The 72,089-nt window shown below is 37.0% G+C and overlaps 1 long non-coding RNA gene across 1 annotated transcript; it reads left to right on the top strand.

The window, feature by feature from the left end:
• The first annotated feature begins 31,818 nt into the window (after window positions 1–31,818).
• Window positions 31,819–67,484, top strand: LOC116581935. The gene is made up of 5 exons (XR_004282309.1): window positions 31,819–31,830; window positions 35,461–35,462; window positions 48,147–48,293; window positions 51,926–51,932; window positions 67,473–67,484. It is a non-coding gene; the product is annotated as an uncharacterized LOC116581935 (long non-coding RNA).
• The last annotated feature ends 4,605 nt before the right edge of the window (window positions 67,485–72,089 follow it).

Here is a 72,089-nt window from a genome sequence, read left to right as displayed (position 1 = left end):
GCCCAGAAAGTTGAAAGTAGAAAGTATGGATAAATAATCAGTTCATATTAAGTTAAAAAATGTATATATATACATATATATATATTTTCTGATGCATTATCAATGGAATTATGATGTAGCAAGGAACTTGTGGGCATGAGGTCTATAACTGGGACACACTCATGAAATGATTTTGTGTGTGTGCATGCACACAAGTACATGGATGTTATGTCTGTTGGATCATTTTGGAAAAGTTTACCTTAAAGCTAACTGACTAAAGGTAATTCTTAGCAGATGATCAGTTAATTTTGGACTTAACATAATTCTTAAATCCTATTTAGAAATATTTAGCCAAGGGACACCTGGGTGGTTCAGTTGGTTAAGCATCTGCCTTCGGCTCAGGTCATGATCCCAGAGTCCTGGAATCAAGTCCCACATTGGGGGGGGGGTGCTTGCTCAGCAGGGGGCCTGCTACCCTCTCTGCTTGCATTTCCCTGTTCCTATGTTCTCTCTCTGTCTCTCTCTGATAAATAAATAAATAAATTCTTTAAAAAAAATATTTAGCCAAGGCACAGTAGTCATCCTCAGTTAGTTCCTTGTTAACCACGATCTGTTTTAAGTCTGAATTGCAAGGGAGCTCTTGCTGTCCATAGTGACGAAGCCACCCATCTGCATATGTTCCCATGGTTTCTAACCATTGTGTACTGAGCTATCTGGAAGGTCGGTGATTTGTCATTGGATACTGAGCAGATTGTTTGAACGTGAAAAGCAATGAGTTTATGTCATCTAAGAAAAAAATTCATCTTCGTTCACAAGCAAACGATGCGATCAATGAGAGTGTCTGCTGCTGTTATTACTATCTAAACACCTTATAAAATACTATGTAGAATATGGTTCACTTTCCTGATTTCTTGTGAAATTATACCTTTGAGACACCTCTTTGTTGAAGATTAATGTGGCCCACACTTTGTGTCAGAAATCACCTTCACAAGTTTGCTGGGGTGAAATTCCTAACATTGTAGAACTAAGGAATAAAAATAAAAAACAGTTTCAGATGAAAACTGCCGATAACGACCTCACGGTGTTCATTCATACAATACGGCTGGGTGAGTCAAGAGGTAAAGTTAGATATACTTTATCATGGGTGTTCCGGTTCTAAAAATGAATGCAACAATGTTGAAATGGCTGACTTTTACAGATAACTTATAGTAACTATTCTGAATATGAATGGGGCGATGTATAGATTCAGTGTAGTGGAGTGCCTTACTTCATAAATTGGTTTTCCAGTCAGAAACTGAGTCACAAGAAATATTGCTGGGCTGAGAGAGAGAAAACTGAGCTCTGTGCAAGGTGGAGGCACACTGATGGGGGGGGGGTTAGTTTAGCTTTACAAATCAAAGGAAGTAATACATGGAAGAAAATTCTGTTTTTCATGTTTTGAGATTTCAAGTTCGAATGTAACATTCCATTTCAAGTAGCATTGGCTTTTGTGGCAATACGATAGTAGATAGAAAGTGGATATTTTGTGACAGTGGATATTTAGTGGATTTTTTGTTGTAGTTATTGGGTTTTTTTGTTTGTTTGTTTTTTAACAATCAATCTCTTTCACCCGTGTGTAGCATATGCCCCTCTCTATTTGCTTGTAGATAGAAACTTAAATGAATTGAAACCTCCCAAACTAATGCTTGGAAGAACATGGAAAAAATGTATCCAACTCATCTTAGAGACAAAAACACAGTAATGTCTGTCGAATATTTACAGGTCCCTAGAAATAAGCAGTTTTGGTGCTATCAGATAGCAAATTAATTTTATTTTGTTATAAGTGGATAAAATATCCTTAATCTTTTATCCTCCATCAAAGTGATAAAAGCATAATATTGTATGCTATACTAAGACCATAGCATAGGAGAAATGTACACAAAAGATAAAGGCTTTTCCAGAAAATATCCTAAAAATCAACCTTCCACCAAATTGTCATTTAGTCCAGAAAACCTTTACTAACTTGGGGAGTGACAGAAGAAGCCACATGAAAATAAAGATGAGGAAGTCATTTCTTAGAGTTATTTTGAGTCTGGCATAATATTTCCCATATGAAAAAATAATATTCCTGTAGACTTTTTTGAAATGTACGGTGAACATCTGAATATGACATTCATGTAATTAAAATATTTAGAGTTCCCTCGAATGACTTTCTATATAATCTGACTTCAGTAGATAATTGACAGTCTTATGCATCCTTTTATAAAATTGCCTCCTAAATATAATTAATTAGTAAGCTTTGAAAAACTTTCCCATCTCAAGGATTTTTTTTAAAAGGCAAAGTTACTCATTTCAAATGTTAATTTATATTAAATCAAACTATTCCTCTCTGTGCAGAAAGAACTCACTTGCTTTTAAAATTGAAGAAACACAAAACAGTCGCATGGTAAACATCTCACACATTCCCCTTTATGGTGAATGATACATTGTTGCATTTAGTCATGAATCCCTATCTCATTCTTAGGTACAATGTCCATTGTTCCTGTATCTGGAAGGACCTATGTAGAGGTAAATGCTATCCAAATGCAGTTCTGCAAAACCAGAAATGTACAATGTCCTGTTTCTTGGCTGTGAACTGATGACGCATGGCTCCCCATTGAAAGACATCTTTCCTATAAATTTTGTAGCAGTATGGTTCAGGAATAATTTAATCTTTAGAAGAGATCATTTTTATTGTCCTAATAGAACTGAAAATGTTCTATTATTTAGATTTCTCTTCCGCACTGTGTGCCAACAACAATGTTATTCTCTCAGGGTAGAATGAAGAGATGTTAAATCTCACCCACATACGGAGAAAGTCCTTAAGGAAAGTACATATCGTCACCAAAAACAGCAACAGAAGAACTCAGGATTTGTCACTGATGCCAGGGTGTTTATGAAATGATCTCTCCAACTCTGCCCTTTCTTTCCCTTATTTTCAAGATTGCTTAAAGTTTGTTGTTTTCTTCTCTTTACACACTGTCAGTGATGTGCCTTCAAGTAATTCTGATAGAACATTCTACAACATCGAATAGGAATTATAGTGGGATAAAATTTACTGCTGCCAGTATCTTTCTTTTTTGCATTTTCTATTGGTTAGTGTTTACTCCTCAGTTTGCCTGGCAGAGCTCATCAGAAAAAAAAACAAAAAACAAAACAAAACAAAAGCCAATTTCTAATTTTTAAGGATCTTTTTGTTGTCACGAACTTAAGCTCATTTACATTAAAAATATACCTTCTCAAGAAAATTGGCTTTCCAGTTTTCTCAGTGTGTTTGCCTTGCAATCATGTTCCTTATTCTTTGCTTCTTTGCTGCTTGCCACAGACAAAATTTTCAGTGGGCGTAGTGCCGGGAAAATGGGGAAACAAAAAGAAATACAATATAACAGAATAAAGTGCTTTGAATTCCACTGGGGAAATAAAAATGATTTGTGTTAAAGGTTAAATAGTCCCTAAACCATAATGTTACAAGTTTTATAGGAATGATGTCTCTATATTCTTGTGTGATGTATCATCAATCCACAGCCAAATACCACTGACATTGTATATTTTTTATCTCTGCAGAACAATATTCGGATACCACTTACCTCTGAGGCAGTTCTTTTGGAAATTATAAATATATTTCTTTCCGGGGATCAAAAGAATGCACATCAAAATGAAAGATGAAGTGTGGAATCTGAATTCACAGCTGCTTTATGCAATCTGGAAAGAGTGTAGGATTTCTCATTTAGTTCACTTCTCAAAGCTTTGTAGAGAGAAGCCTAAAATGATATATTTGAATTTTTTTATACTCTTCTCTTCTCTGGCTGTGTAAATGATTGCAATCAATCAGATTTTCTTTGTTCAAGAAGAACCATGAAATTACAATATGAAATTTTTTTTCACATGTAATTTTAGTCGTATAGTGGGCAATGACTGAAAGCTTAACAGTGTCCTACTGTGGCAAGAATATGATATTATTTTGGGATAAATATTTTTATAGAAGAAAAGTTAACTTACAACAAGTAGATTTTTTGAGTTTCCTTTGAACATAGTTTTGAAAGATACAGAACTGTATTTTCAGTATTACTTTACTTGTGTCTATATGAACTAACATAATCATTTGATGAACCTATTAAAACATTCTCAGTAACGAAACCAGAAATCTGAAGCCACATAATAGTCCACTTCATGTTAGTTTGTAAGCTATAAGCATTTTTAGGAAAGTATCCTGGACTGTTCCAAAAGTGCCACATTAGTTACAAAATGACTTTTAAATATTGACAAAATAGCTTTATTACTGATAAACACCAATGATAGCCTGGATTATAAGCAGACTCTGATGCATTTTCTAGCATTTAAAAGTAAAGCTGACTGTGATCATGGAAACTTTGGGAAATACACTGTCTGTATAAAACCAACCTAAGCATATTCTGGATTTGCTTGAAGATTCAAAAATAGGTTTAATCCTAAACTGTAAAGGTATGCTATTTAATATGTTCTCCCCCCTTTGATTTGGTTATTATACTGCACAACTTTATCCTCCTAAAATATATTAGTATACATATTATCGTGATAAAAAAAATTCTACAGATCTTGGACAATTTTTCCCCCCTGAGACAAACACTTACCTCTCTGGATCATGAGAGGAAATATCTGTGTTAAAGATGATGTAAAATATAAAACCAAAGTGACGTATTGTTTAAGGACTTTGCAAAAAAAAAACAAAAAAAAATTTTTTTTTGGAGTTTTTTTGTTCTGTTTACTAATCCAAGTTTACCTGCTCATAAGAACATCTATTTCACTTGGTTAGAACAAGTGGTGCTATTTCATGTATTCATTAATTCAAACTACTTTGCTTTGCCTACCATGTGCTAGGTCTGAATTATGTGCTGGATAATGGGGGGGGGGGGGACTGCACCTGTGCTGTCTGGCTCCTGGCTCTTTCAAGGTATTAGTTTGTGTGGGGAATAGCAAACAATAAAACTGAATTCTAGATAATTAAAATTGGGCTAAGTACTACGTAGGAAACAGGAAGGGGAAGAGGTGAGGATAATTGAGGAGATTAATATTAGCACGGTGTTTTTTCTGAAGAGGTGACATTTAATATGAGACTTGAATCAGGAGAGGAAACCAGTTATGTCAGGAGAGTAGAAAACTGGGTTCTAGGTAAGGGGGCAAATAGCTTAGCTCTCCCTAGAGAGGGGAAAAATGCTTGTCTTCAGCTGTGTGAGAGGAAGTCAGCCTGCTTATGACATAGAGATGCAGGGGGAGGCTCGTGAGAGAAAGCAGCCCAGGCCAGATGGAGAGAGTATCTACATTTGGATGCGGAATTCGAATTGTCTCTGCTGAACAATGGGAAACTCTTTAAAGGTTTAAATCAAATGATATATCTGTGGCTTAAAGGTATTCTGTTCTGGCTGTTAAAGGAAATAATATAATTTATAATTTATAGTTGAATAATATAAATATCATTTACAGAAAACAAATGTGCAAGCTTGGAAGCATACATTGTCGTAAATTAGAAAAATACGGACTTAACATAAAAACTTAATTGCTTTCGTTGGCTGGTTTACCAGACTAAATTGAAGGCATCTCTTAGACGGGGAATACTATTTGGATAGGTGATCCTACAGTTTCAAGCAGTCAGGTAGGACACGTGCATTTAGAAATTACTAGTCCGGGGGTGCCTGGGTGGCTCAGTGGGTTAAAGCCTCTACTTTCCACTCAGGTCATGATCACAGGGTCCTGGAATCGAGCCCCACATTGGGCTCTCTGCTCAGCAGGGAGCCTGCTGCCCCCACCCCCCACCGCCTGCCTCACTGCCTACTTGTGTTCTCTGTCTGTCAAATAAATGAATTTTTAAAAAATCTTTAGAAATTACTAGTCTGTAAGTGGTGTCAAATAATCTTTGTGTGAGGATCGTCTCCTCCCTAAGGAGAAAGCTGACGGAAAGAAGGGTGCACACATACTTGGGAAAATGTTAAAGTGTGGAGGTCAGGTACAAGAGGAGACAAAGTAGGTTTGGCACATTCCCTCTATCCTGAGGAATAGAAATGGCCGTGCTTGCAGTAAGAGATCATGTTTCTTATAAGTACTTCAGAAGTCCAGGGAGAAGAATGATCTGCCAGATACTCCGATTCAGGTTTTGTTGATCTTACTGTGTTTGAATCTGACAGAGCATTTTGCATGGCTGGCGAGAGACCTTGACGGTATGGTTTTGCAGGGGCCGGTGGAGACAGTTTCCAGAAGCAGGGATTGGGATTCACTGGACTAGTGTTGAAGGGTCAAGGGAGGTGATCGCTGTAAACCATCCTTTGGATTTGGCTACGAGGAGTCCCTCGTGACTTAGGTTGAGCAGCGGGGAGCAAGGAGCATTTTGGGACATGCATGTGGGACTGAACAGGCAGTGGGGAAAAGCGAGGGGTCCCTGTGTCTTGACAAACCAAACAAACAACCTGCTTCCAGCAACCCCCCATCTGCTCTTCCATCCTTGCAAATGAAAACCAAAAGGATTCAATGAGATGCTGCACTCAGAGCTAGTCAATCAAAGGGGGTTATGGGGGACTCAGAGCCAGGAGTCATGGCACACACATCCTGTGGACGGTGGCATTACAAGCACCGTGGTCTCCAGAGCTTGGAAAAGTGCACAATCCGTTGCTTTTCTCACTGTGGGTTTCCCGCATTTACAAACAGAGGCCTCCTGCCCTGATTCTTGATATCTCAAGGCTTCTGCCTAGGAGCATTCCAGAAGTCTACCCTCTGAATTCTGGTACTTTGTTTTTATTCCACTGTTCCCCTCCTGGCAACAGCAGTAGCAACAACCGTTACCAGTTCTAGACCTTCTACCATTTATCACGCGGCAATCCGTTTGTTTTATCTAATTTCAACCTCACAGCATAATGAGCTTATATCTGTCTCAATTGTGCAGACGAGGAGGTTGGGACTCACAAAGTTAAATAAATTGCTCACGCTCCCAGATATCTGTTCTTAATTGGAGCTTCACCTCCAAACTCCAGAAACCTCAGACTTGGACCGGTCCTCAGGACTGTGTCTTCCTTCCGATGCCAGGCTCCTGAGTGAGACACAATCACTCAGCTAGCTGCATTCATATATAGTTCATTCTTTAGATTCTATATTTTAATATGTTCCTTCAAATTTCACCTGGATGCTTTCTTTTCTTGGTCATTTTTTCATTCTCTTCTGCCCTGATTGAAAAACTGCTTTGTTCTCCTCAGGCTTCTTGCCCAAATATCCATCATCATCTACCTTCTCCACAGCCTAATCTCCCCTTCTATTTAACAGAGGTAATTGAGGCCAGAGGATTTCAACTTGCTTTGATACCGATCTCTGTAAGAAATGTGTTTTTACTGACATTCATTCTCCTCTAACTTGTTCCAAGGCTCAGAGACGGAACAGCCCATTTAGGGTTTATTTTTTTTTTTTCTTCTCCCGTGATTTCTGTCTGAAGTCTACTTCTTGGAATCCATTCTTCACTCACCAACTCCAGTTTGTGTTTCGAGATCCTGCTTACATATTTCTTTTGTGAAATACTCACTGCCATAAGTATTTTCTCCACGTTCTCTGAGCACGGTCATTTCTTCTGTGGTGCTAAGCCGTATCTCGAACACACATCCATCACTCTCTTCACCGCGTGGTAAATGAGGTGCTTTGCAAGCCTGGTTAAGCCCCTGAAGCTGTAATTCCCTCATCTCCTTTCCCAGGCAGTCTGATTGTAGGATTGGAGCATCGCTTAGAAGTCGGTGTTGGGTAGATACTGCCGTGTGTTATGGTGACCATCTTTGGTTGGAAACCACGGAGTAGTGAAAAGAACATGCAAGTGAGGGCTGGGAGAAATTGGTCAGATTTCAGCTCTGAAACTTACAGGAGGACTGACTTTCCCCAAATTTTTCACAACTGTCCAACCCCCAGTAATAAATCCTCTGGTCTGTGTCTTCAAAATATAGCCAGGTTCTTACCAGGTCTTACTAGTAGCCCAAGCCACTGTGACCCCGCAGAAGGTGTGTTGCAGCCTCCTGACAGATCTGATTCACACTAGCATGCCATGTTGTATGTTTCCTCCTAGGACCTATGGATTCCTTTATGGAAAAGTCAGTTACTTCTGTTCCTCTCTTTCCCATCTTCCACTGGCTTCCTTTGACAGGAAGAATATATTCCAACGTCTTCAAAGATGCCTGTGTGACTCCCTGTGATCTGCTGATACAGGTTGTCGCATCCCAATTCCTACTACCTCTCTGATTTCTTCCAACTCCTTTTCACGGACTCATTCTACTACAGACACAACGAGACCATATAAGGTCAGACTGGGGGTCCTTGAACTTGTTCTCTTTGCTGAGACAGTTTCCCCTCCACTCCAGTGACTCTCTTCTTGCCTCATTCAGATTTCTGTCCAAACATCATCTCCTCTGAGAAGGCTGACCGACCAGGCAATGCTCAGTAAGTGTGCGTGTACATCACATGCTCTCTTACTAATTATCACCTCATATGTTCTAAATTTTCTTTCAATTTAATTGTGTTCATCAGTTTCCCTGGCTACACAGAGGAAGAAGCAATAAATCAAAGCATCCAGAGATTTCTGGGCAAGAGATGCAGGAGTGATTTCCGCTGGACCATGGGGGTAACACTGGAGAGAACATAGGATGCTATTACCTTTTTCCCAGCAGCATCCCTCGTGCTCACTGACACCTTACCAGCTAAGAAACCTGGGATGCTCTCATTTCCTGGGACCTCTGGAAGTCATGCCAGGGAGAATAATAATCTTCCTGATTAATGAAGCCGCAGTGTTGACTCTCCTCTCGTTCTGTTTACAAACTGTTCAGTTTTACACCAACATGAAAACAACTTTTACCGGTAATAAAACAAAACATAAATTTTTCCCCATAGTTGTAAAAAGATTCCATATAGTCTAGTTCATTCCATATTAATATGCACTGTAATTAGATAGGACATATTCTGTTGACTATGAGCCTGACATAGTTAACCAGGTATATTATGGTGAAAAGCTACATAATATTTTCCCAGTTGCATTTCTAGTCTCTCAAACCATCTGGTTTCTGATAGAGCTTGTCTTAAAGATGCAAACTAAGTGTTGCTGAGTGTGGTGCCAGTAAGCCTAGAATAATGAAACAAATTACTTTGCCTAAAAACAAAGGCCATGGTTCATTTTCCTCATTAGATTATGTCCGTTATGGTATTACTAAACATATATTTATGGTATTTTTCCCAAAATAAAAATGAGCTCTGTATGATCATTTCTTTTTAGTACTGAATGGGAAGACTGTAGGTTAGAAGGCTTGTTATTAGTTTCCTTTGTCAAATGACTCTTGGTTAATTAGAATTTGTATCCGTTCATAAATATTTCATTGGAAATTTATTAAATAAGCTTTAAGCCTTGTCACTGAGGTGAATGGTGATTGTCTAATTCAAGCCTGAATTTTTATCTGTAACAATGCCTTTGTCTGGTGACACAGTTTCATCTGAGCTTAATGAGAGTGAGTTTAGCTTTTTCTCTTGTCCCTTTGTTGCATTGTCATGGCAATGTTTCACACAGAACTATTTTTTATTTCACACTTTACCACTGTATTAGCTATACTACTGTTTCAATAACTCCTCCATTAATTTGTACAGTGATCTGCTATACGTTGACATATGTCACAGAACTAAAAAATCTAAACATTGGTTTATTTTTAGTTACTCTATATTTGTTGGATCACTCCTTTGCTTTTAAAGTAGGTTCATAGCAACTGGAGTCGCTACCAGGAGTTCGGAAAATAGGATATCATGAGAGTATGGAGAGATATTTTCACACAGAAATAAATTTTTGAATGTTTTAAAGCTCCTAAATTGGTTCCTGAGCTTCAGTACATATTTTGGTGTTGGGTTTTAAAGATTTCTTTTGGTGAAATAATGCAGCATTTTAATTTTTATTAATTAATTTATTTTTTAAATTAAAAAATAATTTTTTGGTCCCTACTCAACACATTATGTGCAGCACATGAAGAGAATAGGAAAGTCCTTTAAAGGAGACAGTGGTCCTGAATTCTTTCTCGTCCTGGCTAAACCACTGACTTCCACAGGACTTTGTTTGTGTCATTGCAACTCAGAGGGTCGGAGTTTTGTAACCTAGAGAAGCAGACATTGAGAGCTAACGCCTTCTGGGATTTTATATGGATTTATATGTGATCACTTTCTGGTAGCCACTTAAGTGCTCATGGGATGCTGTAGATCAAATTTTTAAAAGCCATTAAGATGTCACCACAGAGATTGCTTTTTGTTTGCTTACCATTGTGATTTGTCTGATTCAGAGAAAAATACTCTGTGCACATATAAAAATACATGTGACCTCAAACTCTCATCTGCACTCATGTTAGGAACCAACGGTGGGCAAGTATACAGTATACACACTGTTCCATGATTGTTTGCTGACCTGACGTACAGTCTAACTTGGTATCCTTTGAGAAAAGACAGTTTGAAAAAGAAAATACACACTTAAAATAAAGAAAGTTCTACTGTTACTTCTTCTTTAGAGTAAGATGATCGATTTGTCTTATAAAAGAGGATTCTTTAAAGTATTTTTCATTAAATATTGAGATATTTCTCTTCTATTAAAAATAACCTATCAAAATGTAATAGTGGCTGTCTCTCTCAAGTAATAATGAGTTGGCTTCATAATGATATTAAATAAGAACATTTTTATTTCTTAACTGTTTTCTTTCTAATTTATGAAGTTACCACTACTCTGATAATAAAACCAAAAATGCCTTCAAAAAGACGTGCCTAATTGGGAGGGACCCTGATAATTACATTCCCATTGCAAATGAGCTGTTCTTTTTTTAAATGAGGTAAAATTGTTTTATAACATTCTACTGGTTTCAGGTGTACAGCGTAATTCAGTATCAGTATACATTACACAGTGATCACCATGAGTGTAGGTATCATCTGTCGCCATGAAATTGACCCCTCTCACCTTTTTTACACACCCTCTAATCACCTTCCCGGTGATAACCGCCAATCTTTTCTCTGTATCTATGAGGTATTATTCTCTCTCTCTTTTTTTTTAATTTATGTATTTGACAGAGAGATCACAAGTAGGCAGAGAGGCAGGCAGAGAAGCAGGCTCCCTGCTGAGCAGAGAGCCCAACGGGGCTCCATCCCAGGACCCTGGGATCATGAGCTGAGCCGAAGGCAGAGGCTTTAACCCACTGAGCCACCCTGGCACCTCTTATTCTCTTATTTTTAAATGTTTAATTGACATATGAAGTTATTTCAAATTGCATTTCTTGGGGCACCTGGGTGGCTCAGTGGGTTAAAGCCTCTGCCTTCGGCTAAGGTCATGATCCCAGGGTCCTGGGATCGAGCCCCATGTCAGGCTCTCTGCTCAGTGGCGAGCTTGCTTCCTCCTCTCTCTCTGCCTGCCTCTCTGCCTGCTTGTGATCTCTGTCAAATAAATAAAATCTTAAAAAAAAAAAAAGAAAGAAAGAAATTGCATTTCTTTGATAATGAAATAGCAGGATAAGAAAGAAAATCCCATTTGGAATGGAATCAAAGAGAAGACAATACCTGGGAATAAATTTAACCAAAGAGGTGAAAGATCTCTACTCTTAAAACTGTAAGACACTGGTAAAAGAAAAAGGAGTTTTGTTTTGTTTTCAGTTGTCTGTCTGCATCTCACTAATTTCACTTAGTGTAGTGCCCTCACGGTCCCTCCAATTTGTCTCAAATGATAGGGTATCGATCTGCTTTAAGGCTGAATAGTAGTCCGTTGTGTATATATGTGCGTGTATTTATACTCATATACAATGTCTTCTTTATCCATTCATCTATCAGGGGATACAAGTCGTTTCTATATCTTGGCTATTTTAAATCATGCTGCAACAAACATACAGGGGCTTATATCTTTTTTGAATTAGTGTTTTCATTTTCTTTGGATAAATACCCAGAAGTGGAATAGCTACACCAGGTAGTAGTTCTACTTCTAATGTTCTCTCGAATCTCCATACTGTTGTTCACAGTGGCTGCACCATTTTCCATTCCCACCAGCAGTGTACGAGTGTTCCCTTTTGTCCATATCCTCACCAGCCCTTGTTGTTCCCCCTTTCCTTAAATAGCCATTTTAACAGATGTGGGGTGATATTTCATTGTGGTTTTGTGTTTCGCTGATAATGAGTGATGTTGAACATCTCTTCATGTGTCTGTTGGCTATGTGCATGATGTCTTGGGAAAAATCTCTATTTAATCCTTTGGCCATTTTTTAGTAGGGTTTGTTTGTATTTTTTGTTTTATTTCTTTGTTTTTCCTATTGAGTTGAATTCTCCCTATATTTTGGATATGAACCCCTTGTGAGATACATAATTTGAAAATGCTTTCTCATATTACGTAGGTTCCTTTTCATTTTGTTGTTGGTTCCCTTTGCTATGCAAAATCTTTTTAGTTTCATGTACTCGGCTTGTTACTTTTTGGTTTTGTGACCTTTGTTTTTGAAGTCAGATATAAAAATTCACTGACAAGACTGATGTCAAGTAACTTGCTCATCTAGGTTTTTTTCTAGGAGGTTCATAGTTTTAGCTCTTACATTCAAGTCTTTAATGCATTTTGAATCCGTTTTCGTGTTTGGTGTAGATAGTGGTCAAGTCAGTTTTCTCAACATCATTTATTGGAGACCGTCCTTACCCCTTTGTATTATAGTCTTGTGTCTTTATCATCAGCTAATCAACCAAAGGAGTGTAGGGTTAGTTCTGGGCTTTCTGTTCTACTCCATTGATTTATGTATCTGATTTTGTTTGTTTGTTTGTTTGTTTTTTAATGCCAATACCATACTGTTCTGATCATGATACTTTTTTTTTTTTAAGATTTTATATATTTATTTTACAGAGAGATCACAAGTAGGTAGAGAGGCAGGCAGAGAGAGAGGAGGGGGAGCTGAGCAGAGAGCCCGATGCGGGGCTCGATCCCAGGACCCGGAGACCACCACCTGCGCTGAAGACAGAGGTCCAACCCCCTGAGCCACCAAGCGCCCCTATGATATTTTTGAAATATAGTTTGAAATCAGGGACTATGATATCTTCAGTTTCATTTTTCTTTCTCAAGATTTCTTTGTCTATTCAGTGTCTTCTGGGACTCCATACAAATTTTAGAATCATTTGTCTAGTTATGTGAATGATGATGCTATTGGAATTTTGAGAGGGATTTCATTGAATCTATTAATTTCTTTGAGGAGTATGGACATTTCAACAATATTAATTATTCCAACCCATGAGCACAGAAATCTTTCTGTTTGTGTTATCTTCAATTTCTTTCATCCATGTATTACAGTTTTCAAAGTACAGGTCTTTCACCTTCTTGTTTAAATTCATTTCTAGATATTTTGTTGTTTTTAATGGAATTAAAAATGGGATGGTTTTCTTGATTTCTTAAATTGATAGCTCATTTTCAGTGTAGGGAAATGCAACAGATTTCTTTATTTGATTTTGTATCCTGCAGTGTTACTAAATTTATTTGTTAGTTCTAACAGTTTTTTGGTGGAATCTCTCAGATTTTCTGTACTGGTTTTCTCCTATTTTGTTGAGAATTTTTACATCTGTATATCGCCGATATTGTAATTTTCTTTTCGGTTATTGCTGTCTATATCTAATTTTGGTATTAGGGTAATGCTGGCCTCATAAAATAAGTATGGAAATATTCCCTTCTCTTTAATGTTTTGGAAGAGTATGAAAAGGATAGGTATTAAATAATCTTTCTTTGGTAAAATCTACCAGTGATGCCATCTGGTCTTGTTTATTAGGAGGGTTTTAAATACTGATTCAATGTCCTTTCTCGTATTCAGTCTATTCAGATTTTATCTTTTTTCATGATTCCATCTTAAAAATTGCATGTATCTCTGAATTAACCCATTTTTCTTTGTCTTTTTTTTTTTTTTCATAGAAGTGTTCATAGAACTCTCTCTGGTCCTCTCTATATCTGGCATCAGTTGTAACCTATGCTACTTCATTTTCTATGTATTTGAGCTTTCTTTCTTTTTTCCTTGAAGTTAACTAAATATTGGTCAATTTTGCTTATCTTTTCAAAAACTCTTAGTTGTTTTTTTTTTTTTTGTAATCATTTTAAGTATACTCTTTTTCTCTATTTCATTTATTCCTGCTCATTTATTTCCTTCCGTTAACTTTGGGCTTCATTCTTCTTTTTCTGATTTGATTGTTTATTGGAGGTTGTTCTTGCTCTGTGAGGTAGGCATGTACTGCTATGAACTTCCCTCTTAGAACTGCTTTTGATGTGTTCCATAGATTGAAGTGCTGTATTTCCATTTTCATCTGTCTCAAGGTATTTTTTGATTTATCCTTTTATTTCTTTGTTGATCCATTTGTTGTTATATACCATGTTGTTTAATCTCTGCTACTTGTTATTTTTCCTTCTTTTTTTTTTTACTTGCAGTTGATTTCTAGTTGCATACCATTATGGTTAGAGAACATGCTTAATAGGATTTCAAATCTCTTGAATTTACTGAGACTTTTTTTTTTTTTTTACCTAATATGTGATCTGTCATAGAGAATGTTTCATGTGCTTTGAGTTAAATGTGTGATCTGTTTTTGGATGGGTTATTCTGCACATACCTGTTAAGGTCATCTGATCTACTGTGTCATTCAAGTCCAATATTTCCTTATTGATTTTCTGTCTGGATGATCTCTTCATTGATGTAAGTAGGGTATTAAAGCCCCTGCTATTATTGTATTGTTGTCAATTTTCTCTGCTTGGTCTATTAATTGTTGTTTTATATATTTAGGTGTTGCTTTGTGGGGTACATACATAATTACAAATGTTAAATCCTCTTGTTGGACAAACCCCTTTACATTATGTAATACTTTTGTTTTTTTGGTCTTTTATTACAGTCTTGGTTTTAAAGTCTATTTTGTCAGGTATAATATAACTATACGCTTTTCTTTTTGTTTTTATTTGCATGGAATATCTTTTCCCATTCTCTCCCTTGAGTCTGATTTGCCCATACATCTGAGATGAGTCTCTTAGAGGCGACATAAAGATGAGTCTTTACTTTTTACCCATTTAGCCATTCAATGTCTTTTGGAGAGTTTAGTCCATTTATATGTAAAGAAATTACTGATAGGTATTTACATATTGTCACTTTGTCATTTGCTTTCTAGTGGTTCCTCTTTGTTCCTTCTTGCCTTGTTCTCTTCCCTTGTGGTTTCTTTAGTGTTAGGGTTAGATTCCTTTGTCATTATCTTTTGTGTATGTTCTATAGGTTTTCGCTTTGTGATTACCATGAGTTCCACATATAATAGGCTGGACAGTAGTCTCTTTCCATCTGGGGGGGGATATATTTCAAGACCCCCAGTGGATCCCTGAAAGGTGTATGCTTTTTCTTTTACATACAAACCAATGATAAAGTTTATTTATAACTAAGGCACGGTAAGAAATTAACAATAATTCATAATAAAGTAGAATGATTATAACTATATACTAGAATAAAGTTCTATGAACGTCATCTGTTTCTCTCAATATCTTACTGTCCTGTACCCACTCTTGTGATGACTTGAAGTGATAAAATGTCTATGTGATGAGATGAAGGAAGGTGAAGGACACAGGAGTTGTGAGGACGTGTTAGACCCTGACCTTCTGATGCAGAAGCATCTGCTCCCACACTGGTGGGACGGTCCGTAACTGAAGCCACAGAAAGCAAAACCTGGGATAAGGGTTATATATACTGTATGTATACATGAATACAATGTCTATTTTAAGTTGATAGAAACATAAATTTCAAAGCATTTTAAAAAATCTCTGCATTTCTGCCTCCCCTATTTTATGTTTTCTTATTTTGTCTCTCTTTTAACCAACAATTGTAGTCACAGTTAATTTTACCACTTTTGCCTTTAGCCTTTATACTAGCTTTATAAGTTTTAATCCAATACTTTTATTATATTTCATTGTCTTTGGACTGTGTCCCAGGGGGACTGCATCTGTGCAGGAACTTCTCAAAAGGAGTATCTCAGATGCCCACAGACACCAGATCCCCTGGCTATGAACCTCAGTGGTTTCCAGAGCCAGACATTTTTAGGGACTTGTCTCCCTGGTGTATGTCCTAAGGGTAGGAGAGCCTGATGTAGGGCACTAACCCCTCACTTCTCAGGGAGAGGCTCCAGACCCATGATATCCCTTCCTGGTGTGGGTCATAGCACTAGGGGTGAGAATTTTGATGAGACCCTGTCTCTGCCTCTATCTGCCGCTCTCAGTGTGGCTTCTTTTATCCCTTATTGTGGAAGAAGCCATTTATTTAGCATTCTGTTCTTTTTCAGGGGGAATTACTCCTTTTGCAGCTATAGATGTGGTGTTTCTATAGAAGGGGGTGAGTTCATGGTTCTCCTATACTGTCATCTTAGACTATCTCCTTTCATACTAAATTATTTTTAAAGGTTAAAAAAACATATAATGATGTTTAGCAAATCACAAAATATGTAACATCGAAATATTGTTAAAAAGTGATGAAAAATTCAGTTTGAATCAAAATATATGCAAGACATGTTCTCTTTATACCATGACTGGGATCTTCAATATTTAGTAAACTAATTAAAACATTTTTTATAAAGCAATAAAATAACATTGTCATAGGAGATTATTTTGTTATGGCTTCATATAAAAGGAAGCCAGTACAGTGCAGCGGGAAGACTATGTCCTTTATGGTGACTTTTGTGCTAGGATTAGCAACACTTTCCTGCTCTTGGGGTGACATTAGATTCTTAGAGTTGAGATAAAGCTTTATTAAATTTTCAGTGAAATATGAGTTTACCAAAGTAATTCTCGGTTTTCCAAATTGCATGACACATTTTAATAGTAGAGAAAGACTTCTGTCTTTGAAGAGTCCTGGTAGCTTTACGGGAACAAAAGCTGCTGATTTTCAACACTGTTCTAATACATCAGTTCTTACTAACTGGCATTTATGAAGAGATAGCATTTTGTGTTGGAATACTATGAATTTTTTTAAAAAAGCTAAATTATAATGAAGTATGTTAGAAATACATTACAAACCCAAATTTTTGTATACAGGCTGACTTATAAACCAGTGGCTCTCATAGTGGGAAGAGGGACCCTTTGACTGCCTGGGGGATATCTGACAATGTCCAGAGATATTTTCAGTTGCTGCAGCTGGGCAGAGGTGCCAGAACTTAGTGATGAAGGCCAAGGATGCTGGTAAACATCGTGTAATGCACACAGCCCCACACAACAAAGTATCATCTGGCCCCAAATGTCAATAGCACTGAGGCACAGAGACCTGCTTTCGAGTAATCACTGTGCTCAAAAGTAGGTGGTGATCAAAATATGTTTTTGCCTTGTGAAACTTGAAGAGAAAAGAAAATGATACCCAACCCTTTTACATTTCTGACATCTGTGTTGCATGTGATTGGCGATTCTCTTTCTTCTAAATATCTATTGTGTGTTTCACTGACTGCCGGGATAAGAGCCACTTGTTTTTCCAGTAATTGTCATAGGAAAAATGCCAGATGGTGCTACTGAGAGGGCACCGTTAAAAAGAAAAAAAGAAAAGAAAAGAAGCAGAAAAGAAAACTATAAGTGTTTTCCTTCCCATTTCAATTTCTGTCTTCATGGGCTAAGTTAATATCATGTTGGAAATACATTCTGTCCCTCTTTGAATTGAAGAAAAGATGATTCCTTTATGCAAATAGCATCCAAAGGTTGATCAGACATGATTCTTTTTAAGAAACCTGCTTATTATTTGTCCCTGCTACCCCTTTAACATTGTCAAATTAGGGGGATATTCTTTTGACACTCAGTGAAAATTTTGGTGGGTTCCATGATTCCTTTTACCCTTGAGGTGTCCTGTGGTAACTTTAAATCACAAGATGGAATATGAAATTGACCATTAAGATGCCCACTCCTTGATAATTATCATAACTATTAATTTGATGTAAATCTCCACTGTGGCTTACAGGACTGGCTCCAGGTATATTGCCTGCTGCCGAGGAATAGGAACAGCCAAGTCCCATTCTCTTTTCCATTCACTTTCTCCTAAAGCCTCCGAAGGGAAGGGGTAGAGTTGTATACAAAGTTTTTCCTTGACTGATATTGCTCTAAGATGACTCTGTTCTCTACTTCGGGCAGATTGTTCTGGCTGATTTTCACTAGCTAGTAGTCTAGTCAAACTTCACGCAATGTTTCTGGGGGTCGTCTGCTTGACTCTCTGCTCTGATATGGGCTATGGGAGCCCATCTCCTGAGTGTAACTCCCTGTGAGATTCTGGTTTTTGAGAAGCTCCTTCCCTACCACAGAAAGACTGTTTGTGTGATTCTCATTATGTACACTGATAATATTCTTACATAGAAGTCCCATTGACTGCAGACTAGCTCTTTCTCCTCCTACGTGACAAAATATCTGGTCTAGGGACGCCTGGGTGGCTCAGTGGATTAAGGCCTCTGCCTTCGGCTCAGGTCATGGTCCCAGCCAGGGTCTTGGGATCAAGCCCCAAATTGAGCTCTCTGCTCAGTGGGGAGCCTGCTTCCCTTCCTGTCTCTGCCTGCCTCTTTGCCTGCTTGTGATCTCTGTCTGTCAAATAAATAAATAAATAAATAGATCTTTAAAAAATTAAAAAAAAAAAAAATCTTGGTCTATAGGAAACACTCTCCTATTTTTTTTTACCTTGACAAATTCTAGGCTGAGTTCACTGCTGTAGAATTTTAGCAGTACATCTTTTTTGCCTTTTAAGTTCCTGAGTGGGAATAAGACAAGAGGCCTTCTGGTTGACCTTTTGATCTCTGTGCAGCACAAATCACACTGAGAGTACTTCTCTGAGTCTGCTCTCTCCCAGGCTTCAGGAGGAGGTAGCATTTCTGGGTTGTGCAGATATGGCAGGGAATGATTAGACTCCGAGCAGGCACCCCAGGGACTCTCTCCAAGGGAAAATATCTCAATCTTCATTCGGAGTGACTGATTTTCCCAGCTGCTTTGAAAATCTACACCTTTGTAGGCTCAGCATTTATGTGGTTAATCAACATGTCGGTTGTGAACTGAGTTACAACTTCTAAGTTACCAATAGTGATTACCAGGAGAATTTAATTCATAATTTGCTCACGTCCCAAACCTTCATAATATTTGGAAAAATGATAAATAAAACCACGGGAATACGATTTCACTCAGTAGTCTTACTGGTAATTAAAAAAATTTGCCCATGTAATTGACAGAAACTTGTTTACATCTTAGATTATGTTTTTGTCCAAATAATTACAATGTGATACTTCAAATAAAACAATGGGGAGGACAAAAATCGATGTTTTTAAACTTATGCTACAGATAAAACAAAGGAGAGAATGTTTTGTGATTTTCAGTATACACATGTGAATGTGTATATGGAGTGCTTTTCTTGGTTAAATGATTTTTAATTGTGCCACTTTCAGTTTTGGTGTAGAATATGCAGTAACCAGTGATAAGACAAAGAAATCCAAGAAAGCCGTTTTGGACAGAATTATTTTGGCAATGCAAGGCTAGCTAGCAGTATCACTCAGGAAATACCCAGCCTGTTCTCCTCATATTTATCCTGCTGATCTGCAAGATAAAACTGATTCTTCACTGCAGGTCTGCACTCGCTGGGATGAGGCATTGTGTTTGTAGGACCTATGATCTTCTCTGCAGAGAAAAGTAATTCATAAAGATAGAAAAGGACATCATGAGAAATACTGTCCTCAGATTCTGTAAGAATAGTGTGAGGGTCGCTCCAAGGCTGGTCAGCAAGACTGAGAACTGCGACCACTCACTGGATGAAAAGAAAAATCTGTTCCGTCCGATGCAGAAAATATGCCTGAAATTCTAGTGTGTCTCGAGGGACAGACAGTTTTGTTTGCTTGTTTGTTTATTTATTTTTTCTAAAATAGGCATTCTAACATTGCATGTATATCTCATGACATTTTTGAAATTTAAACTTATTTTAATTCTGCAGCCTATTTTGCATAAAGGGCTCAGGACCAATGCTTGGACTTGGGCTATTGTGAACTTGTGTTTTAGTTGTGTCTGTTTCTTAATTCTATATACTATGATGCTTCTTATGGCGATAGAAACTATTTTAGATTGACCTGTGTGTTCACGAACTTATTGTTAACCTTTCCCTCTTGCATCTCTGTTTTCCTTTTGATACCATTTTTCTTCTCTCTGAAGGTATGTCTTGATAGGCTCCTTCCATAAAACTGAGTGTGTGGTGGTAAGAAATCCGTTTAGCTTGCCTGAAAGTACATTTATTTCTCCTTCAGTCTGGAATAATTTCTTTGCTGGACAAAAACCATTTGATGTTAATTTGCACAAATCGGGGATTTAATCTAGAGACAATTTCTTTCTTTCTTTCTTTCTTTTTTAAACAATTCTTACAAATGCTTTTAATAAGCACTATAGGAAATTTAAAATAAGGCATGTGTTTAGCATTACATGTACATCAGAGAACATTTTTTGTGTTATTTTAATTCCAGTATAATTAACATACAGTGTTATATTAGTTTCAGGTGTACAATATCGTGACTCTACAATTTGATACATTACTCATGTTCATCAATTTCACTACCCCCCCACCTCCGCTGTAGTATATGCATTGTAGAAATGTTAAGGTTGATATTGTCTTAATTTAAAAAAAAAGGCTTTTATTTAAGCAAAAAGTATATGAAAAGGTTTCCAAAATCCTGTGGAGACAATTTCTTATAGAGAGAACTTGCCTCTTGCTTCACCTGAGGACGGTGAAGTCCTGTAACCTAATAGCAGCTGGGTGGGTTTCCTTGGAGAGACCTGGTTCTTGCGGGACCTTCAGGGTTGGCTTCCACCAAGGACATGAGAATGTCAGGTTTAAGTGACCTCTTCCACTTTAGGAAAAGAATTACTGTAGTTTTCCCAGAGAGTATTTTCAAATTTTATTTCATCTGGTTTTGAGATGTATTTAGGAGTATTTGTAGTATCCTGTGAAAGAGTTTCTAAATTAAAATATTTAAAAAATGATAATGTGAAATTACTCAAAATAAATCTGATAATTTTGATAAAAATTTTAAAAACTGTCAAAATGTTTTATTTTTCTTCGTTGCCTTTGTAGAAGGTTTAAGTGGTGGATTTGTTAAGAGGTAGAATGAAATGTATTCAGATTTTCTGCATAAAGCATAATGGATTAATGAACAAAAATGTGTAACAGATACTAGTCTCCAGGTTTTTGCCTGGTAATGTCTGGAACAACTAAGCAGATACAGTAATTCACAACTGTCTGATTTTCAGTGGGAAGCAAGTGTGAAATTAAGGTCTAATACAGGAAGCACAGGTTTATTATTTGGCAAGAGAATCTATCAGTTTACCAATTAAAATTTAACTTTCAAATCACAAATTTTATCATCCCTATTTTCTAATTTTAATCACTCCCCCAGATTATTTTTATGTAAATAAATTCTTATAGGTGGTAACATAATGTACCTCTCATATTTTGTTGTAAAATAAAATTAACTTATAGTTAAGATATGTATGGGCACGAGGCTGGATCTCCTGGGTGGATTGCCTAGGGCTGATCTCTCAGATCTTTAGGTTCTATCATGGGTATTGGCCTTACTGGAAAGAATGTGTAATTTCAGTGTAATACCTTCTGTAAATACTTCTTGTTTAGATTTCATGAAATTATGAGTCATCAAGCTAAAGGAGATAATATGGTGTTTTGGCAAGATTTCTAGTGACTCAAGTCCCTTTGTAAAGAGAAATTAATTTGTCAAAAAAACTTATATATGTATAAAATCACTAACATTTAATTTAAAATTAGTATTTGTGAGTATATTAAAAATCTGTTTCAGAAACTAAACTTTATAAAATTATATATATCTCTATCTATCTATATATGTATATGGAGATATATATGTCCTTTATTTCTCTTTTTGCTACTGATTATGATTATGGCTGGAAAATAAAAAGGTCGTAGAAGACCCTGCATCATTTTACATCTTTGAAAGAAAGAGGAGTAATTTTTATCTCTCATAGTGAAATCTATGAAAATGCACTTCAACAGTGTTTCTAAAACTACAATATTAAAGTATATCACACATAAAAATTGAAGTAAAATAACAAATCTCTTAAATATTAAAATATTAATAAATTTGCTTATATATATACATATATATGAGAGGTAAATATTAAGTATCAAGCTTAAAGACTACTTAAAAATGCTGAGAAATGTATATTTACAAGTTCACCAACATAAAGAAACTTTTCAGTTTATTAACCTATCAAGGCTTCATAGTAATAAATTGACATGAAACAGGTCATTTTTTTTAAAAATCATGGCCTGTAGTTCAGAAAGATGTTTCAAAGTCACTTGAAGAAGCAGTTGTCATCCTTAATCTGGCTTTTTATATTAATTGTCTCATTTTCAAGTCTAGCTCTTTCACATCCATCACCTGTATTGTAATAATATTTTAGGCAATTAATGATCATAATGATAATTAATGAAAAGAATTTAAAGTACTATGAATTGGGTGAAATTTGTTTTTCTACATATTTCACACACTGAGAATTTTGTGTTGTCAAGACTTTTTTTTTTTTTCCTGCCTTATCTATAGTACCTACGAGTGTGGCCAACATACTCAGTAAGAATACTCTGTTTATTTACTGTATGAATGGTTACCCTTGTCATCAGTTGGCTCAAAATTATGGTTCTTATTTCTTTTTAACCTTCTTAATTCTTTCTTCTTATAATATGCCTCTCTTAGCATTTGTTACATTTAGCTTCATGGTTCATTTTAAAAATACAAAGCACTCTTTAAAAATGTGACTAAAATCCCTTAAAGAATTACTACTATAAGGGGCGCCTGGGTGGCTCAGTGGGTTAAGCCTCTGCCTTCCACTCAGGTCATGATCTCAGGGTCCTGGGATCGAGCCCCACATCAGGCTCTCTGCTCAGCAGGGAGCCTGCTTCCCCCTCTTCTCTCTTTGCCTGCCTCTCTGCCTACTTGTGATCTTTGTCAAATAAATAAATAAATAAAATCTTTTAAAAAAAAGAAGAATTCTTTAAGATATATGTACAGTTGAACCTTGAACAGTGCAGGGCTTAGGGGAGCTAACCCCTGACACAGTTGAAATATCCACATAAAATTTCTGACACCCCAAAAACTTAAGTGCTAATACCTAGTGCTGACTGGAAACCTTACTGATAACATAAACCATTGATAAGCACATATTTCACACATTATATATATTATATATACTGTATTCTTACAAAAAAGCAAGCTAGACAGGGCGCCTGGGTGGCTCAGTGGGTTAAGCCGCTGCCTTCGGCTCAGGTCATGATCTCAGGGTCCTGGGATCGAGTCCCGCATCGGGCTCTCTGCTCAGCAGGGAGCCTGTTTCCTCCTCTCTCTCTCTCTGCCTGCCTCTCTGCCTACTTGTGATCTCTCTCTGTCAAATAAATAAATAAAATCTTTTAAAAAAATTAAAAAAAAAATTAAAAAAAAAAAGCAAGCTAGACAAAAAAATATTATTAAGGCACTCATAAGGAAGAAAAAAATACATTCACAGGACTGATTTACTGACTACAATTCATTTGCAGGTAGACCCGTGCAGGTCAAACCTGTGTTGCTCCAAGGTGAACCGTACATAGGTATGTAGGTAGATCTACTTATATCTGTATCTGTATTTCAGTGCATATATTGAGAGTGTCAACAGAGCAGGACTTAAAAACAACTCAGTGAAGGGCAAAAAGCCTGTCCTCATATCCCAGAGAGTGAATTCCAGGGTTTAACTTTTTATCTTGTTACATTGTTTCTCTCCTCTCTTTCTCCTCTAGAGAACAGAAAGCTAGCCTGTTTGGTCACTCAGTTCTTACAGTATAACTGCATTTTCTCAGGGACATTTATAATAGTCATAAATAGAAATGTAAGAACCAAGAAAACATGGCTGGGGCCACTACTAGCTGGTCTTTTTTTGTGGGAAGTTGAAGAAATTATCTGGTCCATGAGATAGGATATGTTGCGAGCCTGGGAAGCAAGCAAGGTGACAGCAAAATTCCTTCTAAAGGATAGCTCCAATCTTTCTCCTCTTTCATGTTCTTATTTTTTGTCTTGTCATTATTAATGGCTGCAAGAAGTTTTGAGTCTACATATTTTACCAAATCTGCTAAGTTACTTAGTAACCTCCATGAGTAATGCATTTTAAGCTAGTTAACATCTTGACTCCAAAAACACCAACTATGAAGTTATGCTAAGATAAGTTGTCATGTTGAATAAATACACAAATGTGACCTTTGAGATATATATCTATATATCTCTCTCTATATATGTCTATAATACACACATGCATATATATATATGTGTGTGTGTGTATATGGGGGGGCAGGCACTGGGCTAAATGCGTTCTTGTATTTAAAAATGAAACAGAAGTCTTGAATGCAAATAGAAATATACACACAGGTATAGAGAGTCTGGAGAGAAAGCACTGAAGTCATTAGGATGACGTAGAGTCATCACTGGGGCACCAGAGGCAGGGTGGGCAAGCAGGTGCATATTTTCCATAGTCTGGAGAATGCTCCCAATTCTCCGGGGTAATTTTTATCTAAATACCAGATGACTATGCAATACCAATGTGGGATAGAGCTAATTATCATCATTAATGTTATTATTTAACAAGTTCTGTACTCTCCCTATACCCTAGACATTGTGATAAATGCTTTCAGATACTACATTGAGTTAATCCTCACTACAAATCTGTGGGTTTGGTATGAATATCAGTAGTTTACATATGAGGAAAATGAAGTAGAAACAGGTAAAATAGCTTATGATTTAGTAAAATCTGCATTCATATAAAAGGAGATGGGTATTTTTAAATAAGGGGAAATGTGTAGCTGAATGAAAAGGAATTTTGAGCTAAAAAGACTAGAAAAAAATTACCAGGGCTCAAGATATATTTAAAAAAATATCTTAACTGTCTAAGTATTGAATATTTCTTCCTAAGTCAATTAAGGTGTTCCAGGTTGTGAGTGATCAAATATATAAAAATATATTTAACTTTAATTACTTACATACTTATTTATATAAATACATATATTTTGTATGTATGTTAGGCTTCTATATATACATGAGTAAATATGTTCACATTTTATATAGAGAACACAAAAGCATGTATAGGCTTCTAAACATATCCAGCTTCACTGTTTCACCGACGCTCGACACACTTATTAATGGTTTAGAAAAACACATCCTGCCATGTTTTATTACAAAATAGCAAAGACTTAAATTGCATCTCCAAAACTGACATGCCACTACATTATTAACGGAGCCACTGAGGCCATTTAAACTATACGGTTTGTGCATTTACAGTGGAGGGCATATCGAATGTAAAACCTTCAAATTTTAATATATTTAATTTGGCACAGTTGGTACTGTTCTCTGTGAACTGTTAATCATTTCAACCAGTACAGCAAAATGTCAGTGTCTTCATTTGCAGAGTATAATAGGCTTATATCCTGAAACAATAAAGTTATAATAGCTTGTCTGTTGCTTGGTGGAACTATACACACCCAGCATGATCAAGTGGTTGCCTGCCCTACTTTTTTCCTCAAGGTTCTCTGCCCATGCCCTTCCTTCCTTGTCAGGAGTATGAGCCACATTTATAAAGTTAGTGTTATACAATCAATGATATAGTGTGGCTTAATTTTCCTTTGCCATGTAATTCACTTTAATTTTCCATTAGTGACATGATTAGCAACTAAAAACATTTATATTTGTAATGTGAAGAGAACCTTGGGCTGGTCTTTAATATTCCTTTGATTTTTTTTTAAAAAAGGTTTTATTTATTTGACAGAACATGAGCATGAGTGGGGGGAGGGGCAGAGAGAGAGGGAAAAGCAGCCTCCCCACTGAGTAGGGAGCCCCAGTGGGGCTAGATCCTAGGATCCTGAGATCATGACCTGAGCCAAAGGCAGTTGCTTAATCAACTGAGACACCCAGGTGTCCCAATACTATTTTAATTTTTAACACTACTTTTATTTTTGTGTGTGTGTGTGAGACCAATCTAAGATTAGAAAAAGACTCATTCTTGGACTGTGAAACCAGAAACGTGAGCAGGTCTCATTTAAGAGTTTACTTCTATCTATGGGTGGCAATATTCAACTTCATTCTTCAGTGAAAAGGGATATATTCATTCTGTTTTACTACTTTCTTTCCTGAATGGTTTCATTTTATAATATAGAAGTCTTCTTATTAATAAAAAGAAAAAACAAAACATAATATTGATAGTCTACTTGATGAAGGATTTCATTTCCCCAAATTCTACCATGATATTGTCAATTTTACAAAGTCCTGTATTCTGTTTAGAGCTCTTGTTGCTTTTGATACACAAATGAGTTACAATTATCCATATAAGAAACAGTTGCTCTAAAATCACTTTCCAAGTGTGGGTAGCTCAGTGTTGCATGTTCTCATTGAGTTGTTGCAGTGAATCTGCAGCTTCGTTGCATTGTACTTCTAGCACTTACATTTGTCTACAAGACTGAAAAGACTAAATGTAATTTTTGGCTGTTGCCATTTGTTATTGCAAATAAATACTTGCAGACTAAGTAAGGCAAGAATGTAAGGCAAGCATTATTGAGCCCATTTAGGAAGATCTTCATAAAATTAGCCCATTTTGTAGTTGAAGCTGTTATAGAAAATAGAATGTTATCTATATTTCTAAACTAAGAGTGAACTTAATATGTGCTCGTCTATAAAGAACTTCTCAAACTCAACACCCGAAATACAAATAATCCATTCAATAAATGGGTAGAAGACTTGAACAGACACTTCTCTGAAGAAGTCATACAAATGGCTAATAGACACATGAAAAAATGTTCGACATCACTAGCCATCAGGGAAATACAAATTAAAACCACAATGAGATACCACCTTACACCAGTCAGAGTGACAAAAATGAATAGGACAGGAAACAACAAGTGTTGGCGAGGATGTAGAAAAAGAGAGAGCCTCTTACACTGTTGGTGGGAATAAAAGTTGGTGCAGCCACTTTGGAAAACAGTGTGGAGGTTCCTCAAAAAGTTAAAAATAGAGCTACCCTATGATCTAGCAATTGCACTACTGGGTATTTACCCCAGAGATACAGAGGTAGTGAAAAAAAGGGGCACATGCATCCCAGTGTCCATAGCAACAATGTCCACAATAGCCCATCTGGAAGGAGCTGAGATGTCCTTCCACAGAGGAATAGATAAAGAAGATGTGGTCCATACATACAATGGAGTATTACACAGACATCAAAAAGGATGAATACCTACCATTTGTATTGACATGGGTAGAACTTGAGGGGATTATGCTAAGTGAAATAGTCAAGCAGAGAATGACAGTTATCATAGAGTTTCACTAATATGTGGAACATAAGGAGTAGCATGAAGGACCATAGGGGAAGGGAGGGACAACTGAATGGGAAGAAATCAGAAAGGGACACAAACCATGAAAGACTCTGGACTCTGGGAAACAAACTGAGGATTACAGAAGGGGGGGGTGGGGTAACAGAAGGGATTGGAATGGGGGTTGGGGTTTTAAGGAGGATACATGTGATGATGAGCACTGGGTGTTATACACAACTAATGAATTGTTGACCACCCCATCAAAAACTAATGATGTACTATATGTTGGTTAACTGAACAAAAAAATCAGCATTTGTATAATAATAATAATAACAGTAATAACAGATGAGTTCTTCTGCATATAGGCTCAACTCATCACTTATAATTTAAAGCTTTTTGAGTCAAATCCATCAGCACCACAGTGGCCTGAACTTCTCTGTTTTCTTGTTGTTATCCGAAATACTGGCATATCCACTATTCTTTAGAGAATTTGTTCAGATTTTATTTCAGTTTTGGTGATGGTTGAGGTTTTTGCTTTATCACTTGCAAATAAGTGCGACGCTGAGGATAGCATATTATTTCAAACACTCACAGGCAATCCATACACCATGCCCTTATTCTGTCTACTAATCCCAAAACTTACTGACCAGTTTAGTTCTCCATCTACCTCTGGGAACGCTGAGCATAATAGCTTAATCCATTAAATCGGGCTATTAACTACAGATAATTAAATGTTGTTTTAGTATTTGCTATAATAAAGTGATTTGGGCTTACCAATTTAAATCATCCTAGCCTTGTTAAAACAGTAGTAAAATTCCATTTATTTGTCATGCAACTTTAAGGATTTTTGAGAAAACATATAATGTACTTAGTGTACCCTATAAAGGAGATTCTTATTTTTTCCTGAGTAGCCTAAAATCAATATAGGGTACCATATATATTATATTAACTTTTAAATATTACTTGATTTACTTTGCTTCATTTTAAATTAAAAAATTATACATTCCAACTATTTTGTGGTGGAGAATATAGCATTTAAATTTGCCAGCTTATTATTCTGTTGTGACTTTATTTTGCTAAACTGAAATATTTCTCATGATACTGGTACTAGACATCCACAAAAGGGATATTTTATGCCCCTATGATTCCATTCATATATATATACACACACACACACACACACATATCTGTGTGTGTAGTATGCATGTATTTCTTTGATGTTTTAAACACTCCTGAGGTTTTTAAGAGTGATTTGGGGTATGAAATAGAGTGAACAGGAACAAAGATGGTAGACAATGTCTGAACTTGTGTCAAGGAGTTTGGTTAGTTTTGTTTTAAGATTTATTTATTTGAGAGAGAAAGAGAACACGTGGTGAGAGAGGCAGAGGGAGAGGGACAGAAAGAATCTCAAGCAGACTCCCCGATGAGTATGGAGCCCAACGTGGGGGCTCAATCTCATGACCCTGAGATCATGATTCAAGCTGAAATCAAGAGTCACACGCTTAGCCAACTGAGCACCCACTCCTTGACTCCTTGTGTCAAGGAGTTTTGACTCTTGAGGTCTAAGTTTCTCACTTGTAATATAGAAATAATGTTAGTTTAAAATATTACTTTCTCTTATTTCCTACATGGTGGTTTTAAGTGTTAAGTTTAAGGTATGAGTGACTTTGATAATATATGTCACATAGTAGATGCTCAATAAATGATAGCTTTCATAGATACTACCAGTAATAAAGTAGTTGGTAAAGATTTTATAGTCAAATTATTCCTCTACTACTTATTAGCTTTATATATATATATATAATATAAATATATATATAATATATTTATATATATTTATATATATATATAAATGAATGTGAAAATGTGAAAAGAACACGAGGAATGTGAAAAGAACAGGATTCCAGGGGTGCTGGGTCAGGATGGGCAGGGTATCAGGTCTCTTATTGCTATGGAAGCTCTCACCTGTTTACAAGATTTCCCACCACCATGCGTCTAGGATGGCTCTTAGACCATGGACGGACAGCCAGGGTTAAAGAGCAATACCACTGTTATGGTAGCAGATTAAGTAAGGGATCCAATAGTATGGGCTGTAATGGATGGTGTGGTTTGTTCCCCAGTGTTCCCTGAAGGTCGGAGGCACTCACCCCCAGCTGTTAGGAACTGTTGGTGGCTGATAACACTGTTAAGTTCCTCCCTTGCACACTTTGAAGGGCAGAGTAGCCTCATTCGGGTATGTGCTACCTCTTTGGAATTTCCTTTATCCAAGGTCTGCCAGAATGTGAAGGTATAAAGATTCCTGACCTCGTCCTCGAGATAGGTCAGTTCTGCAGGGACATCCGAGCTCCAGAGCTCGTTGCAGAGTTGGGGGATCAGAGGCCTTTGTTGGGACTGCACTGCAGCTCGATACCTCCTCTGTGAAGCATACTTCTTTTACCCCAACAGACTATTTTTTTAATCTTCTTGTTTCATTATGTTAAATTATATCAAATTTTCCATCTTAGCTCATTTTTTTTTACACATACAATTCAGTAGTGTTAAATACATTCACATTATTACGGAACCATCTATTTCAGAAAGCTTTTCATCATCCGTATCTCCTTCTTTCCCTAGTCCCTCAGAGGTACCGGCCTACTCTGTCTATAGAAACTTTGCTGTGTGGGAAATCCTCATATTTGTAACATTATGCAGTATTATTTGTTTTTTGTGAGGCTTATTTCACTTTCATTTGCATAATGTTTTCAAGGTTGACCTGTGGTACAGTATTAGCAAGAGTTTCCTTTTTTAAGGCTAAGTAATATTCCATTGTGTGTATAAGGAATAGTTTATTTAAACATATATCTATTTATAGATATTTGGGTTCCTTCTACTCTTTGGTCTTTGTGAATAACAATAGTATTGGTATACAAATATCTTTTCCCTGGTTTCAGTTCCTTTGGGTGTATCTCTAGAAGTGGCATTATCTGACCATATGGTAATTCTATGTTTAGTTTTTTGAGGAGCTGCCATATTGTTTCCCACAGTGGCTATAGCAAGGCATGATGGGTTCTGATTTCTCTACATTCTCACCAATGCATTTTGTTCAATTGATAATAACCATTATAATAGATACATTGTTGTCTATTGCTTTGCATTTTTCTGATGATTAGTGATGCTGAGTATCTTTTCATGTCCTTATTTGCTATCCACATATCTTTATTGAGAAATTTCTATTTAAATCTCTGACCTCTTTAAAATTGAGTCTTGTTGTTCTTGAGTCATAGCAATTGTTTGTATATTCTGGCTATATATTTCTTATCAGATAAAGGATTTGCAAATATTTTCCCTATTCTGTGGTTCCTTTTTCAGTGTTTTGACAGTGTCAAAATGCAGAAAAGTTTTAAATTTTGATGTACCTCAATCTGTTTGTTTTCTTTATTGTCTGTGCTTTTGCTGTCATATCCAATAAATCATTGGTGAAATCAATGTCACAAAACTTTTCCCCTATGTTTTCTTCTTAGAGTTTTAATGGTTTTAGTGTTTACATTTCGGTCTTTGATCCATTCTGAGTTAATGTCTGGGTACAGTAAAAGGTAAGGGTCTAACTTCATTCTTTTTGCATGTAGATAGCCATTTTTCTTCCTAAACACCATTTATTGAAAAAGATGGTACTTTACCCAATTAATTTGTCTTAGCACCCTCATTGAAAATTATTTGATTATACGTGCAAGAGTTTGTTTTTGGGCTCCTTATTCTATTTCATTGCCCCTTATGTATGTCTCTGTCAGACCATACTCTTTTGATTGCTGTAGCTTTATAGCAAGCTTTGAAGTCAAGTCAGGAGATGTTGAGTCCTCCAACTTTTTCTTCTTCATCAAATTTGGGCTATTTATGGTCCCATAAGATTCCATATGAATTCCCAACAGATATTTATCCTGAGGCAACAAACCAGTGAACTTTATGCATGCCATTTTCCATCTTTTAGTATCTATATTTAATGACCAGCTAACATTTTTCAAAACTAGGAACTAAAATTTTGCCTGGGGGAAAAAAATAGAAAAATCCTCTCTTATTTGGGGCGTACAATTTTAAGAGGTCATAACCATCCAAATGTTTCCTCATGTCCTCCTTTTTATTTCTTGAACTTTTCTATCACATTAATAACCATTTACTTGATGTCTCACCATTTTAACCCAAATATGTTTTGCATCTTTCTTCTTCCTCTCCATTATTATATTGATTAGTAATGCTTGTATAATTTATTATCCAAATTATTTTCTGATTCTTGCATTTCTTTGCAATTACGTTAGTTCCTACTCTTACTGTTCTGTATCTTGACTCTTGTCAGAGATTCTTTGTTACCTGTAGAATGACTTTTCTCTGATTTCTTTCCTGCTTTTCCTTCCCAGATACCACGCACATTCATGTTTTATGGTAGGAAAGACAACTTGAAGTCTTAACCACAATGTTGTAAAATGCTAACTATGCAAACTTAGACTAGTATAGTATGTTAATGTCTTTAGCCTCATTTCCTACACATACTAGAAAGAAAAATTATTATCATTAAAGTAATATTATCATTTTAAAATTATGAGGATCTCTCACTGAGTTACTACACAATAACCTTTCTGGCACATTACACATGTTCAGTTTTCGGTTTTTTTCTTGGTTTTAGAGGTTTTATTTGTTTCATTTTACATTCAGCGTTGATTTCCAATTATTTCTTTAACAAATTTAAAATAATTTTAAAAAGCATCTCATTTAATCCTCCAAATGTATTACAGACGAACTTTGCAACCTCACTCTCCCTGTGATCAAAGTATCATTTTTACTTGTCATTTTAGTGTGGCTGGATTATAAAACTGTCTTAAGCTTTTATTATTTTATCTTGATTAATCATACTGGGAAATGCTTTTAGGACCTAATGTTGTTAACCTACTGTGTTTTGTTTTTCTGTTTTCTTTTTTTAGAGTGATAAAATATTTTTATTTATTTATTTTTTCAGTGTAACAGAATTCATTCTGTTTTTTTTTAACCTACTGTTTTTTTTCTTTTTTTCTCTCCCTCCCGTTATTCATATTTTTTAAAAAATGCTATTGTTTGCATATTTTTTAAAATTTCTTTTCAGTGTAACAGAATTCATTGTTTTGGCATGTATTGCATTATTTTGCACGCACTGCATTGTTTTGCAATCCGTGCCCTCCTTAATACCCACCACCTGGCTCCCCCAACCACCCCCCACCCCTTCAAAACCCTTAGATTGTTTCAGAGTCCATAGTCTCTCATGGTTCACCTCCCCTTCCAATTTCCCTCAACTCCCTTCTCCTCTCCATCTCCCTATGTCCTCCATGCTATTTGTTATGCTCCACAAATAAGTGAAACCAGATGATACTTGCCTTTCTCTGCTTGACTAATTTCACTCAGCATAATCTCTTCCAGTCCTGTCCATGTTGCTACAAAAGTTGGGCATTCATCCCTTCTGATGGAGGCATAATACTCCATAGTGTATATGGACCACATCTTCCTTATCCATTCATCCATTGAAGGGCATCTTGGTTCTTTCCAGTTTTGCGACCGTGGCCATTGCTGCTATGAACATTGGGGTACAGATGGCCCTTCTTTTCACTACATCTGTATCTTTGGGGCAAATACCTAGTAGTGCAATGGCAGGGTCATAGGGAAGCTCTGTTTTTAATTTCTTGAGGAATCTCCACACTGTTCTCCAAAGAAGCTGCACCAACTTGCATTCCCACCACCAGTGGAAGAGGGTTCCCCTTTCTCCACATCCTCTCCAACACATGCTGTTTCCTGTCTTGCTAATTTTGGCCATTCTAACTGGTGTAAGGTGGTATCTCAATGTTCGCATTTTTTTTTTTTAAGATTTTATTTGTTTATTTGACGGAGACAGAACAAACACACAAGCAGAAGGAGCTGCAGGCAGAGGGAGAGGGAGAAGCAGGCTTAGCAGGGAGCCTGATGTGAGGCTTGATCCCAGAACTCTGGGATCATGACCTGAGCTGAAGGCAGAGGTCCAACTGACTGAGCCAACCAGGTGCCCCTACTATGCGACTTCTTCATCATCATCTCCTCCAGTCTAGTTTCTGTATATGCCACCATGGAAAGGTGATGTGATTCAGTCGAAGAACCACAGGCCTTGAATCGTGCAGGTCTTGGTTGAACAACAAAAGCTCAAACATCTGCTTCTTCAGTCATAATTGCTGCTGTTTCTGCAAATATCAGCTGGGGCACCGTCAGGCTGGACTGCTTGTCAATCTGGGTTCTGTCCCAGATTTTTAATTCACGTCTTATCAACACATTGTCTGGCTGCCAATGCTCCTTCTGTCCTCTGAGGCTCGTGTCATAAGCTGCCACTACCATGAAATGCTTCCTTACTATCTCAACTATGTAAAACCAGCTTCTTTAAACTCTACATAATAACATTTGCTTTCTTTGTGTCATTTATCTTGTTCTTCGCATACTGCATCTTTTCATGTCCTTATTTTGTAATGTTCTGAGGTAGTAGATTGAAAATCTCTGGATGATGGACTTGATTTCATTTCTTTATAAACCCCCCACCCAATTTGACGGTTCCTTCATAGTGGGAGCTCAGTGAATGCTTATTGAATCTAATGAGTTAAGTAACAATCTTCTACAACTTTCTTTTACGCATCTTCACATTTTGTCTGAACAGTGTAGGGAGAAGAGTATATAGAAACCGTGATGTTGATTGATACATATGAAAGGTGATTGAAATCTTTTGAATGCTCTTGTATTTCTAAATAGTCTGGTAGCAAGACGTTGAAGGAACTCGAGAAGCTGAGCAGAGAAGTGAGTATAGTTACTGTGAAAGCTCTGTGGTATCATGCCTATTGGCTTTACAGCAAGTAAGTAGGAATTAGTCGTCTTTTCCGGGTTCAGAGGCCTATTTAAAATTTTAGATTTTAATGTGCTATGAGCTTTATACCTTCTAAGGTCTTTTTGCAGTGCAGTTTTGCAAATATTAATTATTCTGAACTTATTCTTGTAATTTGTATTTTTCCATCTGCTATATCCTTTTGATTTATTGCTTTGATCTTATTTTTGGTTCAGCAATCAATTTTGGTTGAGGTCCTGATCATTCCAGTTAATTTAGTGAACTACAAGATATAAAATTATTGTAAGTAAAATCTCCTCACATTTTCACAGTGGTAGGGGTCAGCGAGAGTTCTTACATGAAATATTTAAGAAACATCTGACTATAACCCAACCAGCATGTGGGGAAATTACATTATTTCTTAGACTATTTTAACATCAAAGCTAGCTCTGAAGAGAAAGATAGTCATTAAAAGCCGAATTACTGAAAGTGTATCTGGTTAGTGCACTTAAACACATTCTGAAGACTAAAATAATTTAAAATCTGAAGTGTGATCCAGAATCACATATGTCAATTACTATGTTGTGTGTCGTATTAAAAATGCATGCAGCTAGAGGCTTTAATTACATGAGATTTCTCTGACTTAGAAATGCGCTGGCTTGTACTTTCTGAAAAAGTCACCTTTTTAGAAATCCAAGGGAAAACATTTGTAAAATACATAGTGCCTTTTCCAGTTATCCACTATTGAAAGTCAGAGCAACACTAGAGAGTTATAAAAGTGAACTGAGTATATGGTTTTGCATGAAATTTGATTATTGTTTGCTCACACTGATTTTGTCTCAGAAAGAGTAAATTTTTGAGGACATTTCCCCTCATATCCCCATATCATTAAAACAAGTGTGAACCATACATTTTGTTTTATCCCACTGTAATAAGCCTATAATAAGTCATAAAGACTCAATAATTTTTTTCATGAATGTCATTTCAATAAATTTTCATTTCAATAAATTTTGGACCTATCTTTCCAGAGTGGCTGCACCAGCTTGCATTCCCACCAACAGTGTAGGAGGGTTCCCCTAGATGATAATTATTTTTTTCCTATGAAGTCCAAAATAAAAATACTATACATTTATACAGATGCATACACACCCATGGATATAGCAAACTTTTTCTTTATACCTTTCACATTTGTCACAAGATGGTTTCTTTATAAAGTACAGCTTGTCATTAGCTTCTATTAAGCTACAAGAGTTACTTTTAACTATGTCACTAATAGATGCAGCAGTATAGGACTATCACTAAAATATGGACCTCGCGGGGCGCCTGGGTGGCTCAGTGGGTTAAAGCCTCTGCCTTCAGCTCAGGTCATGATCCCAGGGTCCTGGGATCGAGCCCCGCATCGGGCTCTCTGCTCAGCAGGGAACCTGCTTTCTCCTCTCTCTCTCTGCCTGCCTCTCTGCCTACTTGTGATTTCTGTCTGTCAAATAAATGAATAAAATCTTAAAAAAAATTAATTAAATAAAATATGGACCTAGAGAAATCATTAGCACCACTATAGCTAAAGACAAAAGCGAGTTCCAATAATACAAATAACTCTCATTCCTTAGGGGACAGCTGATATTTAAATACAGTTATTTTGTCCTCAGGTCTCAAGTCAGGTCTCCTATAGATAAGGAACATGAATTTCCCAAAATGGTGTATTTTCTGTAAAATCCGTGTTATCTGGAAAAGATCTAATACCCCTGATTTCTGTTTGCTGGAATTGCTTTCCTTTTTTTTTTTTTTCCTTCTTTCTTCCCGAATTCCTTGTGCACAGTACAGCTCTTCACACTTGCCAAGGATGCCTGTAGCACAATGACTCAAACATGCCCATGGGAGCAAGAGTCATTCACTGATTTGCTGGTTTGCTCTTTTCTCAAGGATTTTTTTTTTTTAATGCATAAAAATAAGCCTGCGTTGATTTCTGGTTAGAATCAAAGCTTACTGGAGTACATCTCTTTAAGGGGCAGGAGAAAATCAAGTGTATCTCTCATTAAATAAAAAGCCATTGTGAGTTTTGGAACTCTTCCTAGTACCTATAAAACATGGTTTAGCGAATCTTCTGTGATGGTGTGAGACATGAAAACATGACTGGATTTTATCTTTTTTTTAGACTTTATTTATTGGATATAAAGCATGTGAGAGAGAGCGGGGGTGGTCGGGGAAGGGGCAGAGGGAGAGGGAGAAGCAGAGTCCTCGCTGAGCAGGGACACCCATGTGGGGCTTGATCCCAGGACCCTGAAGTCATGACCTGGGCCAAAGACAGACCCCATAACTGAATTTTCTGAAAGATTTTTGAAGAATAGCTCTTCTGGAGAGTGCCACTGAAAGCTCTCCCAAGTGGGAAGGGTATTGGATTGTATAAGTGATTAGGAAAAATGACCTTTTCCCGTCTACACATTCAGTCTTTGACCAACATTTTTTTTTCTTAGTTTCAAGTCTTCGGGACTTAATTTTTCTTAAAAAGTCAGAACATGTAGGAGCTTTTAATTGAATATTTACCTTGCTTCAACTTAATTAGGACTTTCTCCACTTAAAAGTCTGAGCTTTGCTGTCCCTTGGATTGCAAAGATATTTGCAGATTTAAGATCTGGAATTCAAGGCTTCCGGCAGGGCGTGGGACCTGCCTTACGCAGCGTGGTGATTTCAGCGCCTTCTCCCTCGGCGGCCACCCCCTCCCCCACAGAATGTACTTCATTTCTCCTGCACACTGTCCTAAGTAAGCAATACTGCTGTTGTCCAGAGAATTTTTAAACAAGAGTTGGAAGAGCAAACAATTGAGCAATTTTCATTTCAGCCACCCCTGCTGTAGAAATTGCCATTCTTGGAAACTGTAAAGTTAAAAGCCACAACCTTTGAGGTGCAGCCTCCTCAGTCAAGTGATCAGACCAAGGGGGGCTCTGAGCATGGTATCGCGTGGAAATGCATCTGAGAGAGGAAAATCAGCCCCAGGCTCTCTGGCCACCGTGCCTGCTGTAGCCCTAGAATGTTCTTACCATCCACATGTGTGTCATGGATGTATTTCTGGAAAGCACCACATTCAAGCTTCGTAGCACCCTCAATAATGCTGAAGACTGGGATAGTGAAATCTTTCTGAATTAAGAAACAATGATAATAGTGAGTTACCGAATTTACCTTAACACGTTGGGTTTGTAGTCTTAGAAGATTTATAGAAGTGAATAATTCGTCTATATTTGGATCACACCACTTAATAGCTAACGTGTATCTGGGAGCACATCTTTTTCTAAATCTATTTAGTTGAAGCTAAATCAATGGAGAAATGCCCCAAGAATATTTAGCATGTTATTAGCCCAGCCAGACTTATCTTCAGATCCAAGCTAACGTTCCTTCTGCTGTAGTATATCATTTAAAAATAAAAGCAAGTGTAAGAAGAGGATCATATAAAGGAAAATCCTTAAAATGTCAATAATAACAAAATGACTTTCTCACTTAGTAATGTATATTTCAATTAAAATATCAGTCGTATTGTCTGGCTAGCGTACAGTGTCCGGGCAGAGCATGACCGGACCTCCATCCTCCCTGTCCTAACCTGGCGCCCGTGGTATGAAGCTGACGGGCTGGGGACAGACGACCCATCTGTGTATCTGGCATTCATTTATTGGATATTTGATTCAAAGCCAGGCACTTAAATCTCTTTGAGACCAGTTGGCTTACGTTTATAAAGTGAGGCAGTGTCTTTTCCTTACCTACCTCTCAAACCGGTAGTTACATAATATTCATAAGACATTTTATAAACATATGGTTTGAAAGGGAGAAATAAGAGAATCCCAATTATCTAGTATAATTAATCACTGGTAGTATCTCCTCAGCGGAGATACGGACTTGAATGTTACCCCACCTTCCACTAAATATAAGGGCCTCAGATTCCTGTTCCCTGATGGAAATATCTAAAGCAATTGGACCTACAATCCAGGGGAACCCTTTTTTTTTTTTTTTTTCAATATCCACTTTTTAGGCAAGTGATATACCACTGTTCAAGCATTTTAGAGCCCAAGAGTAAACTAACCAAATCATTGGGAGTCCCTAAAACAAATTTATCACTGCTTTGTGGTCAACTTTCTGCATTAGGATGACGGATTACCCTTGAAATTTGAGCTTCCCCCAAAGCATTTTAATTTCCAACCTATCACCTCATAACGATATGTTTTTTAAAACCTGGTTCAGGGCCTGTGGCAACATTTGTTATCATTTACTGATTTCAGTACAAGAAGCATCTCCTTCGAACGAATAAAAACTTCCCTGCATGTGAATGGCTCCGACTGAAAATATTAGGCCTTTAGCGTCAGTTCTAGAAAGGAACATGCACCTGAAGGAGCATTTTTCCCCTGTCACTTCCAAGTCCCCATTGATGTTGTGATGCCAGTCCTTCCAATTGATGTGGCACATGTTTGTGTCAGGTCACGATACTTGTTTTGTGATCGATCTCTATTTCTCCACATGGTGATTTCTCACATATTAATTTGGTGTTCATATATGCCCCGCCCCACACTTAACACACAGAGTTTTTTTATAGTTTTCCTTATTCTTTAGGAATATCCAGGCGTAGCTCTTTTCCTTACAAGTGTTTCATCCCTATTTTTAAAAATCAGGCAGGCATCATGTGATTGATGTAACTGGTGACAGACCAGCGCGTTGGTGGGCCACGTGCGCGGACTTGGCTGTGTCAGGGGATGTGATTCAGTTATAAGAGCATTCAAGCACACACTCAGCCCTTAGACTGTCCTTGATAGAAGCCATGGGGCTGTACTGCACAGCTCCATAGATGACACTATAAATCATTTTTTTTAGAGGTATAAGTGTATGCAATTATTGGGACATTACATTCTATTTCAAAAGCTATAAGGGGAGCCTTCAGATAAGAAAATGTGATTTCAAATCCCTTATGCACACATAAATATTTATCTTTGGGTGTTTGGACTCCAAAATAATAAAATCTGGAATACGTATTTACATATTAATACTTTCTCGTAGTGTAATCCTCTCTGAAAAACTCTGTAAAATTTAATTCTGATAACAAGAACAGTGATACTGACACACAGCATTGCAAGGGAATCATGTATCTTGATACGGAAGAAATAGGGTCGGTTATAGGCCAGTGCATCCTGTATATTAACGTTTGGTATAAACGAATATAACTAAAAAATGAGAAATCTGTGACATTAAAACAGAGCTATTTTTAGTCTGTTAATTGTTGTAGTTATAAAAGTAATTACAAATTGGAATTATTTGGGAATACTCACTGGTAGCTACCATTCTTTTTTGCTTTTATGATACCACTTGTCACTAATTGACATTTTTAAAAAATGTCTCATTCTCTGACTCCTTTTATAAAACAGATCCATGAGAGCTAGGGCATTTTCCATTCTGCCTTGTTCTCTATCTCTAATGTTCAGAAAAATGCCTGGCGTATGGGGCAAAAGTAAATATTAAACTATGGAAAAATAGAATAGACCTCCACAGATATTTTTCCTACACTTTTCCAAAACTTTATATGATATATATTTTTTGCTTTTTGAGGCTATAATGAAATTTCTATTTTATATGTTATTTGTTATTTTTAGGTTTTACATATATATGGGTTTGTATTTATATATAACCTTGAAGCACTATATCCGTCTACTACATTTTGAAGAAACAATAGAATTTAAAAAGGCCTTAGGAAGGTATATAATACATTCTAGTCCCCAAAGAGGTAAACACAGGAGATGAAATGGGTTATACAAATAGTAAAGGAAACTCAACAGAGAATGCAACATTTTTATTCCTGGGAAAAAGAGAAGAAATACTATCTAGTTAGTTTCATAGTGGTTTTTCTCCTATAAGTCTCTTAGAAGAAAGAATAAAAGGTAATATGTGTGTGGTTGGGGGGGAGGGCACCATATTTTACCAATGCAGTTGAAAAGATACATGTAAATAGAGAATAGCTTGAATTATTAGCCCATCACAAGACTCTGAACTAGTAGGGACTTCTCCCTGGCCTATGATTTTAAGTGTATGATGGCTATATTCCTACAGTTTAAAAAGCACATATCTTGAATATTCAAAAGAGCCAGAAAAGTCTTAAAGCCCAATAATAGGGGATGAATGAATGAATAAATAAATGATCCAGTTCTGAAGGGCAGATGGTGGGAGCCAGGAATCTATCCCACTGTCGGATTGGGTCTGAGGTTACAGATAAGCGAGGGGAGGGAGCTAGAATAAGCCATGTGGCGATGAGATTGATTGGAGACAAAAGTAAGAACTGGTCCAGCCTAGGATAGATGGTTACATATAAAAATATTTATGGTACACGGGTTAGTAGAGATACACAGATTTCTTTGTCCCGTGAGTTGACAGAGCCTCGAGAAAAGACACACCAGTAGCTGTGCATACTGCTAGCCCCTGGATGTTCCAGTTCTCCAGTAAAATGAATTATGACACCTAGAACAGCAGCTAATTGTCGGGCTAGGATAGTAAATGCACGAGATATGCTTAGAGCGTTGTAGTTGCCACGATAAGGAGGTGCTAGGTATGTGCACACACATACACAACACACACACACACTAATTAGGTTATGTCAGGAGGAGCCAATGGTTTCCTAGCGGCCAATGCTAGACTAATTTGAGGAATAAAATATTTTTAAATTATAACCCAAAATAGAAAACAGATATCCATGAGTCCATATAATTATAAGGAATTGATTGAATCAATTAATAAATTGTGGAGCAGGAAAAGTCTGCCCTGTGGGAGAATTCTAACTCGTGTAGATAACCCACCCTCCAGGAAGAGAAGCAAAGTTCCCTCCTCCTTGAGTGTGGCCTACACATAGCAATTTCTTTCTAAAGAGAACATAGCAGCAACCAGGTTAAAAAAAAAAATACACAAAATAGTAACAACAAAAAAATAGCCCAGCAACTTTATAGTGAAGAAATATGACAGACGCTTCCTCCGCCAGATGATAAAGGTCAGCATTAACAGTCATAAATCAGGTCTCTAGTCTGTACTCTTGGTATGATGAGATGGAAATGACATTTTATTTTTTGTATCTTCCTCCTCTAAGTATACAACCCCAGTCCAATCATGACAAAAACAAATTTCAGGAGAGGGGCAGAGTACAAAATACTTGACCATTACTCCTGAAAGCTATCAAGGTCATAAAAAAAACAGGAAAGACTGAAAAACTGTCATAACAAAGAGGAGATAAAAGGAGAGCTGTCACTTAAATTTAAGTGGTGTTCTGGATGGGCTTCTTTAATAGAAAAAAGGACACTAAGTAAAAATGACTACTGAGATCTGTGTAGTCTGGACTTCAGTTAAAAAGTATCAGTATCAGTCTTGGCTCACTTACTGTAACAAATGCATTAGTGATGTAAGGCATTAGCTCTAGGAGAAACTAGGGGCATGGAATATGGGAACTCTGTAGTATGTTCTCAATTTTTGTATCGACATAGAACTGCTCTAAAAATCGTTTACTTATAAAAGGTAGTTAAGAGATAAAGATCATTCTGAGATAATGAGAATGCTATTTTTGAATCTGAATCACTTTCTAAAATTCCGAGTAGTATGAATTTAAACATTGATGACACATAACCATTTACCCATGAGATCCACGGTTCTGTGTCTGAGTGGATCAGAAACTCGGTAATTCTGTGTTGAAACTAGTAGAACCTAACACAGATGTTTTCTTTTAGCCCTGGAACCCTGACTCCACACGAAGCATAGTGTCATTTTGAGACAAGAGGGAGTAGAGCAAAACTGATCTGAGCGACTGCCAGCCCTGCCTTGAGGATACTTGGGGACGCTATTGCTGTGCTGGAATTTAAAGCCATAGTGAGGTAGAACCTGCACTTAATACAGTGCCGGGCTTGTTCAAAAGTAGCAACTCAGGAAATGCTGTTTTCATTTTTGTTGGCTAGGGCAGTATCCAGTACCACCTTTGATAGGATGCTTACTAAACCAAAAAGCTTCATTTGAATAAACATTTGTTGAGGTCTTACTTTTTGCTAAATCCGGTGAAGACCTATTCTTCACTGGATAAAGCTTCTACTGTAGTTCTAGATTTTACTTGTGTAATCAAGGAGAATGAAGTGAATGCTCTGCCCTAATGGTTACACCAGTAAGGTGGGCGTGACAGAAAAGTGGGTAAATACACCCGAGGGAAGGAGGAAGGCTTGCTGGGGAGGGGGTAAATCTCGCGAAGTGTGGGGGGTCGTAGGACCAAGAGTAGAGAAGAGGATGCAGCTCTTGAAATGGTGGGAGCAGTAGCACGAGTCAAATATCAAAGCAATGAAAGTGGGAAAGTGGGGCACTGCGGCCCTTGTCTGAGATGGTGGGAGAGTCGAGTTGATGAAGAGATACAGTGAAAAGTAAAATTAAGAATTGAGACAAACTCTCTCTGCCCTTGAGTTTCCAGTTCCATATGCAAAGTCAATCTAGTTTTGCTTGGAACCCAGTTCGTTCCGAAGGCAAAGCTGCATCCACGCAAAATGCTTCATTCAATGTTGGGCTCTAGGAAGGTATCTCTGACTTTCTTTGATTCAAAACTGTATTTAACTGTATTTTTAAAAAAAAATAAGAATAATGATACCCATCTGATTAAAATTTCATGAGCATAATATAAAGTAAACATAAAATCCATGATGCTTTAGAAAATATGTGTTGTCTCTCCACAGAATGAAGTAATATTTGATACTTTAATACAGAAGCCATAAAAATAGAAAAACCCTTCCTTCTTGAGTGGTCAGAACTTTTTACTATTGTAGAAGTTAACTCTAACGCATGTGAATTATACTTGATAATTACCAGGGCAAGGGCAGGATTAATACAGATTTTAAAATAGTAAGAGTAAAATTAAAGGCACATAGTGTAGTTCTGCAAAAATTGCTCATAATCAGTGCAAAAATTGTTCATAATCAATGGTTCTTCAATATTGCAAAAAATAAAAAGGACTGGCTGATAATTTAGTAATTTAGATGATTTACATTAAAGTTTCTGCCACAAGGGAACCCTGTTCTACATAACTGGTGAGATAGTGTTGTGTTGCTGACTAGAAAAATTCAAGGTCATTGTGTCGGGGAGTCCGTTTCCTCTCTTACTGGAGCAGACTTTGTTCTGTGATGTGGTTGTTAAGCCTAACAATGTATCAAATGGGCAGAACAGGCTCTGATTTTCATGAGATTTTCAGGCTTGACTTAGTAATGCTATGCTCACTTTTCATTGTCTTTCATTTTTGTTGTTGTTGTTTGGTTTTACTCCTAATTTTCTTTGGGATCCAAAGCCTAGTGTACTGACCTAATCTTAGATTTAAGTTTAAAAAAAAACCAAAAAAACCGAGAGGAAAATTGTATTAAAAGCTTACTTGAATGGCCTTAAACTATAGCAGCATCTGTTCTGGAATTGGATTTAGGGGACAGAAATTTATGATTTTTAAGAAAATGTTTCTATCTTAGTTATATTCTGCTACTCTTCTTGTTCATAAAATCACATTTGTGAAGCACTCATTCTTCAAGTTACATCAAAGAAAATGATGTTTTTAACTATGTTCATTTTCATTCCATAAAATTGGAATGACCCTGACTTTGACTCTTCTCAAAAAATTTTTAAAGGAATAAAATAATCCACACTTTAAAAAAAAAAAAAAAAGGCAAGTTCAAGTCCTATGCTTGGCCAGATAGTTGTTGATCAACATAAATGAGTAAGAAAGTATAAACCAACTTATTCAATGTGTCCAGGAGAAAAAGAAAAAAAGTACTCCACCTTTGTGCTATTTTCAAGGTGATCCTGGTTAATTAAAAAACAACCATAACAACAAAAACGCAAAGACTATAAGCTTTGCCTGATCCTTCAAAATTGTAAAAAATGTGATTAAATATCCAAGCAGATTTTCAGGGTTTTGTTACTATGGCTATCTCGGAAACTGGTATTATTGAAACATGTGAAACAAAAGAAACTTTCAAATGCATTTACAGATGGTCAGGGTAATTTATAAGGTATGCGAATGTATTCTACACATGTAACACCTACATTGTCCCACAGTAAGATGTTTATTTATTCAAGAAACACAGAAAAACAAAGACTTCCCCAGTCATTCTTCCTCTAGGGGAGAAAAAGAAAAGACCTGGCAAATTAAAAAATACTATTGCAAAATTTACTTTGGTTCGTTCTTAGTTTTGTAAATAGTATATGGTGTCATTTTGGAAATTATACATTAATGTTGCTTTTAGGATCTCAACGAACATTTTCTGGTTGTGAGTTTTTATACCTATAAATGTATGGTTATGGTAGAGTTCTCTCTCTCTCTATATATATATTTTTTTGCTTTTCTACATTCATATATATAAGATGTGTATGTCTGTATATGTATAGGTAAATAACCAAGATCCAATTTTTCTTAGGTACTAACCACAACAAATAAGACAATATTTGCTATGCTTTATATATTTTTAATATTAAATTTCAAAAGAATGCATTATGTAATAGGCAATATATGCTATACCATATATAAAATAGAATATGTACTATGCATCTATGAATATTATATTACACAAAATATTGTAAGGTTCGATACAGATTGTTACATATTCTACATGATGTATTACATATATAATTAGTTTGGCTGTCATAAACCAAAATAACATAAACAAAACGGAAAGGTCATTTTATTTAGATAAAATTAACACTTTTGGGTTTAGATAGATTTTATGCTATGACAGAGATTTCATTTAAGATCTATGGAGAAAAAGTTGAAACAAAATAAGGCAGGTATGCATATTTTATTGCCTTGTAACTGGTTAGTCTCACAAATTCTGAATTTGTTGAGTGCAAAGAGGAAATGGATCAGTTTTTTTCAACTATTGTCTTTTTAAAAAATTAACATATAATATATTATTGGCCCTAAGGGTATAGGTCTGTGAATCATCAGACTTACACATTTCACAGCGCTCACCATAGCACACACCCTCGCCAAGGTCCATCACCCAGACACCTCATCCCTCCCCCCAACTTCCCTCCAGCAACCCTCGGTTTGTTTCCAGAGATTAAGAGTTTCTTATGGTTTGTCTCCCTCCTGATCCCACCTTGTTTCATTTTTTCCCTCCCTATGCCCCAGGACTCCCCACCTTGCCTCTCAAATTCCTCGTATCAGATAGATCATATGACAGTTGCCTTTCCCTGATTGACTTATTTCGCTTAGCAGTTTAGGATCTCCCAATACTGCCTTTTTAAGAAATCTCAGGTATAGCCCATAGATTTCCAGTCACTCTTAGTCACAAAAAATGTCTTGCTTTGGTAATGAAGAAACTCGATGTATTAAAATTAAATTAAAGGTTTCAGTATCTAATTTAAAATGTCAGTATCCTATCCAATTGCCATATTTTCCTCTCCACCCATCCGGAGCTTGCAATAGGGAATGGGGTTGGGGTCAGTTTACTCTTCTGTCACCTCTCTGTCATGTTGGTGGAGAGTCTCGAGGATGAACTTGGGTGAACAAGTGCTTTCTAATTAGAGCTATTAAAGCTCCTCTATCACTTACTTCTTTGAAGCAAACATTCACATTGTCCACCTCCCCTAGGGTTCACTTCTTGCTCATTCATTGAACTCTTGCAATGCCCTTGCAAATCCTGCTTTTAGAGAACATAATTACTGCAATGTTCCTGGCTCCACAAGGTTGCCCTCTTGGCTAGTTACTGTGGAGACTATGCAGGCTGTCTTCCGTAGTACCCACTCACCCACCCATCTGCCCAAAGGACAGCTGGCCTGTCTCACTGCAGCCCTCTGCCTCTTCTGGCTACTTTCTGACCTCGGGAAGTTCACAATAAAGAAGCAATCATCAGTTTCTAAGACTGTATATTTCTATTTGTGTCCTGAGAAGAAAGGCTCAACTCTTTGGCAATATCTCTCAAAGCATTCTTATCTGTTGTATCAGTCTACATCCAACACTTTATGCAGCTTGCCTGACAGGCAACCAGGGAACAGGGTACCAGTTTCTCCTGTAGAGATACCCTATGTCTTAGTATATCCCTTGGGTATCCCCTCTGTATCCTCCAACCTGAATTCTCCCTGGAGGCTGTAGTCTAAAACCTCATTACTTTATGCCACTGCTGTCTAGTTTATTTTATGTTAATCTGCAAAAACTCAAGGTTTCTAGCCTTTTTAAAAAATATAGGCTCATTGGGAGAATGACCGTGTACATCCTAGAACTGTTTTGCTAAGAAGGACTGGAAATTGGATTATTCATTTTTAGGTATTGAGTTGTAGTTCTTCATTTTGGATACTAGCCCATTATCAGAGACATCATTTGCAAACATCTTCTCCCATTTAATAGGTTGTCTTTCAGTTTTTTTTTTCCTTTGATGTGCAGAAGCTTTTCATTTTGATGTAGTCCCAGTAGTTTATTTTTGCTTTTGTTTCCCTTGCCTCAGGAGATCTGTCTAGAAAATTGTTGGATGGCCAATGATAAGAGACATTATTGCCTGTGCTCTCTTTCTAGGATTTTTATGATTTCAGGTCTCATATTGAGATCTAAAATCAATTTTGATTTAAGATTCAATTTATTTTTGTATAGGGTGTAAGAAAGTGGTCATTTTTTTCTTGTTCCTGTCCATTTTTCTCAACATTATTTGATGAAACTCTCCCCTTCCATATTTTTGCCTCTTATGTAAAGTTTTAATTTGACCGTATAATTGTGGGTTTATTTCTGGGCTCTCTATTCTGTTCTGTTGGCCTGTGTGTCTATTTTAGTGCCACAACCATATTGTTTTGATTACTACAGCTTTGTAGCATATCTTGAAATCTGTGATTGTGACACTTCCAGGTTTGTTCTCCTTTTTCAAGATTGCTTTGGATATTTTAGGTCTTTGTGGTTCCATACAAATTTAAAGATTTTTTGTAACACTTCTGTGAAAAATGCTGGTGGCATTTTCATAAATACTGCATTAAATCCCTAGACTGCTTTGAGAAGGACGACATTTTAGCAATATTTGTTCTCTCATGCCATGAGCTTGGAATAACTTCCCATTTGTGTCATCTTCGTATTTCTTTCATCAGGGTTTTATAGTTTGCGGAGTATAAATCTTTTACCTCTTTGGTTAAGTTTATTCCTAGGTATTTTATTGTTTTTTGTTGCAACTACAAATGTGACTATTGTCTTCACTTCTCTTTCTGTTACTTCATGGCTAATGTGTAGAAATGCAACAGGTGCCTGGGTGACTTAGTCAAGCATCCAACTTTTGGTTTCGGCTCTGGTTCAGCTTTTGATCTCAGGGTCTTGGGATCGAGTCCCCTGTTGGGCTCTGTGCCCAGTACAGGGTTTACTTTTCCCTCTCGCTCTGTTCCTCTCCCTGCTCATGCTCTATCTCTCTCCATCTATTTCTAAAGTGAATAAATACAGTCTTTTTAAAAAAAGAAATATAACAGAATTCTGTATATTGATTTTTGTAACCTTTGAACTTACTGAATTCATTTATCTGTTCTGGTCGTTTTTTGGTGGAATCTTTACAGTTTTCTAAATAGAGTATCATGTCTTCTGCGAATAGTGAAAGTTTATCCTCTTCCTTACCAACTGGATGTCTTTTATTTCTTTGATTGTTGTATCTAGAACTTTCAGTACTCTATTGAATAAAAATGGTAAGAGTGGACATCCTTGTCTTCTTCCTGACCGTTAGAGAAAAGCTCTCAGTTTTTCCCCTTTGAGGATGGTGTTTGCTATGGGTTTTCTCTTTTTTCTAAGATTTTATTTATTTGACAGAGAGAGACCAAGAGAGGGAACACAAGCTGGGGCAGTGAGAGAGGGAGAAGCAGGCTTCCTGCTGAGCAAAGAGCCCCATGTGGGTGGGGGTTCATCCCAGGACTCTGGGATCATGACCTGAGCCAAAGGCAGACACTTAATGACTGAGCCACCCAGGTGTCCTCTGCTGTGGGTTTTCATACAAGGCCTTTACTATGTTGAGGTACCTTCTTTCTAAACCTACTTTGGAAATAAATGGATGTTGTACTTTGTCAAATGCTTTTTCTGCATCTGTTGAAAGGGTCATATGGTTTGTATCCTTTCTATTGTTGATGTGATATAACATGTTGATTGTGAACATTGAATGGCTCTTGAATCTCAGAATAAATCCCATTGGATTATGGTGAATGTTTTTTAAATACATTGAACTGGCCTGTAATTCTCTTTTTCTTCAGTGTCTTTATCTGGTTTTGATATGAGGGTAATGCTGGTCTCCCAGAAAAAATTTAGAACATTTCCATCCACCCTATTTTTTGAAGTCGTTTGAGAAGAATAGGTATTAACTTTTCTTTAAATGTTTGGTAGAATTCACCTATTAGGCCATCTGTTCCTGAACTTTATTTTATTTTATTTTATTTTTTGGAGTTTTTTGATTACTGATTCAGTTTCTTTGCGGGTATTCAGTCTGTTCAAATTTTTTATTTCTTCCTAACTCAGTTTTGGTAGTTTATATGTTTGTAGGAAATTATCTATTTCTTCTAGGTTGTTCAATTTGTTAGCATATAATTTTCATTCATATTCTCCTAACAATCCATACCACAGAAATAAAAAGGATTGCATTTTTCCTATTTCATTTTTTATTTTGTTTGCATCCTGTCTCTCTCTCTTTCTCTCTCTTTCTCTTTTAATCAACTTTTTTGATCTTCTTTTATTGAGTTCTTCATTTCTGATAGTTTCTTTATGTTTTCTGTCTCTTTCTTGAGGGCCTCTTTTTCTGTCTCTTTTTACTGAGGCCCTCCGCTCTTTTCTCAAGTCCAATGAGTGTTTTTATGATGATTATTTTAAATTTTCTATCAGGCATATTACTTATCTCCATTTCATTTAACTCTCTTGCTGTGATTTTTGTCCTATTCTTTCATTTGGAACATATTCCTCTGCCTCCTTATTTTGTCTCTCTGTGTTTCTCTGTGTTAGGAAAGTTAGCTATGTCTCTTGCTCCTGAAAGTAATGGCCTTATGAAAAAGAAGCTCTGTATTGCTGTGACCCCTGTTTTCCAGAACTTGGCACTACAGGGGTGTCTTCTGTGTATATTGTAAACACCCTACTCTTGTGGCAAAGCCGCATTTGCTTTCAGTCCAGTCATCTGCAATGGTTCTCTTTGTCTGTTATGGGCAGGGTTTGGTTCCTGTGTTGTGAGTGGGCCATTCTGGGGCCATCTTGGGCTTGAGTTGTCAGACCAAGCGTCTACCAGAGCTGTGGTCGCAGGGAACTACAGGCTGTTTTCCCTGTGTTATACCCTCAGAGGCTTTAGGTGATGGGTGGGGCCTTCGGTCAGCTCAGATATGTGCCCTCAGGCCACTGCTGCAGCAGCCCGTGGAGCTGGTGTGTGTGGTTTTCCTTCCCTGGCCCTGGGCCGGGAGTCAGTTTACAGTGAAGCTGACCCTGGTTGGGGCTGTTTGCACACGCCAGGCTTGTGATTCTGCTTTGATTGGCTCCTGAAGAAGGCATGTTGAAGGAGGTGGGTGCCCAGGAGACCACAGGCATGGGGTGGTGCATGGTGTTTGCAAGTTTTGTGCTGGACTCCTGTGGGAGGAAACCTATAGCTACTTTGGAAAACTGCCGTGGGTGAGCTGGGGGTAGGTGCAGATCCACAGAATAGTGGGAGCTCAGGAAGCACTGTCTGCATGCTAGGTGGAGTGTTCTAGCTGACCTGGTTCCCACAGATGGTGGTGGATCTAGGTTGAGGGATGGGCAAGGGAAATGAGACCCCCACTCCTCTGTTCTTAAGAAAGTTTCCTACAGATTCCTGCCTCTCTAGCACATGATATATCATTTGTAAATATATCTTCCCACATCCCCCAAATCCTTTGGGGTTCTGAGCAAGGGAGCCCGATGTGGGGCTCCCTCCCAGGACTCTGGGATCATGACCTGAGCCAAAGGCAGATGCTTAATGACTAAGCCACACAGGCACCCCAATGGATTTGTTTTCGTTCAGACTTTACATGATATTTCTTTCTCTAAACGTTTCTTTCAACCATCCTGTATCTTTATTTTTGCAACATATCTCTTGAGAATAGCATAGGCCGGTTTTAAATCAAATCTAATTGTATGATATTAGTGTTTAACTTGGAGAATTTAATTCATGTTCCATGTAATCACTGCTGTTGTTCAGTTTTTACCTGTAATGTTGTATTTTCTATTAACAGATTTATTTAAAAATCCTACTTTGTCTTCTTTTTAATTAATATTTTAATTGCTTTTTATGCCCATTTAATAATATAGTATTCTTTTATTAATTTATTCTAAAAATTGCATCACATTTCCTTGACTGTTTCAGTTTAACGCAGCTACTTACTTAATTCTAGAACCTGAGAATATGAGATCTACCTTCCGATGCTTTACCTTATGCGTGATTATTGTCATGATTTTCTTGTTTAAAGGGATGTTAAACGCCACAAGACACCTAGAGACTTAACTCCCTTTCTGGGGTTCATCATTTCCTCTTGCATTTCATTTTTCTATATGCAAGTTTTTGCTTTTGCTTTCTTTAGTTTCAAAATTTCTACTTTAAATTCAGTTTTGCAGGTGAGCAACTACCTCAGTTCTTTTTAAACTAGAACAATTTTTCTCCTTAAATAGTTCGTAATTAAATATAGACAGAAAAGGGAACATTGCCGTCTAACCAACATCCAGCAAAGATAATTTCCAAAATGAGTGCTCTAACTGAATGTTAGTTTTGCCTGTTTTTGTGCTGTTTGTAACTGGAAGTATACAGTATTTTACTTGTTTGTATGTGACTTTCTTTGCAAAAGATTACGTATATGAGGGGCACCTGTGTGGCTCAGTGGGTTAAAGCCTCTGCTTTCAGCTAAGGTCATGATCCCGGGGTCCTGGGATCGAGTCCCTCATTGGGCTCTCTGCTCAGCGGGGAGCCTGCTTCTTCCTCTCTCTCTCTCTGCCTGCATCTCTCCTACTTTTGATTTCTGTCAAATAAATAAATAAAATCTTAAAAAAAAAGATTATGTATATAAAATGTATAAATACTTTAACCTGTACTTCAGTTAAATGACTTTTGGTTAAGTATCACTCTCATTTAGCAGTCATTGAAAGTATATTATCACATTATCTTCTGGCTTTTAACTTTTCATTGGAGAAGTCAGGAGTTAGGCTCAATGTTGTTTCTTTGAAGGCATATGGGGTAGTTCGCTGTGGTTGCCATAACAGAATATCACAGACTGGGTGACTTAACAGAAATTTATTTCCTCACAGTTGGAAATCCAAGGTCAAGGTCATCAAGGTTGGTTTGTCCTGAGGCCTCTCTTGGTGGCTTGAAGAGGTGGCCTCCCTGCTGTGCCCTCACATGTCTTTGCTCTGTGATCTCATGTGCATGTCTACCTTTCTTCCTCTTAAAAGGACCTCATCAGCCAGATTAATGGTATCATTTTAACTTAATCTCTTCTTCAAAGACCTATCTGCAAATAGAGGCACACTCTGAAGTACTCGGGTTAGAACTTTGACATAGAAATTTTGGAGGGACACAATTCAGCCTGTAAGAGAATCCGTATCGGTATTTGATGTTTTTAAGACGTTTTCTTTGTTTTGGTTTTCAGTGGGGTGTTTAAGGGTTGCTTTCTTCATTTTACCCTTTTGGATTGGTATCTTCCACTAACTTGGCAAAGTTTTCGCATATTGTGTCATCAGATTTTGATTTTTTTCCCCATGTGTTACTTCCTCCTTCTGTTAATTTAAATTCCATATATATTAGAATTTGTGTGTGTCCCATATATCTTGTAAGCTCTTACCCACATTTGTACTCTTGTTTTTCTCTGTGCTGCAGATTTATTTCCTGATCTATTGTCCATTTGCTAACCTATGTTTTGCTGTGTCCAATCCATTGCTAAACCCACCCTTTATGTATTTAATTTCAGTTATAATACACGTATATTTTGGCAAATCACTTATTTTCCTAAAAATTAGAATTTTATAGGGAATTTTCCATCCTTTCACCAGTTTATTTCATCCATCTTTTCTTTGTTTTCTGTGACGACTTCATTACCATTGTTGTCTGCTTGCTCTCCTGTCTGGGTCACCTGTGGGTTCATTTTTATAGTTTGCAATTTGTCTTGTTTATTAATTAGGTACTCTTGCTTCTTTCGTGTGTGTTTTCATTGTATGCCGAACTCTGTGGAAAAGAACTTTAGAAGTTTCAGATCAAACCACAGGAGAGGGCTTATGCTGCTATTATCACGTCGAGTCTGGGGTGTTGCACCATAATTCAGTGAGAGGCTGATCTGAGTCAAGTCTGGCTTTCGGTGTTTGTAAGTCTAAATTTACTTGTGGTTTACTTCTATTACCAGAATGTGTCCTTCAGAAGCTTCCGGTAGATTGCTTGCTTGGACTTTGCATCCTTAACTCTGAAAGGCTGTTGGCAATTTATTTCTGCCTTTCACAGTATTTCATATTTTCTTTTTAGCCTACTTTCTTGATTAAAATTTTGTCACGTATCTTCAAGGGGAACACTGTCTTTAAGGACTCTCGTGTTTCCAATTTAGAAACTGCTGCAGTCTCTGCGGTTTCTCTGTCCTTTAGTGGTGGGCCTCTGCGAGGAGCCAAGACTGTTTGTTATCTTGGCCTCTAATTACACCTGTGTTTGCAAACTATTCATGAAAAAGCAGATGAATTTGTTATTGCCAATTCAGCCTTCTTTTTAGGTTTTCAATTTTCTAGGATCACTTGTTCCAGCAGGTGTCTGTCCCTATACACCACAGCACAGAGAGGATTTTCACTTTGCTTTTAAGAAACTTTCTCTCTAATCCTGCATCTTCTATAACATCCTCAGCATTCGGTAAAATGCTTTTGGGGAAAACAGGCTTGAGTTTGAGCCCTGTCAAAGCCCATATTTTGTTTGAACAGCCCTATACACTTGCCAAAAGCCTTTCTCATTCTCCCCACTCTGATCTCACATGCACAGAGGTTTCATCCACCGTGGGTGTGCATGCTGAATGCGCAAATGAAATTAAGAAAAAAAAAAGTAGCTGTGAATATTTAGTTCACCTGAACAGTCTGCCCCCTCTATAAACAGAGTCCATCCACTCTTCTTGGTTTGAAAGCTCACTGACAGCTTTAAAAATATGATTTTGGTGGGGGGGGGTGCCTGGCTGACTTAGTAGAACAGCCAACTCTTGATCTTGGAGTCATGAGCTTAAGCCCCAGATTGGGTATAGAGCTTATTTTAAATAAATAAATAAACCTTTAAAAAAATGTGATTTTGTAACCGTAGAGTTTATCTGGCTTTACTAGTTGTTGACAAAACGTCGGTATCCTCTTGATCTTTCAGAAGTATGCTTTTGTTTTTTTTATCTGCTGTATTTTGAATACAAATAAGCCTACATGGATGAATAGCTCATTATAAATGCAAAAGGTAATACAGGTTTTAACCAGTTATAATCTGTTTAAGAGAATTTGAAACACTCCAAGTGTATTTTACAAATTTAAGATCCTCGTGAATATTTTAGGCGTGGGTTAAATTATCAGAATGAATATTACACAACATGTCTGTATGTATAGATGCATACATATATATGACATCAAGAATGCATGTAATTTTGAATTAGAAAAAGAATTATATATATATCTAAATACAAATATAGATACATAGGTATATAGTTCTATATGAATGCATAACTATGCAGCCATACAATAATGTATTTTTTGGCTGCATACACTATACTTGTATCAAAGTAAGATGTTAAATTTTTATAGAAACCAAGCCATAGATAAGAAATAAAAGAAATAAACATCTTTTTAAAGATTTTATTGATTTATTAGAGAGAAGGTGAGAGAGCAGAAGGGGGGGAGGGGCAGAGGGAGAAGCAGACTCCCTGCTGAGCAGGGAGCCCGATGCAGGGCTCGATCCTGCGATTCCAGAATCATGACCTGAGCCAAAGGCAGTTGCTTAACCAACTGAGCCACCTAGGCACTCCAAGAAATAAAGTTTAAAATAAGTTTAATTAATTCAGTAATGATTACCAGTCACCTCAGGGCAAACAGCCCAATAAAACATTAGCATATTAGAGGTGCCTGAGTGGCTCAGTCAGTTAAGTGTCCTACTCTTGAATTTGGCTCAGATCATGATCTCAGGGTGATGAGATGGAGTCCCACAGCAGGATCCTTGTTGAGGATGGAGTCCGCTTGAGACTCTCTCTCCTTCTCCATCTGCCCCTCTCCCTCATGCTCCCTGTCTTCTCTAGAATGAAAGAATGAGTAAATAAATAAATTAAGTCTTTAAAAAAGTATATATTCTCTCAAAAGCTTGGCAATTAGAAACGAATGCATTAAAAAGAATGCCTTTTTAATAAAATATGATTTTAAAATAATGCCGTGTTGCATAAAACAGTACTACAAACTTAGTGACGTTAGTAAACACATGTTTATTATCTCGCTTCTGTCTGCTGGTCAGGAATCTCCTCATGGCTTAGCTTTTTCCCACACTCGGAGTCTCGGAAGGCTGTCTTCCAGGGAATAGGTCGGCTACAGTTGTATCTGCAGGGTTAACGGGGGAAAGAATCCACTTTGACGCTCATTTAGGTTGCTGGCAGAATTCCTTTCTTGAGGATGGTAGGACTAAGGAAGACAGATCTTCGCGACTCATCATCTGGAAGCTATCGTCAGCTTCTGAAAACCACCCACTGTTCCCTCATTTGTGGTGTTTGCTGTAAGGAATTTGCAACATGTTCGCTTGTTTCCTCAATGCCAGCAGGAAAGCAGGAGAGAGTGTGATAGCGAGATAACCTCTCACTGAAAGCAGGTATATCATGAGAGTGACATTCTGTTACCTTAACCGTATTTTACTGGTTTGGCCAAGTCATACCTTTCCCATACTGAGGAGGAAAGGATTATGCAAAACAATTCTCACAGCATGCTAGATCACTGAAGCTACCTCAGTGTTTGTCTGCCATGGGATCCTGACCATTGATGTGACACTTTCAGATGCATGATTTTGGAAAATGATTAACTTCAAAAGACTAAATAATCATGGGGAAATGTGCTGTATTCTATGTGCTGTATTCTCCTAGCACTGGAGTTTTGCTGTTGTCCTTAATCAGTAGACTTGGTCTTAGCTAGAAAAAGAAGGAAACAATAGACTTGGTCTTAGCTAGAAAAAGAAGGAAACAAAAGTGAATTGGGGTTACTAAGAAAAGAAAAAAAAAACCCTCAAATCACAGATAATTAGTTTAGTTATATGCATGTCCAAATTCTTACTAAAATATACTTAAAGCTTTGTGTTTGTGATTGTGTGTGTGGGTATAAATGGTGCAGAGCAAAGAAAGTTTAGAACTATTTCTCCAAGGAACTTCCATTGTCAACTTGAACATTTACTCTTGACATACTTATTTCTTTACTAAAGAGAGGAAAACGTACCATTTAGTTTAAAACCTGACTATTTACTCAGGATCACAATTGTCCTCAATGTTGTGAATAACTGGTGTTTATAAAACTGTTTGTGGGAAGTTTGCGGGAAAGAAATCTTAATTCTGAGAGAACATTTGGATTCAACAGCTATACTACCTTTCAGTCCACCACTTAAAATATTTTTAGCCTCAGGGTTTGTGTTTCATTTGACAGAGGTCCCATATTCCCCCCTTGCTCTTGACTGCTATTGCTGATTCTTCTCAACCCTAAGGACATTTATACTTCATCCCAAGAAGCTAGATAGAACATTCTGAACTCTTTTTCCTTCCACACATTCACACTTATTTTGACCTGGCTGGAAAGTTGGAAATTTGAATTTGGTTTCTTTTACAAGAGCAGAAAATTTTAAAAGTATAAAATAGTGTGAATGCATGGATGAGTGAAACATTATATGAGAGATGAATTTCTGAAACTTCCATAAATCATCTATTTTATTCATATCTAAGAACCAAAAAAAAAATACAAATCAGATCCTCATAATTGTTTAAATGAGGCCATGGATTATTTAATACTGAAATTGTTATAAGCACACTTATTGAGCACTTAGAGTAAAGCTGATGGTCACACTGGAGTACGGTGGACTTTTAATCCCATATGACCAGTTTCTTTATCAAAAGGGGACATTTGTTCACTGATCTGCACGTAGGGAGAACATACATAGAGACTATGGCTGAGGTCAGGTGATGCTCCTGTTAGTTAAGGAACTAACTAACAGAATTAGTTAGTGATTACCAGCAAACCATCAGGAACAAGGGGAGAGGAATGGGACAGATGCTTCCTCACAACTCTCAGCGGGGACCAGCCCTGCTAACACCTTGATCTTACTTACTGCTTCTAAAACTATGAGACTCTAAATTTCTGCTACTTAGGTCCCCACAGCTTGTGTTACCTCGCTATGTTAGCCTAGCAACTAATATGGGAAGCAAGCAGAAAATGGGGCAGAAAAACTGCTTGAAAAAAAAAAATGGCTAATTTCTGTTTCCAAAAAATAAGACAGGCATGAATTTATAGATTTCTAAGATTGTATAAATCATGAGGATAAAAATAAGTTCACTTTTATGATTTGATGTTTTCTACATTTTATGTAAAGTGGCATAAAATAATCTTGACATAGCTTGTGGAGTCATTGAAAAACTACTAAAAACAATGAAAAAAGGTATAGGTGAAAATTAGAATATTTCGATTAAAAAAAAGGTCAGTTAATGTCAGAGTCCTAATAAATAGAGGTGCCAAGGAGAAAACAAATAATGAAGCATTACGCTAACATGCTACAATATTAACAGTTACATTAAACTCTCCTTAATAGACTCTTCAATTAATAGGTAATGATTGTCAGATTGGATAAATAGACTCTCTTCAATTAAAAGGCAGTGACTGTCATAACAGATAAAGAACACATGTTTTAGTACAAAAGACATAGGTTGAAAACAAATGACTGGAAAATACATACAATGCCAACAGTAAGGATAAAAAAGGTAGCATGCCTTTTATTAATCTATTCGTACTATGGGATGCCTGGGTGGCTTAATTGGTTAAGTGACTGACTTCAGCTCAGGTCGTGATCCCAGGGTCCTGGGATCGAATCCCACATGGGCTCCTTGCTCGGTGGGAGGCCATCTTCTCCCTCTCCCACTCCCCATGCTTGTGTTCCCTCTCTCACTGTGTCTGTCTCTAGCAAATAAATCAATAAAATCTTTAAAAAATAATCTTTTAGTACCAGACAAAATAGGTATAGATTTTAAAAACTATTGCCATTGTATAAGTGGGACATTTCCTAAGGATACTTGTCACCTTGAAGTCATGCCAATTATAAATGTGTATATTTATAACAAATAACAGAGTTTCAAAATATGTACAGAAGCACTGATGTAGTAGAAGGACAAACTGCAGGAGCCCACAATGATAGATGAGGCATTCTAACATCCCTATTTCAGTAACTGACAAAATAACTAGATTAAAATAATCACTCAAAACATAGAGGAGCTGAGCAACACTGTTCATCGCTTTGACCTATGTGATACTTATTATAGACACTATGTTCAATCAGACCACATTCAAGGGCTTATGATATCCTCACCACAGTAGGCCATATGCTGGGACATAAAAATTATGTATCAATAAATTAAAATACACTGAAATTCCCAATTACATTGAGAATTACATGAGAAAACAGTAAGGTATTTAAAATATTTCCAAAAACTTTGAAATTAAACAAAAACGTCTAAATAATCCATAGGTCAAGAAAGAAAGGACAACAAATGAGAACATACTCTGAATTCAATGGAATGTAAACACAGCCTACCAAAATGTATGAGATGAAGTTAGCAAAGTTCTCTCCCTGATTATATCAGGGAAGATGAAAGGTCATTATTTAATGATTTGAGTGTCTCTTTCATAAACACAGAAAAAGAAGAACTAATTATTCATTAAGTAAAAAGAAGAAATAATGTAGATAAAGGCAAAAATCAACAATAGAAAAAAATACAAAAATCAAGATCAAAGCTGATTTTTCAAGGATGCAATAAAATTGATAAAACTCTGAGACTAATAAAAGTACACACAGATAAACAGTATCAATAATAAAAGGGAGATTGTTAGTCTAGATCCTACAGACATTAAAGGGATAACAAGGAGTTTTATGAACAACATTATTCCAAGGCTAACACTATCTTTAAAGGACCCAAACTTCTATAATCTACCTAACAAGAAATAATATCCATACTGGAAAAAAAAAAAGCTTAGCCAAGAGATGGTTTCCCTGGACAATTTCATAAGCCTTTAAAGGATTTATATCTCAAATATCTGGAAGATTTTCCAACTCAGTAATAAGACAGTCAACCCAAAATGGATAAACATTTTTAACAGTTATTTTACAAAAGATAAATGGATGATGAATATGCATATAAAGATATTCAAAGTCACCAGTCATCAGAAAGATTAGCATTAACACTCCAATGACATAGTACTGACATCCATTTTGGTTAAAATTAGGAAGATGTGTTGATGAGGATTTGAAGCAACTGGAACTCTCCTACTTTGGAAGATGGAAATGCAGAATTGTGCAACTGTTTTAGAAAACAAATTAGCATTTGCTAACATATGCTAACAAATTAGCATAGACTCTACAGATAGAATCTAAAATTGCATATGGCCCAGGAATCTAAGAGATTCACCCAAGAGCAATGAAAATACATGTCCACACAATGACCTGTACACAAAATGTTGGTAGTAGCGTTGGTGATAGCAGCCAAAAATTAGAAATAATCTAAACGATGCAAATGTGCATCTACTGACATGCACCAGATTTTGGTGAGCTCATGCAATGGAACACACTGCAATAAAAAAGAACAGTTGGCATATATATACAAACAGTCTGGATGAATTTCAAAACATTATGCAAAGTAAAGAATTTTAAGTAACGCATATTGCAAGATTTTATTAATATGATACTCTACGGGGAAAAAAAGCAAATAATACTGACCAACAGCAGATCATGATAGCTAGGGTTCAGGGAAAGGGAGTTGATTGTAAAGGGACATGAGGGAATTTTTTGAAAATATTTTATTTATCTGAGAGAAAGAACAGGAGCGAGGTGGCGGGAGGCAGAAGGAGAGGGAGAAGCAGGCTCCGCCTTGAGCAGGGGGTTCTGATGCAGGACTGGATCCCAGGACCACCTGAGCCAAAGGCAGGTCCTTAACCAACAGACCCACCTGAGGATTTTTGATATATTAGTACAATTGAATGCCTTGGTTGTGGTCATTATGAATATACTTAATACTCCACAAACAAAAGAAGGAAGCCACGTCTTAGACCTAGGGTCCCGGTTCCTATGTTGAATTTCGCACTAGCTCTGCTGGGTTTTAATAAGTGTCGCTCTCGACCCGCAAGAACGACCCGTAGGCGAGGTGAGTGGCAAACTTCTTTATTCACAATCTTCAGCCGGGGACCCCCCCCAGTCTAAGACCCCCAAGTATATCTCCACCAAGTGCGAACTATATCCAATCAGAGTATACCACGACTAACAAAACTACCAATCAGAAGGACTATCTATGTGCACGCATCGTGCTCGTGAGCACGTATGTGACTCCATAGGTTTTCTTTGTTCTACAGATCATGCGCCTTTCCCTTGACTCCTGGTATCTATCAAACGTCACCCGCGAATGCACTCACAGTCCTTGGGTTAATCTCTCACTCCTCCCACTCTTCTGGCCTTGCTTAGTGCGTGACTCCCTGCATCTGCTCGCATTCCTTAGGCAAACTATCTACAGCCTTGGCCTCTCATGCCTTGCTTAGTACATGACTCCTTGCTCCTGCTGCATGGCTCTCCACAAATAAGATGTGCTGTGTCAGTGAAAACCAGAAATATTCAGAGCTTCTTTTTAAAATAACCTTGTGGGAGAGAGAAAAGATGGCTAAGAATAGGTCTGGACTATCAAACTTCTTATAGTAAAAGGAGATATTAGGATGCGGTGGCGGTGCAAAATAGCGGTTAGGCATGTGGTCTCTGGTGTCTGGGGTGTAAGTTCTATTTGTGCTCCTTACTGTGTGAACTTAGGAAATTACATAACCCCTCTGTGCTTCAGTTTCCTCTCACGTAAAACGGAGGGAAAAATAGGTTATTGACAAGTTTGTCGCGATGGTGACAAAACTGTTTCTCCACATAAAACACCTAAAACAACACCTGCTTTAGTCTAAGTAAACAACACAATTACTGTTCGAAATTATCCGTGGCCGTATACATGCTTTCCTCCCCTGCCTCATACCAGTAGGTGATACATGAAGGAAGCACAATTATAATCAGTTTAAGTCAACTTGATTATATTGTAGATACTAATTTGGTGAATTGAGGCCAATAAAGATGTACTTCCTCTGGAGAATTTCATATTACTGAAATGTGAAATCTTCTATCATGTGGTTGTGAGTGACTGTTTTTCATGACATTAGTTAAATCTCTATTTTAAAGTTATCGAATCCACTAAAAATCCAAAATATAACAAAAATGAAAATAACAAAGTCCAAGAAGGAAAGGTGTTTTAAATAATTGAGAATGTCTGCCTTACCTTTGAGAGCTAACCTTGATAGTCCTGTGGCTGAATTTACCCATAAGCAAACATGTTGCCTACCTGAAAAGACTTTACTATTTACGTACAGCAGTTATTAACAAAAGATAATATAATTCCTGTACCTATTTATAATGATGTTAAACATGGGACTTGTAAGACTGAAGACAGACTTTTTTGGATGATTTTCTAAAATACTCAAAGTAGATTCCTGTAACAGGAGAAAGAAAGGCAGAATGGTTTCAAGTCACAGGAACCTGAACTCCACAGTGAATGAACGCTGGAGAATAGTTCTTGGTTGTATAAAAACCACTGATTCCAAAATGTCTATGACTCTAGTGCAACAATTACACCTTTTAAATCAATGGGAATTTTAGAGTGCAGCAAAGGGATAGAGCTGAGCCCCGAGTAATTAATTAAAATGACAAATGTGTGTAAATGATGAATATAGACTATTGTAATTAGAGACTCACCAGGTGTAGTAAATATGCCCTACTTTCCATTTTCAAAATTGCTTATAGCGTAATGGTAAGATGATTTTCAGGGGCTCATCTGAAATCCCAGCTCTCTGCAGACAATGGGTGATCTAGTTACAGTTTCCCTTGCAACAGGGGATATGCATCTAAAGACATACAGAGGTGATAAAATAAATGTTTAGAATAGTTCCAGAGAATGAGGAATCTCTGTAGGAGGTAAAGGGGTGAATGGCATAATTAACTTGGGGTTGGGAAGAAAGATAATTCATATTTTGCCTTTATAACAAGGTTAGCTAAAATATTTGTACCTTTTTTTTTTTTTTAGTATTTTCAAAATGTTGCCAAAAATTCTACTCAAATCTCTCCTCTTATAAAAACTTGAGATTTGTCCAAATGTGATTAATTTGATAACTTACCCTTCCCACTTTTACAAAGTAGAGATTCACAGCTGTTACTAATTACAAGCATACCCTTCATAAAATAACCCAATAAAAAAAATAAATTTACTAGAAGGTTAAGTTCAGGTACACGGATTTGCATTAACAAAGGACACTCTTTTTTAAAATTTAATCCTTCAAAAAAGAATTGTACTAATACGCTTAAATGATTGGGAAAAAATTTTTAAAATAATTGATAGATTTAATTTTTAAAATAATTGATAGATTTAAAGAGCAGAGAAGAAGATAGCTAAAATGTTGAGTCATTGATATTGAATATAAATGAAGATAAAGCATCGTGTTGAATATAAATGAAGATAAAGAAAAGATTCCACTTCTTGATGTATTTTAAAGCCAAAGTGAATATTGCTCTCAGTTCCTGTAGGTTGGCTAAAGGGGCTCTATTTAGGATGTGAATAGTTTATTTTATATAATCTCCAAATACATAGCTTTTTATTTGGTTTCTTCAAATTCTGTCTTTGTTTTTTTAATTATATAAAGATGAGAAATCAGTTTTATAACCTAACAAATTTACTTATCAAAATCATGTTAATAGTTTCATAAACTAGGCAAAAAAAAAAAAAAAAGAAGAAGAAGAAGAAGAAGAAGAAGCATGAGACAGGCACGCACATTTACAGAACTGTGTGTCAGTCATACCAGATCCCTGCAGGAAGGAATTCCTAGCACCACCTCGTTCCTCTCTGAAAACACAGAGCAATCCTAGTCTCTATGTCCACATTGACTTGTCCAGCGTGGCCAACCCTGTACTTCTTGATGGTTCCCTTCTGCTATGAACATGCATGGTCAGTCTTCTGTTTCTTGGAGCAGACATTGACCCTCCTCAACCACAGCTGGTTTGCAAATTGGCCCCCATACACACAGGGCAAAAGGAAACTGAACAAAGAGGCGGGCCAGTCTGGGAAGTTTTATAAGCAAGCGCACTCACAGGTGAGTGGCCCGGAGATGAGTAGAGCTCCACACGTGTGTGCCAGAATCTTCAACGTTTTTAGAGAGACCTTACTTGGGTTCAGTCAGTGTGTACCGTCCAGATGGTCTCAACAAAACATTGTTCTCTTGAAGGCTGCATCCTGGAAAATGGTTCCTGTTGTGGAAGCTGCGGGCAGAACATTCATTCCAACGATGGGGGTGGGTTGGGGGAGTGGGGGAGGAAGGAGACTCTGATTGCCTGGGCGCAGCTTAAGGGTCATTTGGTGGTCCTCTCCATGGCCTTCACTGAGGACTATTCAGGGAAGACCAGGGCTATGCAGATGATTAATCTGACGCATTTTTCTGGGTAGGTTGTAGTGTGTATTTAATTTAAAGGTAAGAATTTTTCAACTGTTAATTGACTTGCTTGGTTTCATTAGTTGGTAAGTACCGTCACCAAGATTGAAACAAAGGTATGTCTCGTTCCAGAGCCTATCTGCTTCCTCGGGGGAGAATCAACTGTAGATATTCCCCTTTCTCTGAGTATCCTTTGGTATAAGCCTCAGGATCACAGCAGCGGCACACTGTACAGCGGACAGGTGTGCTCTTCACAGAGACAGGAAAGGAACTACTTCTTTGGGGAGTTGCCCAGTACAATTACTCTGATATCTTAACATGAAATTTCTAATACCTCACATTATTGACTTTTGATCCTGGGTACTTTTCTGTAGAAGATTGTTTTAGCATCCAGGATTTAACTATGAAGTGTATTTTCCCAGAGTGACATGATATCTGTAATATAATATAAACAATACATATGTGATAAATTAGATCTATGAGATATGTTTTCCTATAGATACACCTATATTTTCCTATATATACCTACGACATACATTTTCTTCCACAGAGGAGATTTAGGATTTTACTGATATTATCTTTTATTGATAATGCCTTTATTGATATTGATATTTATAAAAGAAATTTTTAAATCTTATTGATATTCTACTGTGTGTGTGAAAGACTAAAATACATGGTCAATGGATAGATATACATTTAGACTCTCTAGAACTAAACTCCTAGCATAGTTTTATTCATTCATTAACATATACACATGCATGTCTCTGTATGTAGGTATGCCTTTATTTATGGGGATTAAAAGTAAGCATGTGGCCATCGTGTATATCATTATTTTATGGAAAAACCTTCCGTTGTAAATAACTGATAAATAAACTTTTAGATAACGGTCCGTTTTAAGCTTGGAAATTATAGGATTCTAGAGAATATATTGTATAGCAAATCCTAACTCATTTTTACGAGAACTTGGATTTTTGAGGGTAGAGCAAAGGCTGGTTGGAAGAAGTTCTATGAATATAATAGTTAATCCTGTGTTAAGTTCCCTGTAGCAGTGAGACTGATCCAACAATGGTGTCAGCTTCTTGGGAGAAACTGACCTCAGTCATCCCAAAAGCATGAAGATAGAGGATAGAAATCACCTTTTTGGTGTTGTTTTGTTTTGTTTTGTGTTTTGTGTTTTGTTTTTTTGGTGTCTTTTTAAAGGATTCTTCCCATGACAGTGGGATGCTAGATTAAATATAGCCGAGGCATATTTGAACACTGGTTCCAATGTTTTATGATTCCGTAAATTGCTCCTGTTTTCATGAACATCATGCCGGTTTATGTGTATATATATGCACACATGTACACATACACACATTATGTATATGTCACTGGGTAGAGTTGGCAAGAAATTATCTTTTTTTTTTTTTAAAAAGCTTTGTATATATGATTTTTAAAAATGAAAAAAATCTGCATTCCTTTATAACAAATTTCTCTTACGGCTTCTTTGATTAATATTCAGTTTTATCCTTTTTCTTGAAGACAATTCCCAATTGTCCCAGCAGTGGAGCTCTTCACTTTCCGCTCTGGCTGTCACATTTTTCTAGAAATCTACTGGAAGTTTACTAGGTTCTCTCACGGTGAGCTATCCTGTCATGATCAGTATTTGTAGATGGGATTTCTGCTGATAAGGTGAAAATAAAGGACAGGAAATGTATGTTGTAGCGTTGGCTTCTTTTTACTATCATAGTACTCATTCTTTGAAAGGCAGGGAAGCAGGGATTCCAGATGTGTGGTATAAATGTGCAATTGATTTTTGAATGCTCAAAGAAGAAAGCAATGCAATCAAATTCTTGGTAGCTCATGTTGAGTTAAAAGGCAAAATCTAGAAAGCTGTGTCTTGATTTTAAATACTCTGACCCTTGAATCAGGCTTTCTCTCTGTAGTTGCTTCAACAGGAGTACAGTGCTCGCTAACTGCATTGTAAACCTCGGAGAAAGTTGGTATTGGCTTTGTATGAAGTCATTGTATCTTGCAGTTTTAATAAATTAGCTGTTATTTGGATATAAATGTCTTTTTGTTTCTCTTTGTGGGAATATCGGAGTTTGACTGAATGCCATCGTATGTTGGATTTAGTATTGATGCTCAAACTTAAAACTTTCCATTCAGTAGCATTAATGAAGGCAATATAACTATTTTGAGATACATTTGGATGTCTTTTACCTAATTTATGTACTTAGCTTATCTTACTCTGTCTTCTGTAAACTTGAGCTTAGGGGAAGAACAAACGAGCTACTGTAAATTAGGCAGTAAGGATGTGATTTTTCAATACCGCCTGAATATATCGCTGATGTAAAATAGTGATAGAAAAAAAGTTTCATTAGCATATGATATTTTAGAAAAACAATTAAATGCCATCCATCAAATGTAAGTGTTTCTCTTAAGTAATATTTTCCTTTGCTGTGAGTACAAGTGTGTATTTTGGGGATATAGTTTAACTTCAGTTTGCATTTAATTAAACCAAAATATAAAGGGAGTAACTGTTGAATTTATTTCAATCCCAGTTAATTAATAAACCCACGTACCTGACTAAAATTAGAATTTTGCAGTCGATGGAAGTGTTTTTATTTATACTTTATCTCATTTATGGAAGTGATTCCCATTTTCAGTCCTGTTAGCCTTTTTTACCAAGAGAGTAGACCCATTTGTGGCGAATATTTGGAGCACATTTAATTGCTATTATTTAATATATGGAGCACATTTAATTTTTAGCCAATTGCATTGATGTTCAGGCCTATCTAAAAAAGTTTAAAGTTCATTACAGTTAGCTGTTTGTGTTTTCAAGAAGCAAAGCTCTATTGGCCAGTTGTCTGCAGTCACTGTAGGTTACATCTTAGAAGCCCAGTTTGGATAAGATCAGTCTGTGCAACTACCACCAAGCCTGGGTGTAGACCCCTGGAGAACTGGACCCAGATATAAATGAGCCACAAAGTCTGCTTTTCCTAGGAAAGACAGGTGTACGTATCCTGGATGAGAACTCTTTTCTTAAATGGAAAGTAGCTTCAGGCAGAAAGAAAAAGGGTCCAGGTGAAGAAGTTTTGGAATGATGTTCCCAAGAAACAAGCCAAAGCAGACCAGTCAACAAGAACAACTGTAAACACAAACATCCCAGTTATCAAGCTAGGAAACCCGCCACTCCCTGAAATCTTACTCCATAACCATTCTTGTCTATGAATCCTCCAGAGGTGTGAGGGCCATATCCAGGGGGCCCCAAATTGCACAGAACCGTTTACCCCCAGCATGATTTTTGTTGTTGTTGTTTTTGTGAAGAATGTGCTGTGATTTGAACTTATGGTCCTGCCCAGAAATACTTCTTTTTCTGGTCTTACAACCTATTCATGAGGACAACAGTCTTTCTTAGTTTAGACATTTTAAAATTGTCTCTTGGTGTTCCAAACTCAGTAGGTCACGAGCTTTTCAAGGATAAGGAGCATGACTTATTTATTTTAATAAGTCCCAAGCTTGCCATAATTACTGTCATATTTAAAAATTCAAACTCTCAAGTAAGTGGTGACACATTAAGTCAGAGCCCCTTGCTGTGATTTAAAAAAAAAAAAAAAAAAAAAAAAATACTTCAGTGATGGAATTGAGATTGAATTTCAAGGAGGGAAAAAGGGTCACAGAAAGGGGAGGCAGACATCCTAAAAGCAACGTCTTTCTTAGTTCTTCTAGGCACCAGACCTCTTACCCTTTACACACATTTTCCCTGTGTCACCCAGAGAGGGGGGCTATATGGGACAGGAACAAGCGGGCATTGCTGTGGGAGCGTCCTGCTCCCTTCGTCCATTGAGCAGCTCTTCCTGAATTGTTTTCTCCTCAGTACGCATCTGAACACGATACCCGCCGCGTTCTGGTCCCCCTTTCTCTACGCAGAGCTCATCTCCCATTATTTTAAATTCCTGGGAGACACGGTCAGGCTTCTTGTTTTGTGTAACTCCGTCTTTTTCTTCACCATTTAATGATTCAGTAGCTGAGCCTCATTTTCATTTCACCCTTCCATTTCACGTTTCCTCTTGAACTACCTGGGAGCCCTCCTGGTATGTACTCGATCACTAAAGTGTGTCCTTTATGTTAAAGCTCCACTTTATAGAGCCAGACGGAGTGGAATGTGAAACACATAGATAGCCTTTAATTTTTTAAAAAACCTACCTTGTGTTTGTCTAGTGTATGTTAGTGTGTGTCTATGAGAAGGAGAAAGTTTTTAGAAAAAAAATCTTTCTAGTATGTTAAAATTTTATAAAATCTTTCTTTTTTAACTTCACTGATCTCATCTTTTCAACTTACTGTAACTCAGGTGGTTTATCATTGAATTTCTATACATTTAGATATCACAATACATGCATGTTCCCTTCTGACACACACTCCAGGCGTGTGTGTGTGTGTGTGTGTGTGTGTGTGTGTACGTTCTTTTTCTTTGTTTTACTTTATATACTATTTTGCTGAAATATACTCACATGCAGAGTGTCAAAATCATAAAATGCAAATCAATGGATGATCATAAAGTAGATCCATGCACATGAACTCTACCAGATCAAGAAGTAGAGGATTATCAAACCTCAGATTCCCTTCATTCCCCCTCTCTCCACCCCAAAGGTTATTTCTCTCCTGACTTCGGACACCATAGTTTAGTTTTGTGTCTCTTTGGAAAATTATACATACAGAATTTTACAGTATTATCTGTAAATAGTTTCATGTATTGCTTCTTGTATTCCACATAGTGTTTGTGAAATTTCCTCTGTTGTGCCATAACTACAGGGGTTTTGTTTTGGTTTGTTTTTCATATTTACTGATTACTGTTTACTGTTCTCCTATAACAATATCGTGATTTTTTTTTTTTTACCCATCTTAATGTTTGTGGACATTAGTATTTTTTCCAATTTCATCTATGTGGAAGAGTGCTGCTCAGATGATTTCGTACATGCCTTTTGATGCACATATGTATGTATTCTACATATGAAATTGCTAAATTCTTTTTTAAAAGATTTTATTTATTTATTTGACAGACAGAGATCACAAGTAGGCAGAGAGGCAGGCAGAGAGAGAGAGGAGGAAGCAGGCTCCCTGCTGAGCAGAGAGCCCGATGTGGAGCTCGATCCCAGGACCCTGAGATGATGACCTGAGCCGAAGGCAGAGGCTTTAACCCACTGAGCCACCCACATGCCCCCAAATTGCTAAATTCTTGCTTGTGCTTAGATAATCCTAAATAATGGCACCCATATGTCTAAAGAGATTACATCAGTTTGAGCTACAGTCACTGCACATCCTCAAGAAAATTTGACATTCTCCATGCATTTAATCTTAGCTGTTCAAGCTTGTGTGTTTTGGTGTTTCACTTTGGTTTCAATTTGCGTTTCACAGATTTTGAGTAAGTTGGAACCAGTTATTTGCATGCGCTATTGAGATATCTTTTCTGAAGTCTAGTTCCTCTCTCTTCTTGATTTTTTTTCCTCCCTTTCTTGCTCATTTCCTCTGTCAGTTCTCATCATTATCAACTTCTCATCTCTTCTGTCTGACCATCCTTCTCTGTCTCTCCCTGTGTTTCTAGCTCCTTCTTACACTATCAGTCTTTTTCTCCTCTTTCCACACACACCATTTCTCTCAGCTTTTTTCTCTTTTCAACAATGGCACCATTGCTTCAAAAAGTTTTGTATTTATGATTTCCACATTGTAACTTTCCTGTTTACGTCGTTTTCTGTGGAATTGGAAGCTAGTGTGAAATCTTTTAAGTTATAATACCAACACTATTAACATTCACTTTGTGGATATTTTAATAATTTGTTTTTAATTTCTCAATATGCTATCTTAAAACATTTTAGTTGTTTATCAGATGCATATTAGCATTTGTCTTTTAGGGCATTATGGCCATGAGGTTGTAAGTTATGAATATGATATTTAATACAAATACAGAAAAACATACCGTCTAGGTAAAAAGTATGTAACTTAGGTGGATAAGCATGACTGAATGATAGCAGAACTCAAATAATTGTAAATGTCTGATAAAACTGATTCTTTTTATCTTGGTGGGTAACATAGACCTGACCTGAAAGCATGTTAATATTAAATAAAAACATGGCAATGCAAAATGTCTGTTTGAATAAGCAAAGGAAATAAATGGTAATATTATAATCACAGAATTATAATTTGTGCTTACCTTAGAAATGATCAAGAGGTATCATAAAATAAATAGCTATGTGAAGAGAGAGAAACTAGATGGCCTGATAGAGACTTCTTTTAAATCAGTGAATTCTAAGATTGTATGAGAATCTATCCATCAAAAACTTGGGCTCAGGTGGCTTTAATACGTTTCTCCTCAAGAAACTGAAAGTAATGAAGAAAAGTGTATTCTCAAATAACGAAGATGGAGAACCATTTCTTAGTGAGGTTTTCTTCACAAATAATAAAGGAAAGGCAAGGGTAATGCTGATGACAAAGGGATTTAAAAAGAAAAGATCATAGAGTCTACATACAAGAACAGAATTTTAGGTTTTTCTTTTGATCCCTCAAATATTAAGTAATGACAGCAGTGTAGTCCCTGACATGGTAATTTTGCTCTATTTTTTTCCCTATTGTTTGAGGGAGAACATGATTATAATTCAATAAATGCTTCCATTGAAATATGTTTCTTTAGAATGTCAAGCTGTTTCAAAATTTAACAAAAATTACATGCTCTCATTTTGTGCTACATCTTTCATCTTATCTACAAATGATATGCTCTTACATATGCATCTTTGCAAAGTTTCCCTCCTCGTAATGAAATGGAGGTCAATTTTTCTCATTGTTGATAACTGTAATGGTCCCTTTTCATGATCACAGTCAAGCAGGAAAAGATACAAAGATAAGAAGTGATTGTGATGTTCAGTCAGTTGCCTTATTTTATGTTGCACCATTTTCCTCCTTAATAAAAGTTAATTTGATGCAAATTCATGATGTGAGTTTTCGTTCCTCTTCTGGGAAGGAGAGATCAAGTTAAGCAAAGGAGGAAGTGGGATCCTTCTGGATCACTGGTGATAGAACCTAATAGGATACATTTACCTTTCTCTTGATTTTTTTTTTTTTCTTGGAACATTGTGAGAGCATCCAAAGGCCATTGGACACAGGGGCACCTGGCTGGCTCAGTGGGTTAAAGCCTCTGCCTTTAGCTTGGGTCATGATCCCAGGGTCCTGGGATCAAGCCCCACATCAGGCACTTTGCTCAGCGGGGAGCCTGCTTCCCCCTCTCTCTCTGCCTGCCTCTCTGCCTACCTGTGATCTCTCTTTCTGTCAAATAAATAAATAAATTGAAATCTTAAAAAAAAGAAAAAAAAAAAAAGGGCGCCTGGGTGGCTCAGTGGGTTAAAGCCTCTGCCTTCGGCTCAGGTCGTGATCCCGGGGTCCTGGGATCGGGTCCTGCGTTGGGCTCTCTGTTCTGTGGGGAGCCTGCTTCCTCCTCTCTCTTTGCCTGCTTCTCTACCTGCTTGTGATCTCTGTCTGTCAAATAAATAAATAAAATCTTTAAAAAAAACAAAAAAGGCCATTGAACACTATGAGGAGTTGGAGAAATGTTACGGACATAAGTCCAGTGATGCTTATGAATCCTTTGGGACAAGGTCTGGAATAACTTTCATGCCTGCTTCTTCTGGGATGGTACAGATGTTGTTTCTGGAAACACTGATCTCTCTAGGTTTTTAATGCTCATAACAACAAAGTAGGATAGGAAAGAATGCTGATGGAAACATCTGACACCTTAAAAATACCCCAAACTTTCAGAATTTTTCACTAAGTCAACCTTTAGTTCTTCCTTTACTTTGTTGCTTTGCAATAGTCAAAACAATTCAGGCCTTTAAAATGTAGAGATGAGAATGTGAAATGTAAAATTTGGCCTTTTTTTAGAGGAAAGAGACAGGATTGCTGGCAAACAAAATGCTAATATCCTGAAATGTAAACCTCTTGAATACAAACTTTCTCTTTCTTACATGTGTAGAGTTTTTTTTTTTTTTTTTAATTCATTTTGGTTTTGGCGTCTAAACAGTTAAAACATATTTACAGAATTCAGATCAAATATGAAAGTAAGAGGGGCACCTGCGTGGCTCAGTCGGTCATGTGTCTGCCTCTGGCTCAGGTCATGGTCTCAGGGTTCTGGGGTCAAGCCCATGTTGAGCTACCTGCTTAGCGGGGTGCCTGCTTCTCCCTCTCTTGTTCCCCCTGCTTGTGCTCTCTGTGTCAAATAAATAAATATTTAAAAAATATAAAAATAAGAAAAGTTCATGAGATCAGGCCCCGTGTGGGGCTCCGAGCTCAGTGGAGTCTGCTTGAGATTCTCTCTCCTCCCTCTGCCCCTCCTGCTGGTGCTATCAGCCTCTCTCCTAAAATAAATAAACAAATCTTTTTAAAAAGTTGAAGGGTTATAGAGAAATATTAAAATATATTTGATTTTAGGAAGAGAAAAAAAAAACACCGACCAGTAAAATCGATGTGCTTAATTTTTGGTTTCTGTCACAGCACAGACTTTTGTTCTTATAGGGCCTTCATACGTATTATTTAGTATTATTTCTGCTAGCAAATATCAGCTAAAATTACATCAAAACTGGTACAACTAACTTGGCTCTAACCCAGGGTGTAGCAATCTCACAATACCTTCTGACTTTGCAATTTTAAAATGTGGCCTTTCTTTTCTGAAGGAAGCTTAAAGTAATTAGTTCCTTTAGAACATGAGGTAAATGTGGGTTTTAAAAAGAGTGAGATACGTTGTGATGAGCACTGGGTGTTGAATGTCAGTGATGAATCACTAAATTCCACTCCAGAAACTGATATTACACTACATGTTAACTAACTGGAATTGAAATAAAAATTTGAAACTACAAAACAAATAAAAATAAAGATAAATAAAAAGTAGGATTTTAAAAAATGAGACAGAAGGGGGGTAAATTTCAAAAGTTTTATATCTTGGAGAAAGTTTCTTTTTTATGAATTTATTTATGAGAGAGAGAAAGAGAGCATGAGCAGGGGGGAGTGCTGAGATCACAACCTCAGCTGAAATCCGGTTGGACGCTAAACTGACTAAGCCACCACGGTGCCCCTGAGAGACTTTCTTGAAGTTAAAACTACTTCAAGGCTCAGTTCTCCAATTAAATAATCTGGCTTTTGAAGATGTAGTGTTTTGTCCTCTAATTTTTACAGAATTC

Source organism: Mustela erminea, chromosome 21 (genome assembly GCF_009829155.1).
Source record: "Mustela erminea isolate mMusErm1 chromosome 21, mMusErm1.Pri, whole genome shotgun sequence".
NCBI lineage: Eukaryota > Metazoa > Chordata > Mammalia > Carnivora > Mustelidae > Mustela > Mustela erminea.
The sequence above is the reverse complement of the archived record's forward strand: the minus strand, read 5'-3'. Positions and strand labels throughout refer to the sequence as shown.